The sequence below is a fragment of the Ranitomeya imitator genome, chromosome 1, assembly GCF_032444005.1.
Source record: "Ranitomeya imitator isolate aRanImi1 chromosome 1, aRanImi1.pri, whole genome shotgun sequence".
Taxonomy (NCBI): Eukaryota; Metazoa; Chordata; class Amphibia; order Anura; family Dendrobatidae; genus Ranitomeya; species Ranitomeya imitator.
Genome location: NC_091282.1, coordinates 947,593,745 through 947,665,833, shown reverse-complemented (window position 1 = coordinate 947,665,833; position 72,089 = coordinate 947,593,745).

Below are 72,089 nucleotides of genomic sequence, written 5' to 3'. Positions count from 1 at the left end.
ATCCGTATTTTCGGATGAGAACAAGTATTTCTTCCGTTCTTCTGGAAGCACAGTCAATGTATTATCCTCTTCATCCAAGCCTGGATCGGAATAACCCGAGACCTCTCCTTCCTCGGAACTCACATCCATATCCCATCTAGGCCTTTTAGGCCGCGGAGACTGGGGTGGCACCATTGTAGACACCGTAGCTTGGACTTTGTCTCTAATCATAGATTTGATATTATCTAACAGCGAAGCCTGTTCGTCTTTAAGAAGTTTAGTGTGGCACCCCTAGGGGTATTTGCCACAAAAATAGTTACTGACAGTAAATACAAATACTAAAATAGCAAGACTGCACTACCACCTCCGGCCAGAAGGGGGAGCTCCAGAGACTCCCTGTTGAAGACGAGATTTTCTCTCTAATGGAAACCAACCTCAGGTATCGTTGTCGATAGGTACCTATAGTATGGAGAAATAAATCAAAGAGACAGACAGCAGTTTGTCTTTCCAATATAATCTGCTTTATTGCCACCCCAGCCTTCTTTTATAACCCAAAAGTCACAAGGAGTATAGGTTACACAACATTTGGCAACAACACACATTTCTTGACGGCCTGTCACTTTTGCCCAAGATAGAATGCGGGAATGCTTTTTAGGCTACGTTCACATTAGCGTCATGCGACGCTGCGTCGCCGATGCAACGCACGACGGATCGGAAACGCACGCAAAAACGCACCTTTTTTGACGCAAGCGTTGGACGGATGCGTCGTAAAACGCAGTGTTTTTTGTGCGTTTTTGTTGCGTTTTACAAAAAACGCAGCGTTTTACGACGCATGCGTTGTCAAACAATGATAATATCTTTACACACAATTTAGTGTCTAGACACTAGATAACACCACCAATGAATAGAAGAGGGTGGGCCTAGTGTCTAGACAATAGATAATGCCACCAATGGGTAGATGAGGGTGGGTATTAATGTAATAGTGGTATATATACCAACCATACAGCATCAAGATGGATCGTCCCATGGAGAGTATCTACCTCAATTTTGAGCTGGAATTAGCCCTTGCTATTGCTTATGCTATTGCCTGTCATGAACAGAGGAAAAGAGACAAACTACGGAGAAGGAGTCGTCGGCGTTTTTGGCTACACCCTATAGTGGAAGTCCGAGAGAGTCGTGGAGCCTACCATTGTCTGTTTGGTGAATTAAATGAGAACCAGGAGAAATACTTTGAATACACCAGGATGTCACAAAACAGCTTCCGATATCTGCTGCGTCTGGTGGAAGGAAGCATTTCCAGGCAGGACATGCAGCTCCGTAAATCGATTTCCCCCGAGGAACGTCTGCTGGTGACTCTACGGTACGTAATGCAATGTGAAGGATTAATATGTTCTTGCCATTTTTTAAAGTAACGTGTTTTGCTATTGTGGGGTGGGGGATTGTAATTAAGAATGAAAAATTTTTTCAAATCAATTTAATTAATTACATTTATTTATTTTTCTTCTTGTCAGTTTCCTTGCTACCGGAGAGACATTGAGATCACTGCATTTCCAGTTTCGGATTGGAGTCTCCACACTGTCTGGTATTATTGCCGACACATGCCGCGCATTGTGGGACAACCTCCGGGAGGAATTTTTACCCATCCCTACAAGAGAAATATGGCCAACGCCCAAAAATTCGAACAAGTGTGTTCTTTCCCTAACTGTATTGGAGCCGTGGATGGGAAGCACATTAGGATTACCAAGCCTTCAAGAAGTGGATCTCTTTTTTTTAATTATAAAAAATACTTTTCCACCGTGCTCATGGCAATTGCTGGTGCGGACTGCAGGTTTCTCGCTGTGGACATTGGAGCGTTTGGCCGTGCAAATGATTCACGGACATTTAAGGAGTCAGACATGGGCCGAAGATTATACGAGAACAATTTTAATTTCCCCCAGCCACGACCTCTTCCCAACACCGAAGGCCCGGCCCTGCCATTTGTTGTGGTTGGGGATGAGGCTTTTCAAATGAGTGGCAACCTACTTAAACCGTACTCCAGTCGGGGTTGGACCGCACCAAAAGTATTTTTAATTATAGACTGTCCAGGGCCAGAAGAACTGTGGAGTGCGCCTTTGGCATCCTGGTCTCGAAGTGGCGTATCTTAGGATCCGCTATAAATTTGAAAATTGAGACAGTGGATGAGGTGGTGAAGGCGTGTGTGGTTCTCCACAATTTTATTATTGATAAAGAGAGAGTCAACGTGGAACTCGATGAACCCATACAAAATCCATTGCCTGATTATCAAGATCATCCTCTGCAGACAACTGTGGAGATTGCTCATATGATGGACCAATTTGCTGCATACTTTGTTTCAGATGTTGGCCGTGTTTCATGGCAAGATCAAATGGTTTAATTCTTCTTGTTATTATGATGTCATGTAAACACTGTGGAGTCCATGTCATTTAACCATCCTATGTAAGGTTATTGTTATAATGTCCCCTGATTGTCTAATGCGTTGTGTTTTGATATAAAGTTCTTGTGCCTTTCCGTTTTCAAAAAACAAATCTCCCATACGTTTTTCCATAGTAATAGAATTGTAAAATCCAATTTTATTGAAAGTAATGTGTGTCCCACAAAATTTGTGTGTTCCATAGTTTTGACGTATAACATGATCGGCTCCCACCTTGTCAACCATTTTTAATCCTGCAGACTATTTGCATATGGAACCTGGCTTGACAAGGAGGGAGACGATCATGTTTGCAAAACTCTACAGAGTTAACACTATTGTACTCAGGATGCTAGAAATCGTCCAGAGTCAAATAGTGGCGACACTGTGAACATTGCTACCACCTCACCTGACCAATATTCTTAAGGTACATTAATAAAACTATTATCCAACGAGACCGACCAGTGATACGACCGGACCGTGATCGTTGTTTATTTGTCACGTGGTTGCTGGAGAGCTGTCACACAGACAGCTCTCCAGCGACCAAAAAAGAGCAAGTCCCCGTGTTATGGCCGCACTCACGATGTTTACCATTGTAAATGTAATTTTAAAAAATACAAAAAACCCTTACATTCCGGTGTGTGACACGTCCATCGCCGTCAGCTTTCCATACTGTGCCAGCCCTAAAGCACAGCACAGCGTTTATTATTAAGTCAACGGTGTACTCTGCTTTATGGGCGGGAATCACAGTGTCAGTCAGTGCGGAAAGATGACGGCGAGGGACGTGGTTGACACCTTTTTATATTTGTGGGGTATTGTTCACTTTTTATTTGAGTGTTTAAAACACTGCGCTAGTAACCCAATATTCCCTTGTTTAAAACAAAGACATCGCTGGATCGGTGTCTAACTCGCCGATCCAACAATGACAGCGTGTGACCAGTTACCCCAAAAAATTCCAAATCATTCGCTGACACCAAAAATCTCACAGAAGGGGCCTAATCGTTTTACGATTTCAGAAAAGATAACGTTGGTTACACACAAAAACCAACTTTATCGATAATTAAATCGTTGTGTGATGGTACATTTTAAACTTGACATATTGAGCAATGCTGTTTGTGTTTGTAACATCTGATAGTACAATGAGCGACAGCCCTATAAAAAAATGAAAAAAAAAATTGATAAAATATTGTCAGACATTGCACATCAGGTGTTACAAAGACAAGATTTGTGTATACGGCGCAAGGTGTGATTTGGTGCAAACTTTATTTGAGACAATAAAAACTAATTTTAAAAAAAAAAATAACAATTTTATTTAGGGACACAAAAAAAAAGAAATGGGAAATGTTAGGGGGTATCAACATCAGCGATTAAAGGGGATTGATATCCCCCACTTTTTGGGGGAGTTGAGGAGACCGAGGAGGAGGACGAGGGGGAGGAAGCAGCATAGTCTATGACACTAGACGGGATGCCGACATCAATCCAGCCAGTTGATGGTGGTGAGACTGCCAAAGCAGGAGGTGAGGGAGGAGGAGGGACGACCAGTGTCCTTGGCTGGCTACTCCGGCTCCGGGTAGACCCAGGCTGTGTAGGTGTACTCCTTGTAGACCCAGGCTGGGTACTGGGTGTACTCCGTGTAGACCCAGCCTGGGTACTTGGTGTGCTCCAGGTCGACCCAGGCTGTGTTCTGGTGGTAGTTTTGGGAGCAGCCATAGCCAAGGTCATAGTGCTTGTCGTCGTCGTCGTCTTCTTCTTTTTTTTCCTCCTCTCCCCTCTGGGTGTGGGTCGGCTTCCCGTCTGTGTACCCTTGAAGGCCTGGCATGCTCTGAACTTTGGGGCTCTGTTCTGTGGTGGCGGTGGCGGTGGCCCTCGGCACGCGGAGCTCTGTGGTGGTGCTCTGCAGCAGGAGTCGGAGTCATGGCAGCCAGCGATGGTACTGCGGGCACATTTGTCGCTGACTGCATGACCCGAGCCTGCTGCAGAGCAGTGACATATGCATTGTTGCAGCACTGCATGACCGAAATCTGGAGTTCCGGCGTAAGATGTTCAACCATGCCCTTGTGAATGGCACTAAAAAAATGTTTGGCCGGCCTCGAGAGATCCGTTTCGATGTTTTCAAGACGCCGTTCGATATTGGACATTTTATCGCACAGCGCCTTGAAACCATTCTGAAATACGGTGCTCAAATGTAAAAATTCGGGCATGACCGCCCTGTCCGAGGCCCGCTGACGCTGTCGGGAAGACCCGAAGGAAGGAGCAAAAGAGGCCTCGGCCAGGGGAACATCTGATGGACCGGCTGCCGGTTCGCCAGATTGTGGTGGTGCAGACCTGCTCTCGCTGTGGGATGGCTGCGACAGTTCAGATGGCGCTTCACAAAGGACCGCTCCAGAGGGTCGGACAGCCTCGCGGGTGCTGCTGTGTGTTCTGTGAAAACATAAGGAAACCATTAGTATACTAAATATCACATTTCACATGCGTCATTAATTAACTTTACCGCCAGGTATCCATTGCCGCCATTAATATTAACCTATTTTTAATATTGACACTGCATATGCACCATCAATATTAAAAAAAAATGCATTTATTTAATTACAAATAGTCACCCATGGTTGCGGTTTGTAACGCCAGACAATTATGCTTACGTTGGAACTGCCATGACGTCACGGTCATGTGACCGAGACGTCATCACAGGTCCTGCGAGCTGAGCAACCATGGGAACATAACCTGCCTTGCAGTTGAAGGTATGCCGTGTCTATTATATTTTAATTTTTGGTGTATAAAAAAACTGGGATACACCTGGATGGGCACTATACTACTCCACTATGAAATATTGCCTGGGCATGGCCAATCTACTATCTTTCTGTTTTCTGTATACTTATGATTTCAGGGAAATTACTAGTAAGTCAAGCTCTCCATTGTAGTAATCCCAGAATGGAGCCGCTGTGTCAAGTGTGAGAAGACCAGAAATGAATAAAAAATTCGAGGTCAACGAGGCATTCAAAGTAAAAACTAAATACTTTATTCACTTCAATCAGAAGCAGAGGATGAAACATCTGCACAATACAATAAAAACACTATCTACGTGTTTCAGGTTGGATGTTCCCTGTCACCTGAAACGCGTAGATAGTGTCTATTGTATTGTGCTGATGTTTCATCCTCTGCTTATTATTGAAGAGGATAAAAGTATGTATTTTTTACTTTTCACGCCTCGGTGAGCTTGCTTTTTTTTCTTCATTTCTATACTTTGTACTTGCCAAAATAACTGGCTGGGCAATAAGCTACGTGGCTGGAATATAGTAGGTGAATATGCATGTTGTAAAAACTAGGTGTGTGCATAGGTACTATACTTACTCTCTGCTTTCAAGGACCGGTCGCAAGAACTGCAATATACGGTTGTACTTGTACACCGAGGTCCTTGAAGCTGCAGCACCACTACGGGTCTGTCCCTCCTTTTTCAGGCCCCTCCTGAAGCGGTCCTTCATGGAGCGCCATCTGGTCCTCAATTGTTTAACTGTGTATAAATTAAAAAAATAAAAAATGTTTTAGAGAATATATTGAAAACGATTACGCAACCGTGTGCAATACCAATAGAAGACATCACAGATGGTTGTGTAATCCTGGCATGATGGGTCACAGCAGCATTTTGGAAATACTTACGGAAACTAGCTTTGGCCTTGGGGGAAGCGCTGTCGAAGCCATCCCACAGCGATTGTGCCACCTCTAACCACAGACGCCGCAATATGCCCTGGTCCGCGTGCCGGGGGTCACGGCTGTCCCACAACGGGCCCCGTGCTTCTATGGATGCCACCATCATGTCGATATCCAGTGGTTCATCCAGGGCCCGTTGTGAAACCTAGAATAAATGGAAAATATTAATGTTTGCAAGATACAAAAAAAAAAGTTGTCCCTACCTCCTCCACCGCCACCTACCACAAACACCACCACCCCCTCCCACCACCCCCCATACCTGCAAAAACAAAAAAAATTACAGAAAAAAAATGAATAGGTTTGAAATAAAAACTTACTCTCCGTCCTGCAACCACAGCTTGGCCCCGTGGTCCCTGCTCCTGATCCCTCTGTTCCTCCTGGCTCTCCTCCTCACTTGAAGAAGCCTGCAAAATAGTTTACCAAAAAGTTGAGTGACCCATCTACAAATGACAGCGAATATAGTAAGCAATAGTAGATCATGTACTCACCGGACTCCTCAGCGGTGGGGTGTGGCTTGAGTCGCTGGCCATGACTAATGCAATTCTGAAATAAAGAACAAAATAACATTGATCCTATGCTCCTATGCACAATCCAGCAATATAAAAAAAAAAAACATTTTCATTTCAACCACAAAGAACATTGCACTCCAACTGAACTAACGCTGAGCAAACAACACTGCCACATTGATTTAAAGAAACAATGGCAGAGACAACCCAATGCCAGAGTAAACAAAAGCCTAAAGATAAGAAAACTAATCTACAACAGACCCTATGTAGTAATCCCAAAAGAGTTTTTTTTTTTTTTTAAAAGTACAGTATGCACGGAGCAACCCAAAAAACACAATAGATTTTTGAAAGGTAAAAATTAACAACCCCCAAAAATTAAGGGCAGAAACATTAATAACACACCATACTTTACAATAAATCCAACAGGGACGGATACAATATAAAAGGCCATACAACGCCATACATCACAACCAGAAACATACAACAATGTCTTTACACAACCACAGTGCTGAACATAATACACAACTTGCAATAAAAAATTATTAAATGTAATAAAATGGCTCAGAATCATTCTATACTACCATACTTTACAATAAAACCGACAGGGCCGGAGACTATTAAACGCCATCATATAACGCAAGAAAACATCACAACTGAATATAAAAAACACCACCAAACCAATAAATGGAAAAGAAAAATCTATCCTGGAAAGAACAATAATCAAGGCCGCAGACAATGAAACGCCATCCTATACAACGCCATACATCACAACCAGACTAAAAATACAACAATATCTTTAAAAAACCACAGTGCAGAATATAATACACAACTTGCAAAAACAATTTTAAAAAACATGTAGAAACTGCACAGAATCATTCTATACTTACATCTCTGGACAGCAGATGAAAAGACAATCTAGTAGTGTGTCTAGTAGTGTCTAGTCTCATGTGTAGCCTGCAGCAGAAGTGACAAACAATACAAACATTTTCTTTATTTATGGGGGATGTTTTTATCACTGTTTGCACTGTCTAGACACTGTCTAGACACTTTTTTGTTTAATTTTATCTAACGACGCATGCGTCGCACAACGCACGCACGACGCACACACGCGACGCAAGTGCGTTGTCAATAGGTTTCAATGGGAAATTGTAACGCATTGACGACGCACGAGCGACGCAAGTGCGACGCGTGTGTTTTTTGGATGCTACAAAAATGCAACATGTAGCGTCTCCGACGCCACCCAGGTGCGGTGAAACGACGCATGCGTCGTGCGTTTTACCGAAAACGCACGACAACGCAACGCATGCGTCCCCAATGATAAAGATAGGGGCGCATGACGCATGCGTTGTCGTGCGTCGACGACGCAGCGTCGCATGACACTAATGTGAACGTAGCCTTACATATTTCTTGTCAACAAGGGATTTGGCCAAACTATGTAGGTTACCTTGAAAAAAGGGCAAATCAGATGTACATCCTTGAGAGGATATCAACTCCCAACCTATTAACGTTCCTCCCAGAATAACTGACCTTTCACTAGATGGAATGTACGGGAAACTGGACTCAAGGAGACTTAGATGATAATACTTGACCCTTTGCATAGAAATATATTTTATTTATTTCAAATTAACCATTTCTTTCACAATTCCCCTCTTTTTATCATCTAATTTACCTTGCCCTATCTGATCTCTTCCTACCACTAGGTCTGCAGGATAGCCCTACTTCACGAAATACACAGCTTATCTAATGTATATCGTGGGATGCCAGTCCTGCTGCGCATCCATTCAGACTATACCTGGAAATCAGACCCACTTTCCCTTGTTAGCCCTGATTAATACAGAAGGTACTAAATATGGGGATTCGCTATGTGCATAGATATTAGATTAATATAGTAATGTATATATGAGTATATAGGAGTTGGATAAATAGATATATATATATTTCAACGTATAAATGCAAAGTTCATATTTGAGGAAAGTTCATTTTGATAAAGAATTCTTGTTGAGGTCTTGTGAGCATCCTTCTTCCCGTTAGACCAACGGCCTTCCACATTGCATACAATCCGACAGGTCCACGGAAGTTTGTTTGTTGCAGAAGATGCATTCACGCTGGAGTGAAGTTATAAAGGTAGTCATCATTACTTGAGTGGACTTTATCTCTGAATCAGTATCGATCTTTAATTCACGTTTACCTGGAAAACAGTTGCATTTAGAACTGAGAATTTTCTTAATCAACAGTACGAACAACTTAACAGCTACTACGAGGATCAAAATAACGAACACAACTTGAATAAGGAAATGCATTATTCCAGACAACCATCCGCCGATTCCCTTGAACCAATTCAAAGGATTTAGCCAGGAGAGCCACTCAGGGAAGGGCAAATTGTCTAGTGAATTAGCTTTTCACACTCCTTCCTTGATTAATCTTGCTTGCTCTATGTCATGGCTAATTCTCATTAGTCCAGTAGGATCTATATAGCGACAGCATGCAGGTCCCACCACCTGACAGAATCCTCCCTGTGAGGCAGTGAGATAGTCAAGGACCATAGAATGCTGGTTGGTAATTACTATGAGCTGTTTAGTATATGCGGATTCGACATTAAGAGCGTCAAACAAATATTCAGTTACATTATCAAAGATATCTCCCAGTTCCTCTATCATCTGAGCATTTCTTACAGTTCCAAACATAAGTCCAAGGGGACCAGTCATTATCATCCCTGTTTTAAGGTACCAGGGGGTTTGCATTAGATGGCCTTTTTGGTTTTGTGTGGATGTCACACTCCGTTTTATTATCATGTGATCTGGAATATTATTGTATGGGAAATCCTTTTCTTCCCACACCCACGTGGCTGGCTCTAGTCTGGCCAGAGTACAGGCACCTTTTGCCCCCCGGGGAATCCACCTGTATGCATTACTTCCACATACTATGTATATTCCTTTGGGCAACTCAAACTGATATTCACTCGTGAGAGCCACTGCTATTGAAACCAGGAGTGTGGTGTCAGAATATAGGCACCAGGAGTCATCTAAATCGGTGGTGACTGACCTATAGTATCGTAGTGGCTGGCATTGGGGAGTAGTATTAATGCTTATAGACATTTCAGCTGCCCCATCCCCAAGCTGGCCCTCCCTGGTTTCTTCATCTATATGGACAGCTTCTCTTTCCTTACATAAGTTAGTGTCTCCTCCCATAAAGAAATAATTCCTTGACCAGTTGGTGTTATGCAGCATCCGTTCTAGACAGACACCCCTATAACATTGGAGTTTATCTTCCTTGGGGAAAGGGACTTTGGCAGCAAAGCTAACTCTCAGCTCCTGATCTGGAACCTTTCCTATATAATTCCGGTCTACTTCTCTATTTCCCCAAGTGCCATCATTATCCTTGAATTCAAACAGATTATTTGGACGCTTACTTAAAGGATCTTGGTTTCCAGTAAGATTAAATTGGAACCATGGTTGTCTAGTCCATCCTGTGATGGGTAAAGCAGCGGCAGTTTTACTCTGCTGCTCAGACAGATCTAAAGGCCGCATGTCCCAACATCCCCTTACGAACAGGTCCTGTTCTGATAACGGGGTTACAAAATAAGGCATAGTCTTAGCGGCTATAGAGGCATGGGAACAGATCCAACAATTTGACAAGTTTCGGGCCTGTACAATATAGTTATGATACTGGACAAATTTATTAGTCCACTGTTTTGACAGATCACTATCCCAAACCTCAGGTATTTCATTGCTTAGTTTACCATGCACCAAGGAAACAAGCATGAGAAATGTGAAGGAATAGTACTTTCCTAGTATCATTTCCTTTTAGTTCTTGTGGAATCTTTTACAGTGAGATGCGTGGATCCAGGCAGGTTTTCCTTCCAACTTGACTGAAGTTGGTGTGGTCAGCTGGACTTGATATGGTCCCTCAAATCCGGGGTCAAGGCTTTTTCTCAGATGCTTCCGCGTCACCACCCAGTCTCCAGGCTTGAGATTGTGCGAACCTGGCAAGGAGGAGGGATCTGGAATGGAACTAAAAACACGGGTGTGAATTTGCTGCAATATTTGTTGCAATGCGCCAACATAAGCTGTCATATTTGAATGAGAGACTTGCATCTGCTGAGGGAAATACAACCCTGTTTTTGGAGGTCCCCCAAAAAGAATCTCGTATGGACTCAGACTGGTCTTTTTAGTTGGTGTAACCCTTACTGTATACAATGCAATGGGAAGACACTCAGTCCATGGTTTACCTGTTTCTGCCATTGCTTTCTGGATTTTCATTTTTAAAGTACCATTCAACCTTTCCACCTTGCCGCTGCTTTGCGGATGGTACGGAATGTGGAATGATTGCTCAATTCCTAGAGCTCAAGTGATTTCTTGACACACCTGTGAAGTGAAGTGACTACCTCTGTCACTTTCAATGACCTCGGGTACTCCAAATCTGCAGACTACCTCTGATAACAGTTTCTTTGCGACAGTGCGTGCATTAGCACAGGCACAGGGCCAAGCTTCTGGCCAGTTGGAAAATAAATCAATGCACACTAGTACATACTCATAGGTGCCTACCCTTGGAAGCTGTATAAAATCAATTTGCACTCACTGAAAAGGATACAATGGTCTGGCGGTGCACTTTGGCGGCACCTTCACCGTTTTTCCTATGTTATGGCAGGCACAAATTACGCATCCCTGTATGAATTTGGCAGCAGCATAGTGGAAACCTGGAGCGACCCAACTTGCTTTAACCTGACTTACCATTGCGTCTTTAGACTGATGCGTTTTGCCATGAGAGAGAGAGCACATCATGGGGAACAATGCCCTTGGAAGGCAGTACTTACTGTCGACTCCCCACAGACCATCTTCTTCCTTCACACATAGGTGCCTTTGCCAGTCTTCTTTTTCCGGTGTAGAGGCCTGTTCTTGCAGGCTCTGAAGTAGTTGTAGGTCCATCCCCCCGGACACCTGTACAGTGTATATCTCTGCGGGGAGAGGAAAAAGTGCAGCAGCTTTGGCTGCAATGTCAGCTCTATTATTGCCTTCGGCTTCTCTAGTGCGCTCTTTAGTATGAGCCTGCACTTTAATTATTGCAACTCTCTTTGGCAGTTCCAGTGCTCTCAGGAGTTGAGCTACCAACTCTGCATTTTTAATGGGTTTACCAGAGGAACCAACAAACTGTCTGCTCTTCCATATAGGACCGTAATCATGGCAAATGCCAAAAGCATAGCGACTGTCTGTAAAAATATTTGCTATTAGATGTTCAGCCATTATACACGCCTCAGTGAGTGCCCTCAATTCAGCTTCCTGAGCAGACATCCCAGGTGGTAGTGCTTCACTTTTAACTACACCATGTTGGTCAACTACAGCATACCCCACATATTGAAGCAGCTGTACCTCACCATTTTCAGGGTACCAAGAGAGCAGAATTCCCGCCATTGCCTCAGAAAACAAAGAGGGAGATGTTGTTCCTCCCTGAGGCAAGCATGTCCAACAATACTGTTTACCTGCATGGGTGAATGCAAACAGCAGTTGGCTTTCCTCATCAATAGGCACCGAGAAAAAGGCATTGCTTAGATCTATTACAGTGAAACATTTTGCATTGCTTGGAATTTGATTTAGTAAAGTGTGTGGGTTTGGCACTATGGGTAGGTCAACAATCATTAGTTTGTTAATTTCTCTTAGATCATGTACCAGGCGGTAAACCGCTGGTTGTCCCTCAATCTGCTTCTTTTTTACCGGAAAAAGAGGTGTATTATATACGGATTTTCTCTCGGTCAATATTCCTGCTTTCAGATATGTTGATACCTGAGTTGAGATGGCCTCTGTCTGTTCTCTACTTAGAGGATACTGTCGAATACGCACCGGTACTGTTCCTGGTCTTAATTTAATTGATACAGGTGATATTCTCAACAATCCCACATCAGTTTTGTCTTTTACCCATAGTCCTGGTGGTACTTGTTCAAGCATCTCGCTGGGGCCTCCAAGTTGTTGAAGACGAGATTTTCTCTCTAATGGAAACCAACCTCAGGTATCGTTGTCGATAGGTACCTATAGTATGGAGATATAAATCAGAGAGACAGACAGCAGTTTGTCTTTCCAATATAATCTGCTTTATTGCCACCCCAGCCTTCTTTTATAACCCAAAAGTCACAAGGAGTATAGGTTACACAACATTTGGCAACAACACACATTTCTTGACGGCCTGTCACTTTTGCCCAAGATAGAATGCGGGAATGCTTTTTACATATTTCTTGTCAACAAGGGATTTGGCCAAACTATGTAGGTTACCTTGAAAAAAGGGCAAATCAGATGTACATCCTTGAAAGGATATCAACTCCCAACCTATTAATGTTCCTCCCAGAATAACTGACCTTTCACTAGATGGAATGTACGGGAAACTGGACTCAAGGAGACTTAGATGATAATACTTGACCCTTTGCATAGAAATATATTTTATTTATTTCAAATTAACCATTTCACTCCCCTTGATCCATTCTGGTCTGAGAGAAGAAATGGCAGTTGGGCTAAGGAGTTGAAAGTGAGAGGTCATACAGCTGAATTTCTAACAGCCCTATGACGGTTTCCAGGCCCAAATCACCGGCCTGAGGAGAAGAGGGACAGAGAAAAAGGACATTGTGAGGACCGGGTAGCATTAATCACTACCCAGAACAGGCGCAAATACGGATACCGGATCCGCGGCTGTATTCATTATATATAATACAGCAACCGGAAAAACGTGAGGTGATATCAGCTTCACTAGGGCCGGACGCAGCAACAGACACAGAGTTCAGCGGTACTCCCGGAGGGGGTAAGCCGATAAAAGGACTTGGGTTGCCGTCGAACCAGGGCCCGGAGGGGACAGATTGGGCTGGCAGCCAGTTCACATACAGCAGCAGGGCCACACAGAAACTGCGCACAATAAGAGGCGAAGACCCCGGCAGGGTCAAAGTAACTCAGAGTTCCCATACAGACTCCGGTGACAGGACTGGTTGTAAATCCCTTTATGTTAAAGTAAACTGGTTAAACGTTTCAGTGCCTCAGTCTTTCATTTGGACAATAGCCAATATCCAGGATCGGGATCATCGCCGCTGGGAGAACCTGCTGCTGATCAAGTAAGTGCCTGCTCCCTCACGATACCCCTTACACTGTGCATTGCCTGAGGCTACAGCACCGGGTCAAGCCACCCGTGACATCCCCCTTAAGAGACAGACCCCATTGGTCCGGTGCTGGGTATCCCGGTCTCCTGGGCGTCACATTAGCGATGCATTTTTCGCATAATTTCTTTTTATAGCCCTCTGGGAGTTTGGTGGTGCACAATGGGCATCTAATCCCTGTAGCTACGGAACTAAAGTCTTGTAATACATCCCATACCACGTACAACTCACGTGGTCCGTGTGTAGCTCTGAGGATTGGACATCTGGGCGAGTAGCACCTTCCATCTTCCTAAGTCAAATGTGCTGTCAGATGTCCGTCATTAAGTAGTCAATCTTACCCAGCTTCAAGACATCTGATTCGTCCTCCTTCCGAGCTCAGCTGCTGGCCTCCACGGTGATTTCAGGTCCCCGGCTGTACTGCACATGCGTCATCTGGAACGCACGCCGACCAGCCTGGGTCCTAGTTTCTGGCGCATAGTTCCGGTCTTTGTTCCCCCCGCAGCTTCGCGCAGCTTCCCGGCACCCCGGAAATGCCTCGGCGCCGCTGACCCCGGGAATCCGGCCACGCCCCCCGGAAGTAGTCACCCGACTGGAGCGACGGACCGGAAGCCCCGGGTAGGACGCCAGCACCGGCCGCACGTGGAGCCTGAGGGAGCGCTCAGCACCGCAGCCATAGCTACTGTCTCAGAGCCCCTTGTGAGGGGATGAGGCAGTCCATGGGGAGCACACAGCTCTACCCAGTCGCGGAGGGACCTCCGTCGGTATCCTGCGACTCGAGGAGTTTCTGGATCCTCGCGACCAGAGCCCCCTCTAGGAGGATGGGACCGCACTCAGGAGCTCCTGCTCAACCGAGACCTGACTTCCCATCAGGTAAAAACCTCGATCTTCCTGGAGATCTCTCTCCTGCGTCTGTCCCTGATAGGGACAGGAAAAACCCTGAAGGGTGGAGGTGGGGAGGGGCTATTTAACCTCTTCTGTGTTCCTGTCCCTATCAAGGATATGAAGAGCAACCTCCTGTGGTGCTGTCATGAGGGACGACCTGGAAACAATACTTAACATCATTGTACAGAAGGAAAAATGACAATATCTTATGTCAATCTTCATGAACAAAAAAGATATATCAATATAACCTACCTCTTGCCCTGAACCCCTCTCAGTTGATTAATGTCCACATCAAAGTTCAGTACAACTTTGATATGGTCATAAATCAGCACAAGGGAGCTTGGGAGATAAGAGTTATATATCCCCTGACTTCAGAATGAGCAGACTGATAGATTTGCAGATAACTCATTCTGTAGCCAGCTATGTAAAGAGAAGCACAGAGCCTGTAGAATTCAACATGTCCCACATTTTTAATTAAATCTACTTCCAACAATGATTTGTACTACAAAATACATGCATTTATGTAAATCAAACCAAAGGTGTATATATCCCTTAAAGACAATTCTGTACAGAATTAGATCACATATTTCAACTATTATATACTGTGTGTGGATGTTATCTGGAGACAGGTGGCCTAGTGCTTAAGCATTAATTCATAGATTTCTTTTTATAATTGGAGGTCATTAAACGATTCCTTAAGGAAACAGAAGCAGACTTGTTGCTTCCGAACAAAATGTTTTTCCAACCATCAGCTTTCACAGTACACAAAATTTGCTTAAAGCGCCATTACAAAAATACAATCAAATCAAATCCTCATCATAATAGATTGTAAGTACCAACATGCTGAGAGAATTTCACTATTCTCACCATTAAATGCTCCAAAAGGCATTTTTTCTTTCAATCATTTTGCTTAACAGTTCTCCTAACCTCAGTACATAATTTTGTTCCCCTGTGGTTCCAGCGAAGCAGAACACACTTTTATTACTGATCTGAAAGCATAAACTATGGGAAGCTTCTTTATGAACAAACTAATTATTTTACCTTTTATTTACTTTATTGCATTTTTCTAATATGCAAGGGATAACATGTAAATTCTTATTTTACACAGCCAAGGTAAGTCAAGTCAAGCAAAACAAATACTGTAGAAATTAGATTAAAAAAAAAAAAAGTAAAGCAGTTAAAGCTGGTAACCTCACTTGTACATTTACTATATGCCAAACAACATTCAAAACATATATTACATGCAAAGATAATATCCAAACATACCTGCACGGGAGACATGATCCAAAATTTTGAAATTCTGAATCACCAGGTAAGATTAATTTTTCCCAAATATTTAATTTGCAGCAAATTTATTTGCCACAAACTGCACTGCTGCGGAACTCTAAGTACCCTGTAAAAATATACAGTGGGGCAAAAAAGTATTTAGTCAGTCAGCAATAGTGCAAGTTCCACCACTTAAAAAGATGAGAGGCGTCTGTAATTTACATCATAGGTAGACCTCAACTATGGGAGACAAACTGAGAAAAAAAAATCCAGAAAATCACATTGTCTGTTTTTTTATCATTTTATTTGCATATTATGGTGGAAAATAAGTATTTGGTCAGAAACAAACAATCAAGATTTCTGGCTCTCACAGACCTGTAACTTCTTCTTTAAGAGTCTCCTCTTTCCTCCACTCATTACCTGTAGTAATGGCACCTGTTTAAACTTGTTATCAGTATAAAAAGACACCTGTGCACACCCTCAAACAGTCTGACTCCAAACTCCACTATGGTGAAGACCAAAGAGCTGTCAAAGGACACCAGAAACAAAATTGTAGCCCTGCACCAGGCTGGGAAGACTGAATCTGCAATAGCCAAGCAGCTTGGAGTGAAGAAATCAACAGTGGGAGCAATAATTAGAAAATGGAAGACATACAAGACCACTGATAACCTCCCTCGATCTGGGGCTCCACGCAAAATCCCACCCCGTGGGGTCAGAATGATCACAAGAACGGTGAGCAAAAATCCCAGAACCACGCGGGGGAACCTAGTGAATGAACTGCAGAGAGCTGGGACCAATGTAACAAGGCCTACCATAAGTAACACACTACGCCACCATGGACTCAGATCCTGCAGTGCCAGACGTGTCCCACTGCTTAAGCCAGTACATGTCCGGGCCCGTCTGAAGTTTGCTAGAGAGCATTTGGATGATCCAGAGGAGTTTTAGGAGAATGTCCTATGGTCTGATGAAACCAAACTGGAACTGTTTGGTAGAAACACAACTTGTTGTGTTTGGAGGAAAAAGAATGCTGAGTTGCATCTGTGGCACCCCTAGGGGTATTTGCCACAAAAATAGTTACTGACAGTAAGTACAAATACTAAAATAGCAAGACTGCACTATCACCTCCGGCCAGAAGGGGGAGCTCCAGAGACTCCCCTTGATCCATTCTGGTCTGAGAGAAGAAATGGCAGTTGGGCCAAGGAGCTGATAGTGAGAGGTCATACAGTTGAATCTCTAACAGCCCTGTGACTGTTACCAGGCCTAAATCACCGGCCTGAGGAGAAGAGGGATAGAGAAAAAGGACATTGTGAGAACCGGGTAGCATTAATCACTACCCAGAACAGGCGCAAAGACGGATACCGGATCCGTGGCTGTATTCATTATATATAATACAGCAACCGGAAAAACGTGAGGTGATATCAGCTTCACTAGGGTCGGATGCAGCAACAGACACAGAGTTCAGCGGTACTCCCAGAGGGGGTAAACCGATAAAAGGACTCGGGTTGCCCGTCGAACCAGGACCCGGAGGGGACAGATTGGGCCGGCAGCCAGTTCACATACAGCAGCAGGGCCACACAGAAATTGCGCACAATAAGAGGCGAAGACCCCGGCAGGGTCAAAGTAACTCAGAGTTCCCATACAGACTCCGGTGACAGGACTGGTTGTAAATCCTTTTATGTTAAAGTAAACTGGTTAAACGTTTCAGTGCCTCAGTCTTTCATTTGGACAATAGCCATCTATCCAGGATCAGGATCGTCACCGCTGGGAGAACCTGCTGCTGATCAAGTAAGTGCCTGTCCCCTCATGATACCCCTTACACTGTGCATTGCCTGAGGCCACAGCACCGGGTCAAGCCACCCATGACATCCCCCTCAAGAGACAGACTCCATTGGTCCGGTGCTGGGTATCCCGATCTCCTGGGCGTCACAATTGGCGTCACGAACAGGATCTAGCCAGCCCGTATACTGGGTATTGTGTGCCGTGATTGGAGCCCAAAACTGTGAAAACTGGGATGAAAAATCTTGAAAATTGACTTTATTAAAGAAAAATCCATTCCCCATTGAAAACTATTGAAAGTGACTTTTCCCCATTGGTTATAATGGAGTAAAGATGGCCGCCATCCCCTGAGGTAATCACTTCATAACCGTTAGGCACGAGACTGTTAATTGAGCTACGCCATCACCTGAGCCCCAGTCTAACTGAAAAACTTCAGAATCCGCCATTACAGAGCGCGGTGGGTGGGAGCAGCAGGGGGCGTGTCATTGTGGGCGGCACCAAGCTGAGCGCTCTGACATCAGAGCAAGGGGAAAATCGATCCTGCTGCACAGCGGAACGAATCTACACTATCCCGACGGAAGCGGAGGACCGGAAGGGTCCGGATTAACTAAGGGGGCACAGTATGTCGCAGCACGGAGACGCCGCAGCACTCGGCAACGCTAATGCAGCTGAAAGACAGAGTGTCAATAGAGAGTCCGGCAGCACAGCGGTGCAAGGAGTGGCGCCCATCATGCCGGTGCTGATGCCATATACCCCGGGTGGCCCATGGCTTCCAATGTATGAAGGTGAGCCTAATACCCTTGACGATTTCAGAGAAAAGATGCTGGCCCATTTTGACATGTTCCCTGTGGGTGAAGTTCAGCGTGTTAGTCTCCTGATGATGCAGTTAAGTGGCCATGCTAAGCGAGAAGTCACAGCATGGGCAGCTGATCTAAAAGGCACTGTTGAACGCATATTTGCTGGATTAAAAGCTACATTTGAAACCACGGCCAGCAGCAAAGCTAAAATACGATTCTTTAGTTGCAAACAAAAAGCTAATGAGGGCGTGAGAGACTTTGCCTTAAACCTGCAGGAAGCCCTTAAATCACTTACACTGGCTGAACCCATTTTTAACACCGGAGCGGATAAACTGCTAAGAGATCAATTTATTGAGGGACTCTACACCCCTTCTCACCGGGGGCATGTGAGCATGCTTGTTTTTAAGAACCCTGAATTGACATTTGCCCAATTAAAGGAGAGCGCTATACGTCTCCAGCTGGCAGAGGCACCTCGGGATCAGGATCCTGCGCAACCCATGGCAGAGGCACCTCAACAACAGGGAGTGCCAGTGACATCAGCTATGTCTGGGGCCATTGCTAAGCCCCTGGGGCCCAGTACTAATGAGGCTCTTCAACAAAGGCTTGACTCTTTAGCTGATGTTGTTGCTTCAATGGCTAAAACCATGCAGGAGATGAGAGGACACAAGATGGAGTTGGCAAACTGTAGAGAGGATGTTCCATGGATGAGACCCCGGAGATACCCGACATGGAGAGGACGACCCCGCGACCGCTACCAACCGGATGGACAGCCCATTTGCCGCCGTTGCCAGCAGCCGGGCCACTTTGCACGAGATTGTGATTTAAACGGGAATCCCCTGGGAATGCGGGCCGCTTCGCAGGAATGAACTTTCAAGGCCCAACACCCTGGCACGACAGGTACATCAGAGGACGACCCATTATCCCTATCGTGCTGGACGGAATTCCCCTCAACGCTTTGCTGGACACAGGTTCCCAGATTTCATCTATACCGTATATCCTTTATAAGAGGTACTGGGCTGATGCAGATATTGATAAAGGGCCCTCTGATGTTGAACTAGATATATGGGCCAGTAATGGTAAGTTGGTACCGAAACTAGGATTCAGGGAGATGACCATAAAGATTGGTAAAGTAGAACTGAAGAAACAGGGTATAATTGTTGTTGATGTTGACCGGCGGAACTGTGAACCAACTGTATTGATAGGAATGAATGTGTTAGAGAACTGCTTTTCCGAAGTCATTTCTGTCTTACAGCAAATTGCTGAAACTGCCCAATCCTGCCAGCAGAGAGTTCTCCGGAGGGAAATAAAAGTATTGATGTTAAGGCAACAGGTAGAAGTTGCAGGTGGAGAAATCGGCAGTGTGAGGGTAAGTGATCCATCGTCTATTGTAATCCCACCAAAAACAGAAATGCTGGTATGGTGTAGAGCAGCCATTGGCACTAAGGGACGAGATTATCAAGCCTTAATAGAACCAGTGTACACCGACAGCAGGCCCACTATACTCACAGCACGAGGGATAGTCGAGGTACACCGGGGACGAGTGCCGGTACGACTTTTGAACTGTGGAGAGGAAGAGGTCACTTTGCCAAGGTATGCTACAATGGCAAAGCTATATACTGTTGACAACAATGCCATCACAACCATTTAGCCCTTAGAACCAACCTGTCAGGTGGAAGGCAATGGCTCAGATGGAGAAATGGAGGATTGGTGCCAACAGATACACGTGGGCATAAATTCAACACCTACCCATCAAAAACAAGGGGTGTATAGGCTAGTGACGGAATATGAACAAGTCTTCAGTAAACACCCATTGGACTTCGGACGGATAGAAGGGGTAGAACACACAATCCCCACAGGTGACCATCCCCCAATAAAAGAAAGATATAGACCCATACCGCCCGCTCACTATCAATGTGCAAAAGATATGCTGAGGGAAATGAAACAGGCCGGGGTAATAAGAGACAGCTGTAGCCCCTGGGCGGCCCCTCTAGTGATTGTCAAAAAAAAGGACGGAACCATGAGAATGTGCGTAGACTACCGGAAGATTAATAACATCACCCATAAAGACGCCTACCCCTTGCCTAGGATAGAAGAGTCCTTAACTGCTTTGAAATCTGCTAATTATTTTTCCACCTTAGACTTAACAAGCGGGTATTGGCAAGTCCCTGTGGCTGAGAGAGATAAGGAAAAAACGGCATTCACCACACCAATGGGTCTATGTGAATTTAATCGCATGCCGTTCGGACTCTGCAACGCATCCGGTACCTTCCAGCGGCTGATGGAATGCTGCCTCGGACACAAGAACTTCGAGACCGTCCTCCTGTACCTAGATGATGTGATCGTCTACTCAAAGACTTACGAACAACACTTAATAGACCTGGCAGAAGTGTTCGAAGCCTTATCCAGGTATGGCATGAAAGTCAAGCCATCCAAATGTCACCTTCTCAAGCCAAAGGTACAGTACCTGGGACACATCGTGAGTTCGGAGGGAGTAGCACCAGATCCCGAGAAAATAAGCGCCATAAGGGATTGGCCAAGACCTACCAGCGCAAAAGAAGTGAGACAATTCCTGGGATTGGTGGGTTACTATCGCAGATTTATAAAAGGATTTACCAAGTTGGCAGCACCCTTGCAAGACACCTTGGTAGGGCAGACGAAGAAACCTTCAAACCGAAACCCTCCTTTTCAGTGGAACGACGAAAGGGAAGACTCCTTTGAACAACTAAAGAAGGCACTAACCGGAGAAGAGGTTCTGGCATACCCAGATTACCATAAACCTTTCATCCTCTACACCGATGCCAGTAATGTGGGACTAGGAGCGGTGCTGTCACAAAAGCAAGAAGGTCGGGAGAAAGTCATCGCCTTTGCAAGTAGAAAGCTCCGGCCTACTGAAAGAAATTCAGAAAATTACAGCTCCTTCAAATTGGAACTACTGGCAGTAGTTTGGGCTGTGACGGAGCGTTTCAAACACTATCTGGCCGCTGCAGAATTTATTGTCTATACTGACAACAATCCGTTGACCCACCTGGACACAGCCAAATTAGGTGCGTTAGAACAGCGATGGATAGCCCGGTTATCTAATTACAACTTCATAATCAAGTATCGAGCAGGTCGCAAGAATGGAAATGCCGATGCCCTATCCCGGATGCCACACTTGAGAGATGTAGAAGAGGAAACGGGGGAGCTTGAAGAAATTGAACTACCAGCCTTCCATCGTCCCAAGGCAAAACATCATCAGTCAAGTACCTATCAGAAACAACAAGAGGTGAATTTTAATCCGTTAGCACACCATAGATGGGCTGACACCCAAGACAGCAATCCGGCTGTGAAGTTGGTGAAGGAACTGTTGACTGAGCAAAGTGCATATCCCTATGAGGATGCCCCAGAAGAGACGCATCAACTCTGGAAAGAGAGAGGCAAAATGTTCCTGTATCAAGGGAAGCTCTGTAGAAGATACACCAATCCGAAAACACATGAATTGGTTTGGCAGATTATTGTGCCTAAACAAGATGTGAAGATGGTCCTCGAAGCTTACCATAATGGTGCTGGTCACTTCGATTGGAAAAAGTTAGAAGTACTTCTAAGAGAAAGATTTTATTGGGTCGGGATGAGAAAATCAATCGAACAGTGGTGCAGAAATTGTGGCCCGTGTAACCTCAGAAGAAACGATCAAAAGAACCAAAGAGCACCACTGCAGCCCATAATCACCAAACAACCACTTGAACTTGTAGCCATGGACCACGTGAAGTTGACACCAAGCCGGTCCGGCTATGTCTATGCCTTGACCATCGTGGACCATTATTCACGTTTCTTGGTAGTAGTACCCGTAAAAGATCTGACAGCAAAAACAGCAGCCAAAGCGTTCCAAACGTACTTTTGTAGACCCCATGGATATCCGGAACAGGTTCTCACCGACCAAGGTACAGCCTTTGAATCAGAGATCTTCAGAGAATTCTGTAATATGTATGGTTGCAAAAAGATCCGGACGACGGCCTATCATCCACAAACAAACGGCTTATGCGAGAAGATGAACCATATTGTAATAGACCTACTAAAGACTTTACCTGAGACAGAAAGGAATCAATGGCCAGAGAAATTGCCTGACTTGGTGGATCTGTATAATCATGTCCCGGTGAGCTCCACCAACTGCACCCCAGCTTACCTTATGCGTGCAAGACCCGGCCAATTACCAATCGATCTAGAAATGGGAATTCTGAAACCAGACGCAGAAGTTCAAGACTCCAATTGGGATATCATACGGCAAAAGCAGTATCGCCAAGTGCAAGAGAGTGTGGAAAGAAGCCTTCAGCAAACTAGAGAAAGACAAGAGCGAACTTTCAACCAGAATGCTCTAGCGACCCCATTAAGACCGGGTGACCAAGTGCTCAAGAGAAATCGTCGAACCAATAAACTGGACAATCAGTGGGAAGCCGTACCCTACACAGTTTTACCAACAAGAGTGGATAATCCTAAAATGTGTCTCATTAGCAAAAACGGAGGCTTAACATCTGTACTAGTGTCAAGAGACAATCTTAAATTATGTCCGGAAGCATTGAAAGAGCCAGACGTTGTCCAGCCAGAACCAGAAGTTATTCAACCCATACAGGTTCAACCAGTAAAGGAAAAAGAAGAGGAAGTGTATCACACCTGTATAGGAGACTTTCCCAAAACCCTACTAACATACCATGGTGCAGTAGTGGTTCCCATGGTGGCCTTTTACCCAACACCGAACCCAATACCAGAAGTCCCAAGACAGGAAGAGGCTGACCCCGTACTACAGGAGGTTCCAGGCCAGGAAGAACAGATTCCTGGTCAGAGTAATCCCATTCACGGTGGACTTGCCAACTCCATAGTCGTGGAATTATCTTTAGCAGAGCGGGCAGATACTACATCCGCAGTAGACAGTAGTACACCACATGAAGAGACACCGCTATTACGTAGATCACAGCGTAGTACCCAGGGTCAATTACCGGCCAGGTATGCAGATTACCAACTATAAAGCTCATAATGTGAATTGTATATATGTTATGCCGTATATAGTTAAACAGAAAATGTAGTATAGTCATTGTTATCAGTCTGCAACGTTTAAGCCCAGTGCCTACAGAGACTTGTCTGTATGAACTTATTGCATATTCTTGAACTTTTTATCAGCCCGGAGGCACTAAATCAAAGCTCCGGAAAGACTGCTTTTTGAACTTTGCTTTTTGCTCTTTTTGAACTTTCTTTAGACTTTATATTGATAACTCCGTTGGAAAAATGGAACTAAATTCCTGGACACTAAGTACAGTGCCTTTCCTAATACCTTCAAGGATAGAACTGTATTAATGGACGCTATTTGAAGTGACTTTTTACAGAACTCTATTTTTGTTTCCTTGAGTGGTTTTTGTAACTTTTCATTTTTAAGACTCTGTACATATTAATTGTTATTTCAAAATGTTATTGTCCCACAGTCCCGGAGTACTGTTCTTAACTAAGGGGGAATGTGGCACCCCTAGGGGTATTTGCCACAAAAATAGTTACTGACAGTAAGTACAAATACTAAAATAGCAAGACTGCACTATCACCTCCGGCCAGAAGGGGGAGCTCCAGAGACTCCCCTTGATCCATTCTGGTCTGAGAGAAGAAATGGCAGTTGGGCCAAGGAGCTGATAGTGAGAGGTCATACAGTTGAATCTCTAACAGCCCTGTGACTGTTACCATGCCTAAATCACCGGCCTGAGGAGAAGAGGGATAGAGAAAAAGGACATTGTGAGAACCGGGTAGCATTAATCACTACCCAGAACAGGCGCAAAGACGGATACCGGATCCGTGGCTGTATTCATTATATATAATACAGCAACCGGAAAAACGTGAGGTGATATCAGCTTCACTAGGGTCGGATGCAGCAACAGACACAGAGTTCAGCGGTACTCCCAGAGGGGGTAAACCGATAAAAGGACTCGGGTTGCCCGTCGAACCAGGACCCGGAGGGGACAGATTGGGCCGGCAGCCAGTTCACATACAGCAGCAGGGCCACACAGAAATTGCGCACAATAAGAGGCGAAGACCCCGGCAGGGTCAAAGTAACTCAGAGTTCCCATACAGACTCCGGTGACAGGACTGGTTGTAAATCCTTTTATGTTAAAGTAAACTGGTTAAACGTTTCAGTGCCTCAGTCTTTCATTTGGACAATAGCCATCTATCCAGGATCAGGATCGTCACCGCTGGGAGAACCTGCTGCTGATCAAGTAAGTGCCTGTCCCCTCATGATACCCCTTACACTGTGCATTGCCTGAGGCCACAGCACCGGGTCAAGCCACCCATGACATCCCCCTCAAGAGACAGACTCCATTGGTCCGGTGCTGGGTATCCCGGTCTCCTGGGCGTCACACATCCATCAAACACCATACCTACTGTAAAGCATGGTGGTGGAAACATCATGCTTTGGGGCTGTTTCTCTGCAAAGGGGCCAGGACGACTGATCCGGGTACATGAAAGAATGAATGGGGCCATGTATCGTGAGATTTTGAGTGCAAACTTCCTTCCATCAGCAAAAGGGCATTAAAGATGAAACGTGGCTGGGTCTTTCAACATGACAATGATCCAAAGCACACCGCCAGGGCAACGAAGGAGTGGCTTCGTAAGAAGCATTTCAAGGTCCTGGAGTGGCCTAGCCAGTCTCCAGAGCTCAACCCTATAGAAAACCTTTGGAGGGAGTTGAAAGTCTGTGTTGCCAAGCGAAAAGCCAAAAACATCACTGCTCTAGAGGAGATCTGCATGGAGGAATGGGCCAACATACCAACAACAGTGTGTGGCAACCTTGTGAAGACTTACAGAAAACGTTTGACCTCTGTCATTGCCAACAAAGGATATATTACAAAGTATTGAGATGAAATTTTGTTTCTGACCAAATACTTATTTTCCACCATAATATGCAAAAAAAATGATAAAAAAACAGACAATGTGATTTTCTGGATTTTTTTTTCTCAGTTTGTCTCCCATAGTTGAGGTCTACCTATGATGTAAATTACAGACGCCTCTCATCTTTTTAAGTGGTGGAACTTGCACTATTGCTGACTGACTAAATACTTTTTTGCCCCACTGTATGTAACACTGTGAGGTCTTATAGGACTTTATTGTACCCATTTAAAAATCTTTAACACAAACACAGCATTAGTAATGTCTAAGCGACCCTACCATATAAACAAATGGTATCCAACGCAAGTTCCTAATGGACTTTTTAAGCTTTTTTTTATCATAATAACTGTCCAAAAATTATTTTTTAGTGGGTAGATTTCTGTCTTGCAGGTGTTTATACACATGTGGTGCACAGGGAAGAAGTCATAGCTTTTTTACAGATGGAGGGTGCAAACTGTTCTTTATTTATGGAGTATCAACAAGTTTGTTCTTTGCTAAAATAGAAGAAATAACATTTTTTACGAGCTGTCCAAAAATTACCTTTGTTTTGGAATCAGGAGATAACAACATATCCACTATTTAGATAGAGGAGATAAACACCAAATTCTCAACTAGTCGTACAAAAATTTTCCCTATTTTGGGATCCACAAGAGATTTGCTATTTGCAAAATATCGAAAAAAAATGGTGTGTTTTAAAGCAATTGCAAAAATTGGCAGACTTAAACATGTATGCCAAAACAGTACTGCACAGTTAAATCTCTTGAGTTAGTGTAATTTATTTTTAGATTTAAATGCTAAGCAAATTAAGGCATTTTTGATGGCATCACCAGTGCTGGCCATATTGTTGGAATATTCAAAGTAGCGCAACACATCGTGCATTGCGGCCCACTCATTCGTGGTGAAGTGATGTTCCACTGAGCGACTCGTGCTTGGGCGCTGTAGCTGAAATTCCACTATTGCCTGCTGCTGCTCATACAGTCTCTCCAGCATATACAAGGTGGAGTTCCACCTTGTTGGAACGTCACATATAAGGCGGTGAGCTGGAAGGCAGGCAATCAGCAGCATGGTGAAAACACAGAAAGCGAGCACACACTAGTAGTTGGCATGGCTGTGATGGCTCTGAAACTGCCCACAGCCTAAAATTGGTTGAGCCTTTCAACAAGCTTTATTCAGCTGGCGAACCTGAACATTATGATGAATTTCCGGGTAAAAGTCCGTGCACGGACGCTAGGATTCCGGTACAAACTGCAAACTTTACAGTTCGGTTTCGCTCATCACTAATAATAATGAATTCTAATGACTATGTAGACATTTATGCCAATGTCTTTTTGTAAATATATAAATATGCTTTTGTCTCTATGCTGTATGCTGAGGAAGGTCTAGTTTAGACCAAAAAGTTTATGAATTTTTTTTTGGGATTGCATATTAAATTATATTTGGATTTGCATATACTTTGAGTGCTACATTTTTGCTCCTTAATATAACAGGTTTGGATCATACTTGTGCAACATTAAGCAGTAGTGTCATGGTTGATCACTAATTAAATCTCTCCATTACTAACCACTGGGCTTGATATCAGGGAACAATACACAGCTGACATCAACCCCAAAACCATAACCCCAATTGCCACTGCACCAGGGCAATCAGGAAGAGCTGAAGCTAAGAGCCAGAATTGGTGCATCAAATGGATGCGTCATTTCTGGGATGGATGAGGGATGGTCTTAAAAGGCTGGGAAGGGGCCAATATCCATTGCCCTTCCCAGCCTATTAATATCAGTCTGCAGCTGTCTGTTTAGCCTTTACTAGTTAACAGAAATAGGGGGACCTCACGTCATTTTTTTCAGTCCCCTTTTTAATAACCAGTAAAGGCTAAGAAGATAGCTGTGATCTGAAATCAATAGGCTAGGAAGCTCCGTGGATATTGGCCCCTTCCCAGAATTTTAAGACCAGCTCACAGCTGTCTTCCTTCATCTGGTTATTAAAAAATATGGAGGACCACATACCATTTATTTGATTAATTTATTTATTAGCTAAATATATGTACAGTAAACTGCACAAAGCACTGATTATATATCTCACTGATATCTTTCTATCTATCTATCTATCTATCTACTGTATCTATCTACCGTATATACTCGAGTATAAGCCGAGATTTTCAGCCCAAATTTTTGGGCTGAAAGTGCCCCCCTCGGCTTATACTTGAGTCACGGTAGCGGTGGGGTCGGCGGGTGAGGGGGAGAGGGCGCTGAGGTATACTTAGCTAGTCCCAGCGATCCTCGCGCTGTCCCTGCCGTCCCACGGGCTTCGGCGCTGCAGCTTCTTCCTCTATTCAGCGGTCACGTGGGACCGCTCATTAGAAAAATGAATAGGCGGCTCCACCTCCCATAGGGGCGGAGCCGCCTATTCATTTCTCTAATCAGCGGTGCCGGTGACCGCTGATAGAGAAAAAAGCTGCGGCACCGAAGACAGCTGTGACAGGCGGGGACAGCGCGAGGATCGCCAGGACTAGGTAAGTATGTTATATTCACCTGTCCACGTTCCAGCCGCCGGGCGCCGATCCATCTTCCCGGCGTCTATCTGCGCTCTGACTGTTCAGGTCAGAGGGCGCGATGACGCACTAGTGTGCGCGGCGCCCTCTGCCTGATCAGTCAGTGCAGAGAGACGCCGGGACCGGACGCCAGGAGCTGCAATCAGCGAGGTGAGTATGGCTTTTTTTTATTGCAGCAGCAGCGGCCATGGCACAGACTTATACCGAGCATCTATGGGGCAATATGAACGCAGCAGAGCACAGTATGGGGCAGATATGGGGATATATGAACGCAGCAGAGCACAGTATGGGACAGATATGGGGATATATGAACGCAGCAGAGCACAGTATGGGGCAGATATGGGGATATATGAACGCAGCAGAGCAAAGTATGGGGCAGATATGGGGATATATGAACGCAGCAGAGCACAGTATGGGGCAGATATGGGGATATATGAACGCAGCAGAGCACAGTATGGGACAGATATGGGGATATATGAACGCAGCAGAGCACAGTATGGGACAGATATGGGGATATATGAACGCAGCAGAGCACAGTATGGGGCAGATATGGGGATATATGAACGCAGCAGAGCACAGTATGGGGCAGATATGGGGATATATGAACGCAGCAGAGCACAGTATGGGGCAGATATGGGGATATATGAATGCAGCAGAGCACAGTATGGGGCAGATATGTGGATATATGAATGCAGCAGAGCACAGTATGGGGCAGATATGGGGATATATGAACGCAGCAGAGCACAGTATGGGGCAGATATGGGGATATATGAATGCAGCAGAGCACAGTATGGGGCAGATATGGGGATATATGAACGCAGCAGAGCACAGTATGGGGCAGATATGGGGATATATGAACGCAGCAGAGCACAGTATGGGGCAGATATGGGGATATATGAACGCAGCTACTGATGTCTCAATTAATTTTACTTTTATTGGTATCTATTTTTATTTTTGAAATTCACCGGTAGTTGCTGCATTTCCACCCTAGGCTTATACTCTAGTCAATAATTTTTCCCTGTTTTTTGTGGCAAAATTAGGGGGGTCGGCTTATACTCGGGTCGGCTTATACTCGAGTATATACGGTATCTATCTATCTATCTAGTTCACAGCAGATGCCAGGCCTCCAGGCAAACAGTCTAATACTTGCCAAACTAAACAGAAGAAAAAAATTAAGGCAGCACTCCAATTGTTTCAGGTAGAAAAAAGTGAAAAAAACTTTATTCTGAACCACTCATCCAGGATGAGTGGGGCAGAATAAAGTTTTTTCACTTTCTTCCACCTGAAACAATTGGAGTGCTGCCTTCATTCTTTTTATCTATCTATCTAGCTATCATTTTATCTATATATCTTTTCTATTATGACAGTTTGGGCTGTGAATTTACTGTACTTAGCTGAAGAAATGTTGGGTTTCTTTTGAGGATTGTGTGTAAAATTCAGACTGCACACGGATGGTCCGTGTGCCATGCCATTTTTTCCTCACATCCATTGACTTGCATTGGTGAGTCTCATTTGATATATGCAGCCACTAGCAGCATGCTGCATTTTTTTTTCTCATCCAGATATCACCTGAGAAAAAAATAGCAGATCACAACTGACTCATTGAATAACATTCCGATTATTTATCTAATTGATTTTTTATGCAGATGAGAGCTGTCATGAAGGGATGGATTATAAAGAGGCCAATCTGGGATACCAGTGGAGCGCCCCCGTAGGGCAGCGGGGTACTCGGATCCGGGCCCTTCTGTTCTCGGTGGGGATATCACGGTGGTTGACCCGGTCCGTGGCCCTCGGGAGGTTCGTTGAAGAAATGGTGGGGGAAAGGTCTTTGAAGGGATAGTGTTCGTGACGCCACCTGTGGTATTCGATCAGGGTGACCGACGCTGCTTAGGGGTCCACTGGGGTGATATTATGGCAGCTAGATGGTATACCTTCCCATAGGTGAAGTTTGTCCCCAGGGCTTCCCAGAGTGTAGTTGGTAGATGATGAATGTTGTAAGACGCAGAGAATAACGAGGACACAAGGTTGCAGTCTCTTTACCTTTACTGAAGGCTTCAACATCCACAGTCCAGGGCACCAGTCCACAGGGTAGGCAGAGTCCGGCCAGTCTGAAGGCACATCCAGAGTCCCCTTATCCAGGTGGAAATCAGTAGCCTTCCTACTAGTGCCTGGGTGTTGTAGTACCTCCCTGCTGAGCAACTCGGTAAGGTCCTCACAACTGTTGTAGATGTTCTAGATGTTATTTCTTCCTCTCTGTCCCCCAGATGGTGTGGATAGGACAAACCCGTATGACTGATGGCCTGAGGCTTGTTTATAGGGACCCTAGAGACGCCCCGACCCCCACAATTTGCCACTGTGTCTTCTTTAGTATTAAGGTCGGGCAGCCAACTTGGAATTAACTGTCCTGCCGGTCTCTGAAGTAAAGCGTAGAGTCTATTACTCCCTCGGTGTTCCGGCCACCGGCTACACGCCTCAGAAGGAGGCAGCCTCTCTCAGGGCAGAACTCCTTCTGGTTTTCTTCTCCTTGTGCTATGACTTCGTTTCTCACTCTCTACAATACAATTCTCTTCGTATCCTTTCTTAGGATGCTGCCGCATGTGGTGCAGGCGCAGCTCCATGTCTTTCTGTCTAGGCCACTGACAGGATCTCACCCCTGTCTGGGGCCCTCTGTCTGCAGCTTTGTGGTGTTCCTCCTTTCCCACTGTCTGCCTGACAGGAACTGACTGGGTGAAGCCCAGGCAGCGTCTGACTAACTTTCTATCTAACCCACCAGTTTTACCCTAATGTAAGGAGTGCCCTAGTAGATAGGAGCAAGGCTCCCCCTGGTGGACTGGAGTGTGAAGTGTAGTGTATGGTTTGTGATACCTGGCAAGGTGAACTCCTTTAGTGCCATCAGACGTAATTTCACTCCCCCAGGTGGAAGAATAACTTAACTGCAATGACCAGGACTCTGGGGCGCTGCACCAGTGCCTGACGTTTCCATTGCTAGATTGATCCCATTATAATATTTTGTGCGTCTCCATCTTTGGTAATAAAGAATGGCAGTGCCAGCGCAGCTACAATGAAGCTCTAGTCTCCTTCTCAGTAATTCTGCTGATGCCCACACGATGTACGTGTTGGCCGCAAGATGAAGTGTAGTTGCAGGAAATCATATGGAGTGGTATTAATGCTTTTTTTCAAAAATGTGAATGAAATGATAGAAATAGGAGAGAGGACGTTATACTTTATTTTAAAGAATTGAGGGTGGTGGGTGTGAGAGGATATGGCAGAGGTAAGTTGCTAGATGTAATTATTTATTCTGTATCTATACTGTATAGAGATATATTTACACGGACAGACCAGCAGCACTAAATGACTATTAATCAGTAAACCATTACCAATCAGCAATGATAGCATGTTTACACAGACAGACCAGAGGAAATGATGCTCCTTTATCTGTTTCATGTTACAGTATTTGGAATCCCCTCTTGTTATCTGTAGCACTATCCCTTATTACATAGCATTCCCTTTTATTATATCACATCCTCTATGTCATGATCCGGGTCGGAGTTTGCTTTGTTTCTCCTACTCTGGCCTGTGTTGTGAATTCTGTGGCAGAGTTCACTCCTGTGGTCACAAGTGGTACTTCGGCTGATTCTCTCTGGGAGCTTCCGTTTGTGGAGGAAAGTGGTACTGCAGCTTCTGAGTTTCCTCCCTCAGGTGATCTGGTGAGGTCGTTAGCTGCTTCTCTACTTAACTCCACCTGATGCTTTGATCCATGCTTCCTGTCAATGTTCCAGTGTTGGACTTGTGTTTCTCTGGATCATTCCTGTGGCCTGCTGCTCTGCATAGCTAAGTGCTTCTTTGCTATTTGTTGCTATTTTTTCTGTCCAGCTTGTCTATTTGTTTTGCTGGAAGCTCTGGGACGCAAAGGGTGTACCTCCGTGCCGTTAGTTCGGTACGGAGGGTCTTTTTGCCCCCTTTGCGTGGTTTTCTTTAGGGTTTTGTGTAGACCGCAAAGTTATCTTTCCTATCCTCGTTCTGTCTAGAATATCGGGCCTCACTTTGCTGAATCTATTTCATCCCTACGTTTGTCTTTTCATCTTACTCACAGTCATTATATGTGGGGGGCTGCCTTTTCCTTTGGGGTATTTCTCTGAGGCAAGGTAGGCTTATTTTTCTATCTTCAGGCTAGTTAGTTTCTCAGGCTGTGCCGAGTTGCATAGGGAGCGTTAGGCGCAATCCACAGCTGCCTCTAGTTGTGTTTGGAGAGGATCAGGAATTGCGGTCTACAGAGTTTCCACGTCTCAGAGCTCGTTCTATTATTTTGGGTTATTGTCAGATCACTGTATGTGCTCTGATCGCTATGTACATTGTGTTACTGAATTGCCTATCATAACAGCACAGGAAGCCAAAAGTACTAATGATTCTCAATAGAGGGAAAAAAGAAGTTCTGAGACCTTTTTTTTTCCTTTGCACTGTGATTTGTCTTTTTTTTCCCCTAGACATTTGGGTGGTTCAGGACACAGGTGTTACAATGGACATTAAAGATCAGCTCACAGCAAGAGTTCAAGATATTCAAAATTTTGTGGTTCAGAATTCTTTGTTAGAACCGAGAATTCCTATTCCAGATTTGTTTTTTGGAGATAGAACTAAATTTCTGAGTTTCAAGAATAATTGTAAACTGTTTCTGGCTTTGAAACCTCGCTCCTCTGGTGACCCATCGCAACAGGTTAGGATCGTCATTTCTTTTTTGCGTGGCGACCCTCAGGACTGGGCATTTTCTCTTGCGTCAGGAGATCCTGCATTGAGTGATATTGATGCATTTTTCCTGGCGCTTGGATTGCTGTACGATGAGCCTAATTCAGTAGATCAGGCAGAAAAAAATTTGCTGGCTCTTTGTCAGGCTCAGGATGAGATAGAGCTATATTGCCAGAAATTTAGAAAATGGTCCGTGCTCACTCAATGGAATGAATCTGCGCTTGCAGCCATTTTCAGAAAGGGTCTCTCTGAAGCCATTAAGGATGTCATGGTGGGATTTCCTATGCCCACTGGTTTGAATGAGTCTATGTCTTTGGCCATTCAGATCGGTCGACGCTTGCGTGAGCGTAAATCTGTGTACCATTTGGTGGTATTACCTGAGATTAAACCTGAGCCTATGCAGTGCGATACGACTATGACCAGAGTTGAACGGCAAGAACACAGACGTCTGAATGGGCTGTGTTTCTACTGTGGTGATTCCACTCATGCTATCTCTGATTGTCCTAAGCGCACTAAGCGGTTCGCTATGTCTGCTGCCATTGGTACTGTACAGTCAAAATTTCTTCTGTCCGTTACCTTGATATGCTCCTTGTCGTCGTATTCTGTCATGGCGTTTGTGGATTCAGGCGCTGCCCTGAATTTGATGGACTTGGATTATGCTAAACGTTGTGGGTTTTTATTGGAGCCCTTGCAGTGTCCTATTCCATTGAGAGGAATTGATGCTACACCTTTGGCCAAGAATAAGCCTCAATACTGGACCCAGCTGACCATGTGCATGGCTCCTGCACATCAGGAGGTTATTCGCTTTCTGGTGTTGCATAATTTGCATGATGTGGTCGTGTTGGGGTTGCCATGGCTACAAGCCCATAATCCAGTATTGGATTGGAATTCCATGTTGGTGTCCAGCTGGGGTTGTCAGGGGGTACATGGTGATGTTCCATTTCTGTCAATTTCGTCATCCACCCCTTCTGAGGTTCCAGAGTTCTTGTCTGATTACCGGGATGTATTTGATGAGCCCAAGTCCGATGCCCTGCCTCCGCATAGGGATTGTGATTGTGCTATCAATTTGATTCCTGGTAGTAAATTCCCAAAAGGTCGACTGTTTAATTTATCCGTGCCTGAGCACACCGCTAAGCGCAGTTATGTGAAGGAATCCCTGGAGAAGGGGCATATTCGCCCGTCGTCGTCGCCATTGGGAGCAGGGTTCTTTTTTGTGGCCAAGAAGGATGGTTTGCTGAGACCGTGTATAGATTACCGCCTTCTTAATAAGATCACTGTTAAATTTCAGTACCCCTTGCCATTGTTATCTGATTTGTTTGCTCGGATTAAGGGGGCTAGTTGGTTCACTAAGATAGATCTTCGTGGTGCGTATAATCTGGTGAGAATCAGGCAAGGCGATGAATGGAAAACTGCATTTAATACGCCCGAGGGTCATTTTGAGTATCTAGTGATGCCGTTCGGACTTGCCAATGCTCCATCAGTGTTTCAATCCTTTATGCATGACACCTTCCGTGAGTACCTGGATAAATTCCTGATTGTGTACTTGGATGACATTTTGATCTTCTCGGATGATTGGGAGTCTCATGTGAAGCAGGTCAGAACGGTTTTTCAGGTCCTGCGTGCTAATTCTTTGTTTGTGAAGGGATCAAAGTGTCTCTTTGGTGTGCAGAAGGTTTCATTTTTGGGGTTCATCTTTTCCCCTTCTACTATCGAGATGGATCCGGTTAAGGTCCAAGCCATCCATGATTGGACTCAGCCGACATCTCTGAAAAGTCTGCAAAAGTTCCTGGGCTTTGCTAATTTTTATCGTCGCTTCATCTGCAATTTTTCTAGTGTTGCCAAACCATTGACCGATTTGACCAAGAAGGGTGCTGATTTGGTCAATTGGTCTTCTGCTGCTGTGGAAGCTTTTCAAGAGTTGAAGCGTCGTTTTTCTTCTGCCCCTGTGTTGTGTCAACCAGATGTTTCTCTTCCGTTCCAGGTCGAGGTTGATGCTTCTGAGATTGGAGCAGGGGCTGTTTTGTCGCAGAGAGGTTCTGGTTGCTCAGTGATGAAACCATGCGCTTTCTTTTCCAGGAAGTTTTCGCCTGCTGAGCGAAATTATGATGTGGGCAACCGAGAGTTGCTGGCCATGAAGTGGGCATTCGAGGAATGGCGTCATTGGCTTGAAGGAGCTAAGCATCGCGTGGTGGTATTGACTGATCATAAGAACTTGACATATCTCGAGTCTGCCAAGCGCTTGAATCCTAGACAAGCTCGTTGGTTGTTGTTTTTTGCCCGTTTTAACTTTGTGATTTCGTACCTTCCGGGCTCTAAAAATGTGAAGGCGGATGCTCTGTCTAGGAGTTTTGTGCCCGACTCTCCGGGTTTATCTGAGCCGGCGGGTATCCTCAAGGAAGGAGTAATTGTGTCTGCCATTTCCCCTGATTTGCGGCGGGTGCTGCAAAAATTTCAGGCTAATAAACCTGATCGTTGCCCAGCGGAGAAACTGTTTGTCCTTGATAGGTGGACGAATAGAGTTATCTCTGAACTTCATTGTTCGGTGTTGGCTGGTCATCCTGGAATCTTTGGTACCAGAGAGTTAGTGGCTAGATCCTTTCGGTGGCCCTCTCTGTCGCGGGATGTGCGTACTTTTGTGCAGTCCTGTGGGATTTGTGCTCGGGCTAAGCCCTGCTGTTCTCGTGCCAGTGGGTTGCTTTTGCCCTTGCCGGTCCCGAAGAGGCCTTGGACACATATCTCTATGGATTTTATTTCTGACCTTCCCGTCTCTCAAAAGATGTCAGTCATTTGGGTGGTCTGTGATCGCTTTCCTAAGATGGTCCATCTGGTACCCTTGTCTAAATTGCCTTCCTCTTCTGATTTGGTGCCTTTGTTCTTCCAGCATGTGGTTCGTTTGCATGGCATTCCAGAGAATATTGTTTCTGACAGAGGTTCCCAGTTTGTTTCGAGGTTTTGGCGAGCCTTTTGTGGTAGGATGGGCATTGACTTGTCTTTTTCCTCGGCTTTCCATCCTCAGACTAATGGCCAGACCGAACGAACCAATCAGACCTTGGAAACATATCTGAGATGCTTTGTTTCTGCTGATCAGGATGACTGGGTGTCCTTTTTGCCTTTGGCTGAGTTCGCCCTTAATAATCGGGCCAGCTCGGCTACCTTGGTTTCGCCGTTTTTCTGCAATTCTGGGTTCCATCCTCGTTTCTCTTCAGGACAGGTTGAGTCTTCGGACTGTCCTGGTGTGGATACTGTGGTGGACAGGTTGCAGCAGATTTGGACTCAGGTAGTGGACAATTTGACCTTGTCCCAGGAGAAGGCTCAACTTTTCGCTAATCGCAGACGCCGTGTGGGTCCCCGACTTCGTGTTGGGGATCTGGTTTGGTTATCTTCTCGTCATATTCCTATGAAGGTTTCCTCTCCTAAGTTTAAACCTCGTTTTATTGGTCCGTATAGAATTTCTGAGGTTCTTAATCCTGTGTCTTTTCGTCTGACCCTTCCAGATTCTTTTTCCATACATAACGTATTCCATAGGTCATTGTTGCGGAGATACGTGGCACCTATGGTCCCATCTGTTGAGCCTCCTGCCCCGGTTTTGGTGGAGGGGGAATTGGAGTATATTGTGGAGAAGATTTTGGATTCTCGTGTTTCAAGACGGAAACTCCAGTATCTGGTTAAATGGAAGGGTTATGCTCAGGAAGATAATTCCTGGGTTTTTGCCTCTGATGTCCATGCTCCCGATCTTGTTTGTGCCTTTCATGTGGCTCATGCTGGTCGGCCTGGGGGCTCTGGTGAGGGTTCGGTGACCCCTCCTCAAGGGGGGGTACTGTTGTGAATTCTGTGGCAGAGTTCACTCCTGTGGTCACAAGTGGTACTTCGGCTGATTCTCTCTGGGAGCTTCCGTTTGTGGAGGAAAGTGGTACTGCAGATTCTGAGTTTCCTCCCTCAGGTGATCTGGTGAGGTCGTTAGCTGCTTCTCTACTTAACTCCACCTGATGCTTTGATCCATGCTTCCTGTCAATGTTCCAGTGTTGGACTTGTGTTTCTCTGGATCATTCCTGTGGCCTGCTGCTCTGCATAGCTAAGTGCTTCTTTGCTATTTGTTGCTATTTTTTCTGTCCAGCTTGTCTATTTGTTTTGCTGGAAGCTCTGGGACGCAAAGGGTGTACCTCCGTGCCGTTAGTTCGGTACGGAGGGTCTTTTTGCCCCCGTTGCGTGGTTTTCTTTAGGGATTTGTGTAGACCGCAAAGTTATCTTTCCTATCCTCGTTCTGTCTAGAATATCGGGCCTCACTTTGCTGAATCTATTTCATCCCTACGTTTGTCTTTTCATCTTACTCACAGTCATTATATGTGGGGGGGCTGCCTTTTCCTTTGGGGTATTTCTCTGAGGCAAGGTAGGCTTATTTTTCTATCTTCAGGCTAGTTAGTTTCTCAGGCTGTGCCGAGTTGCATAGGGAGCGTTAGGCGCAATCCACAGCTGCCTCTAGTTGTGTTTGGAGAGGATCAGGAATTGCGGTCTACAGAGTTTCCACGTCTCAGAGCTCGTTCTATTATTTTGGGTTATTGTCAGATCACTGTATGTGCTCTGATCGCTATGTACATTGTGTTACTGAATTGCCTATCATAACAGGCCTGGTCATGGTGGGGTTAACTATTTCTGCCTCTCTTTGATTTGGGAGTGCCTATTTCTTGGTGCTCTTGCTGGCAGCTTGTGTCATTGATAGTTTTGGGCTTGCTGGGACTGCTAACCTGTGAAACCCCAGTGCTCCTTTTGCCTCTGACCTACCTTACCTGTACCTGACCAGTCTCCTGAACCTGACCTAGTGTGACTCTGGTGCGTATCCCCTCTGTTTGTGACTAGGCTAATACTCTGACTTTGTCTCCTGTTTTTCCGTCTTTGTTACCACACGTCTGTCTGGCTTTTTGACCTTTTGGCTTACTCTGACCCCGTTCTCTGTCTCGTGTCTCTGGTACCTTTGCTCCTGGCTGGTTCTGACCCTCAGCTTGTATTTTGACCAAAAATTCTGTTTTACCCTTTAAACCCTTAAGCCCCGAGGGTGGTTTGCACGTTAATGATGGGCCAGTTTATACATTTCTGACCACTGTCCCTTTATGAGGTTATAACTCTGGAATGCTTCAATGGATCCCAGTAATTCTGACATTGTTTTCTCGTAACATATTGCACTTCATGATAGTGGTAAAATTTCTTTGATATTACCTGCGTTTATTTCTGAAAAAAAAAGGAAATTTGGCAAAAATTTTGAAAATTTTGCAATTTTCCAAATTTGAATTTTTATGCCCTTAAATCACAGAGATATGTCACACAAAATACTTAAAGGGACACTATCACCTGAATTTGGAGGGAACAATCTTCCACCATGGAGGCAGGGTTTTTGGGTTTTTGATTCACCCTTTCCTTACCCGCTGGCTGCAATATCATTCTCTGTCCTCCATAGTACATGCCTGCGCAAGGCAAGATTGCCTTGTGCAGGCATGTACTACGGAGGACAGAGAATGAACTTCAATCCAATATTGCAGCCAGCATGCAGCCAGCGGGTAAGGAAAGGGTGAATCAAAAACCCAAAAACCCCGCCTCCATCGCTGAAGATTGTTCCCTCCAAATTCAGGTGACAGTGTCCCTTTTATAAGTAACATTTCCCACATGTCTACTTTACATCAGCACAATTTTGGAACCAAAATTTTTTTTTGTTAGGGAGTTATAAGGGTTAAAATTTGACCAGCAATTTCTCATTTTTACAACACCATTTTTTTTAGGGACCGCATCTCATTTGAAGTCATTTTGAGGGGTCTATATGATAGAAAATACCCAAGTGTGACACCATTCTAAAAACTGCACCCCTCATGGTGCTCAAAACCATATTCAGGAAGTTTATTAACCCTTCTGGTGCTTCACAGGAATTTTTGGAATGTTTAAAAAAAAATGAACATTTAATTTTTATTCACAAAAAATTTATTTCAGCTCCAATTTGTTTTATTTTACTAAGGGTAACAGGAGAAAAAGGACCCCAAAAGTTGTTGTACAATTAGTCCTGAGTTCCCCGATACCCCATATGTGGGGGTAAACCACTGTTTGGGCACATGGCAGAGCTCGGAAGGGAAGGAGCGCCATTTGACTCTTCAATGCAAAATTGGCTGGAATTAAGATGGGACGTCATGTTGCTTTTGGAGACCAACTAATCTAGATGTGTAGTGAGCACTTTGACTCAAAAAATGCTTTACAGAAGTTTATAATGTAGAGCCTTAAAAATAAAAAATAACATTTTTTCACAAAAATGAAGTTTTCGCCCCCAATTTTTTATTTTCCCAAGGGTACTAGAAGAAATTGTATCCCAAAAGTTGTTGTGCAATTTGTCCTGAGTATGCTGATACCGCATATGTGGGGGTAAACCACTGTTTGGGCACATGGCAGAGCTTGGAAGGGAAGGAGCGCCATTAGACTTTTCAATGAAAAAATTGACTGGAATTGAGATGGGACGCCATGTTGCTTTTGGAGAGCCACTAATGTGCCTAAACATTGAAACCCCCCCACATGTGACACCATTTTGGAAAGTAGACCGCCTAAGGATCTTATCTAGATATGTTGTGAGAGCTTTGAACCCCCAAGTGTTTCACTACAGTTTATGACGCAGAGCCGTGAAAATAAAAAAAAAAAATTCCACAAAAATTATTTTTTAGCCCCCAGTTTTTTACTTTCCCAAGGCTAACAGGAGAAATTGGACGCCAAAAGTTGTTGTCCTATTTGTCCTGAGTACGCTAATACCCCATATGTGGGGGGGAACCACTGCTTGGGTGCATGGCAGAGCTCGGAAGGGAAGGAGCGCCATTTGGAATGCAGACTTAGATGGATTGGTCTGCAGGCATTACGTTGCATTTGCAGAGCCCCTGATGTACCTAAACAGTAGAAAACCCCCAAAAGTGACCCCTATGTTGGAACATAGACCCCCCAAGGAACTTATCTAGATGTGTTGTGAGAACTTTGAACCCCCAAGTATTTCACTACAGTTTATAACGCAGAGCCGTGAAAATAAAAAATCATTCTTTTCCTACAAAAATGGTTTTTTATCCCCCAAATTTTTATTTTCCCAAGGGTAACAAGAGAAATTGGACCCCAAAAGTTGTTGTCCAATTTGTTCTGAGTACGCTGATACCCCATATGTGGGGGGGAACCACCGTTTGGGCGCATAGCAGAGCTCAGAAGGGAAGGAGCGGCATTTGGAATGCAGACTTAGATGGATTAATCTGCAGGCGTCACGTTGCATTTGCAGAGCCCCTGATGTACCTAAAGAGTAGAAAACCCCCCACAAGTGACTGCATATTGGAACCTAGACCCCCCAAGGAAATTATCTAGATGTGTTGTGAGAACTTTGAACCCCCAAGTATTTCACTATAGTTTATAACGCAGAGCCGTGAAAATAAAAAATCTTTTTTTCCTACAAAAATGTTTTTTTAGCCCCCCAAATTTTTATTTTCCCAAGTTTAAAAAGAGAAATTGGACCCCAGAAGTTGTTGTCCAATTTGTCCTGAGTACGCTGATACCCCACATGTGGGGGTAAACCACTGTTTGGGCGCATGAGAGAGCTCGGAAGGGAAGGAGCACTGTTTTACTTTTTCAACACAGAATTGGCTGGAATTGAGATCGGACACCATGTCGCCCTGATGTGCCTAAACAGTGGAAACCCCCAATTCAAACTGAAACCCTAACCCAAACACACCACTAATCCTAATCCCAACCACACCCCTAACCCCAACTCCAACACACTCCTAACCCTAATCCCAACCGTAAATGCAATCCAAACCCTAGCCCTAACCCTAGCCCTAACCCAAACCCTAACTCTAACCCTAACCCTAGCCCTAACCCTAACCCTTACCCTAACCCTTGCCCTAACCCTAGCCCTAACCCTAGCCCTAACCCTAAACCTAGCCCTAACCCTAATGGGAATATGGAAATAAATACATTTTTTTATTTTTTTTACGTTTCCCTAACTAGGGGGGTGATGAAGGGGGGTTTGATTTACTTTTATAGCAGGTTTTTTAGCGGATTTTTATGATTGGCAGCCGTCACACACTAAAAGATGCTTTTTATTGCAAAAAATTTTTTGTTGGCGTTACCACATTTTGAGAGCTATAATTTTTCCATATTTTGGTCCACAGACTCATATGAGGTCTTATTTTTTGCGGGATGAGTTGACGTTCTTATTGGTAACATTTTGGGGCATGTGACTTTTTTGATCACTTTTTATTTCGATTTTTGTGAGGCATTATGACCAAAAAAGCAGCTATTCGTGAATTTCTTTGGGGGGGGGGGTGTTTATACCATTCTGCGTTTGGTAAAATGGATAAAGCAGTTTTATTCTTCGGGTCAGTACGATTACAGCGATACCTCATTTATATCATTTTTTTATGTTTTGGCGCTTTTATACAATAAAAACTATTTTATAGAAAAAATAATTTTTTTGTAACGCTTTATTCTGAGGACTATAACTTTTATTTTTTCGTTGTTGATGATGATGTATGTGGCTTGTTTTTTGCGAGAAAAGATTACGTTTTCATCGGTACCATGGTTATTTATATCCGTCTTTTTGATCTCGTGTTATTCCACTTTTTGTTCGGCGGTATGATAATAAAGCATTGTTTTTTGCATCGATTTTTTTTTTTACGGTGTTCACTGAAGGGGTTAACTAGTAGGACAGTTGGGGCGTGTCCTAGCTGGCCATGTGAGTGGAAGCAGGGAAGAGTGCTCCTGCTGCCATAAGGACAAAAATCCTGCTTTAACCCCGATTTTCGGGTAAACTCGCCTAAATCCGGCTGGCTGAAGGTCCGGAGAGTGCAGCGGTGCAGAGCAGCAGGTCCGGAGTCAGCAGCGATGACCAGGAGGCGGCAGAAAGACGCTGGCACCAGCGATGCAGGAGCCAGCCAAGATGGCTCCGATGCTAGGGAGGACGCCGAGAAGGAGAACGCCGCATGTCAGCGGCGCATGGAGGTGGCCACAAAGCTGCAGCAGTATGCCAGAGTGGAGGCTGCTGAGGAGGCAGAACCAGGATCTGGAGCTGGAGCTGACCAGTAGGAGGAGGAAGCAAGCACAGCCGAGCAGCATGAGGTACAGAGGGGGAAGGAGAGAGGCAGCATGGCTGGGGCTAGTGGGGGACCTGAAGCCATATCACAGGGAGAGGAGCCGACTCTTAGAGATGTTATCACACTGATCTCTTCATGTCAGCAATCCCTGAACTCCTTGGCCCAGCAGATGCAGGAAGTTAAAGGGGACACGGCACAGATTAATGCGGCTCTGCAGAAAATGGACAAACGTATAGGAGTGGTGGAGGAGAGGGTGAGCACGGCAGAAGATCACATAGTTAAGCTACAAAAAGCTGAAAAGAAGTTCGCCCAAGCAATAGCCGAGCTCGCTGCCAAAAATGAGGATCTGGAAAATAGATCCAGAAGAAATAATATACGTATAGTGGGGCTGCCTGAAAAGACTGAGGGGAGAAATCCCACTGAGTTTGTGGAGAACTGGCTGCTGGAGAAGATTGGGAACACAGTGTTGACAAAAGTCTTTGCTGTTGAACGGGCTCATAGGGTCCCGCCGCAGCCCCCTGCCCCAGGAGCAAATCCCCGTACCATGATTGCTAAAATACTCAATTACAGAGACAGAGACATTATCCTTAGAAAGGCTAGAGAGATGGAGGATCTGACGGCTGGAGGTCAGAAAATCGCCATTTATCCGGATTATTCCGCTGCAGTTCAGAAGCAGCGGATGAAGTATCCTGGAGTCAAGCGGCGACTGAGGGAGCTGGGAGTGCAGTACTCAGTGATGTTTCCCGCCAAGCTGAGACTGGTGGCTTTTAATAAGACACATTTCTTCCTGACACCGGAGGACGCTACCCAGTGGCTTGATACTCATGAGAAAAAACTTAAGGGAATGGGCGACTGACATTTCGGCGAGATCCAGTTGGGATTTGTTTTCTCTGTCGATGGAGGAGAGTTCTGCGCTCGTTAGCAATGGTTAAAGAGTTGAGCAACTGTTGGGGGTTTTGCTGGGCCATATTGAAGGAATGGCCGGAGGGGACAGTACCAACTACTAAGTACGGGGGAGGAGGGTTATGCTGGGTACTGTGAACTGGTTTGGTACTTTTTCTATATGTTAATATAAGTTGAAATGTTAAGATACAATAAAGTGAAAGTTGGGGGGGAAATTGTGATTGCTATGGCAGCGGGACGCGAATGGAGAGGGTTAAGTAAGGGAGAGTGTTCGCAGTGGGCAGTGGAACCCCACTCTTGATGAGAGGAAGAATGCGTTATATTGGGGGGGTTAGGGGGGCAAGTTGGGAGGGGGCAGGGGGGGTGGGAGGGTTGGGGCAGCTCATACTTGGGAAATTGGATACTTTAAGAAATGATGAGCCACATGATGGGAGATTGTATTAAAATATTGAGTTGGAATGTGAGAGGTCTGGCAGATAAAACACGGCGGGCGGCAAGTCTGCAGTATGTCCGAGAACAGAAGGTCTCAATGATATGTTTGTTAGAGACACATTTAGTGCGGGAGAGGGTGAACATATTGAATAGGCGCTGGATACAGAGGGCGTATCATTCTACTTTCTCGACGTATTCTAGGGGTGTGTCTGTGTTAATACCTGCGGGGGTGCAGTATGAGGAGGTAATGGTAAAAGAGGATATCGATGGTCAGTATGTGGTGGTGAAATGTAAAATGAATGGAGTATTGATGTGTATAGTGGCAATGTATATTCCGCCCCCATACTCAAGCAAGAAGATAAGAGAGGTGCTGGAGAGGGTAGAGCGCTGGGGACCGTTACCATTACTAATTATCGGCGACCTTAATAATATATGTGATGACTTTTGGGATAAGAACAAAAACCCCCAGAATAGGACGGCGGGACATACCACTACGTTTGGGACTTATGTCGGGGAAGTTGGCATGGTTGATTTATGGAGAGTTAGGCATATCGGGGAAAGGGCGTATTCATGCTACTCACCAGCTCATGGTACGCTGTCTAGGATTGATCTGGCACTGGGTAACCGATTACTAGATACGATGGTAAGGGACGTGAGATATTTACCTAGGGCTCTCTCAGACCATAGTCCAGTTGAAGTGGAATTTTGATCAGTGGGGACACGGAACGGGAGCAGAAGGGAGTGGAAAATTCACCCTAATTGGCTACACAGTATAGACTTGGAGAAGATTAAGAAGGAATTGGTGGAATTTTTTTAGATAAATGAGGGTAGCGTAGATGTGCTTACTGTGTGGGAAGCCATGAAAGCGTACTTGAGAGGGCTGTTGTTTAGGGATATTAGCAGGTGTAAGCGGAAATCGAGAGAGGCAGAGAGGCTGGCGATAGATGGGCTGAGGGTGGCTGAAGATGAGATGGTAATAATGGGTACTTTGGAGGCTGGGTGGAGGTTAAAGGCAGCTCAAAGCCAGCTAGAGGCGGTCTTGCTGAGTAAGGCTGAAAGGAAGAGGGAATTCATGAATTTGGCCTATTACCAGGAGGGTGAATCAGTGGGTCATTTGCTGTCGCTGGTGGCATCTGCCCAGAGAAATACTTCCTTTGTTCACTCTTTGGTGACTGGGAGTGGTGTTGCTGTTTCTGAGACTTCAGAGATTTTGGAGACTTTTGCAGATTTTTACGCAGACTTATACTCCTCTCGGGTAGATGGGTCAATGGAGGACACGGTGGCGTTCCTTGAGGAGTTGGAGCTCCCGAGGCTGAGTGACACAGCTAGGGAGGATTTGGAGGCTCCCATTACGGAGGAGGAACTGGGACGGGCATTGCAGTCGATGGCTAATGGGAAGGCGCCTGGCGTAGACGGATTTCCTGCCGAAATTTATAAAAACTTGGGGGAAGTGTTGATCCCTAAATTGAAGGCGGTCTTGGAAGAGGCTACGAATGGTGGAAGGCTACCGGCATCTATGCGGGAGGCCACAATAGTGGTGATTCCAAAGGAGGGGAAAGACCCGACACAGCCGGATTCATATCGGCCAATTTCTTTGCTTACTATCGACGTTAAACTCCTGGCTAAGGTGTTGGCGATGAGGTTGACAAGTGTTATTTCTGGCCTGATACACTCAGACCAGTCTGGCTTTATGCCTGATAGGTCAACTGCGATTAATCTACGAAGGCTGTATATGAACTTGCAACTCAAAGCTGATAACTGTGGCCAGAGAGTTATTGCATCTTTAGACGCTCACAAGGCGTTCGATAGTGTGGAGTGGGGGTATCTCTGGCAGGTGTTGCGAAGAAAGGGGTTTGGACCGCAGTTCATATCATGGATTCAATTAATGTACTCGATGCCGATGGCCAGGGTTAGGGTAAACGGGGAGTTGTCACGGACCATACAATTGGCTAGAGGGACGAGACAGGGGTGTCCGCTTTCCCCCCTTTTGTTTGCTCTGGCGGTGGAACCACTGGCCGCTACGCTTCGACAGTCTGATGAGATGACGGGGTTTAAATATGGGGTGATTGAAGAAAGGGTGGCGTTGTATGCGGATGACATTCTGCTATTTCTGGCTGACCCGGTTGCATCCTTGGAGGGAGCCATTGGAATTATTGAACGATTCGGATCAGTGTCGGGACTTAGGATAAATTGGAAGGTAAATTGGTAAGTCTATCTTGTTTAAGGTGGACGATGTGGATGGGGAGCCATTGGAGGACGGGCGACTGGAGGTGACGAGTAAATTTAAGTACCTGGGAATATGGGTATCTATGCCGGTCACTGACTATATACATGAGAATCTGACTCCAATCTTGGGTGCCCTCAAGGCAAAAGCGGATGCATGGCTTAAGCTACATTTGTCTGTGGTAGGCAGGGTGAATCTTATCAAAATGATTCTGATGCCGAAAATACTGTATATTCTTCACAATGCGCCGGTTTGGATACCACGTGGGAAATTTAGACAGATCAACTCTCTGTTTAGGAATCTGATTTGGGGGAGGCAGCATCCGCGTATCAAACTGGAGACACTTCAGCGACCCAAGGATGATGGGGGTCTGGCATTGCCTAACCCTGAGTTGTACTTTCTTGCAGCCCAGAGTCAGCATTTAAGGGGCTGGGCGCATGAGGGGTCATCTGGGGCAGTACAGTGGTTGATGGAGGTGGTGACAAAAAGAAGGCCAGTGGTGCAATGTTTGGAGGATGGATCCTTGGAGAGTTTGGGGAAGCTATATCCGACTTTGCTGTTGATACGCAAGCTGTGGAGTAGATTGAGGCACATACGTGGGATCACGGACTTGACTAGATACTCGCCGCTATGGCATAATAACAATCTGAAAGAATTTGAGGCATTGGGGGTACTGATAGAGTGGTTGGGCAAAGGGATTCAGTATGTGTATCAAATAATTGAACAAGGTGAACTGAAATCATTTTCCCAATTGCAGGCGGAATTTGGTCTTGGGTCTGCAGGGGAGTATCAATATTTGCGGATGAGGCATGCCTTTGGAGCTCAGAGTAGGAACGGAGGTATTAGGATTCAAAGGGATGTACTACTGGAGTATGTGTGTAATGATGGGACGACTGGAGGAGTCATATCCACTCTGTACAGGGATCTGTTGCACACTTTTCTATTGGGGTTTCCAATAATGGCAAGAGCTAAATGGGAAAGGGATTTGGGCCCAATAGATAACGAGACTTGGGAGTCGGTGTTGGAATGGATCCCAAGACTGTCGCTGAGTGAACCGTATAGACTGTCACAGCTCTATGTGATACACAGAGTTTATAGGTCTCCGATGGTGCTATATAAGGCAGGATTGCGTAATGACTCTGAATGTCCGAGGTGTAAGTCTACGGATGCAGACATTTTCCATATGATGTGGACATGTCCGAGGTTGGCTGCCTTCTGGGTGGTAGTTTTGAGTCGTATGGAAGGTGCGTATGGATGCACGGTGCCAAGGGATCCAGTTGTCTGTTTGTTGGGATGCGTGGATGAGATTGGAGTGGATAAACACCTAAAGATAGCTATAGCCAGATTGTTGTATATGGCTAGGAAGGTGATAGCTAGAAACTGGATTAGGGAAGAGCCGCCATCAAGAGGAGAGTTCCTCCAGTATGTGAAACAGGGCCTGACACTAGAAAAAGGGATTTATAAGAAGAAAGGGAAAACTGAAACGTTCAATAAAATGTGGTCTCCATGGATTGCTATGGGATAGTAATGTGAAGTGTGGCTGATACGAATGGTTGAGGGATTAGATACTCTATTGTTTTAATGATGGTAGTAATTAACAAGATGAGCTGCTTTGTGGGGTGGGGGTGGGGGGCTTTGGGATCGAAGGGGGCTGTTTGAAGGGGGAGGGGGGGGGAAATACTCTATATTGAAAATGTAAATGTAACATGTTAATTGCCTTGTTATTCTTAATAAAAATTTATTTGAATTAAAAAAAAAAAAAACTAGTAGGACAGTTTTATAGGTCGGGTCTTTACGGACGCGGTGATACTAAATATGTGTACTTTTATAGTTTTTTTTATTTAGATAAAGGAATGTATTTATTGGGACAGTATTTTTTTTATTATTATTTCTTTAGGAATTTATTTATTTTTTACACATGTAAATTTTTTTTTAACTTTTTTACTTTGCACCAGGCCAGGGGGAGACATCACAGTAAAATGACAGATCGCTGATCTGACACTTTGCTGTGCACTGTGTCAGATCAGCGATCTGACATGCACAGCAGGGAGGCTTCCCGGCGCATGCTCTGAGCAGGCGCTGGTAAGCCACCTCCCTGCAGGACCCGGATGCAGCCCCGTGGCCATTTTGGATCCGTGGCCTGCCGGGAGAGGAAGGTAGGAGACCCTCGGAGCACCGCAATCACAACGCGCTGCTCCGAGGGTCTCAGGGAAGCACGCAGGGAGCCCCCTCCCTGCACGATGCTTCCCTATACCGCCGGAACACTGCGATCATGTTTGATCGCAGTGTGCCGGGGGTTAATGTGCCGGGGGCGGTCCGTAACTGCTCCTGGCACATAGTGCTGGATGTCAGCTGCGATAGTCAGCTGACACCCGGCCGCAATCGGCCGCGCTCCCCCCGTGAGCGCAGCTGATCGCGCTGGACATACTATCCAGTCACTGGGAATTAAGTCTCAGGTCGCCTTGACGGGATAGTACGTCCAATGGGATTAAGGGGTTAAACTATACGCTTACCAACCGTTACTGACTTGGCTCATTTTGACCACTCTCTGTCGCCACCTGGTGGCGCAGTGTAGGGTGCACTGGGCTGCGGCGCAGCAAGTGTGACCTCTTTTTCTCTCACCCACTCTCCCTCATGGAGTGTGCACATACCTGCATTGCTGCAGCATGACATTATCTGACCCTGAAACATTTAAAAGAGTTTTCACACTTTTTTTTTTATCTCTCTGGTCATGGATCCGCTGCATACCTTGGCAGATCAAATAACTAACCTGACACAGATGATGCAGACATTATCCATAAAGCATAGGACTTTGACTACCTCTCATAAGCAGGTGCAGAGGGAGCTTGCAGAGACAGTTAAGATAGTTCAGGGTGTTTCCTCTTCCTCTGTCAGAAAGTCAGGTGAGATGACTGATGTTTCTCTGCACTCTTCAGAACCCTCTGTTAAACTACCTGACACGTTCTCTGGTGAGAAGGAAAAATTCCACGTGTTCAAGGAGAGTTGCAAACTATTATTTTCCCTTAGACCCCCATCTTCGGGGGATGAGAATCAGCGGGTGGGATAGTTATATCTTTACTTCGGGAGGGTCCGCAGTCGTGGGCATTTTCCTTACCTCTGACCGCCCCTGAAAGAATGTCTGTGAATATGTTCTTGGATGCTCTGGGACTGATATATGATGAAGCTGATCATGTTAGACTGGCAGAGGACACTATTATGGGGCTCTCTCAGTTTAAGCTCTCAGCCGAGTGGTTTGGAGTTCCGGCGGTGGTCTTCAGAAGATTCCTGAAACAACTCGGCTCTCAGGTGTTTGTTCTAGAGAGGACTGTCTGAACATTTAAAGGATGCTCTGGCTCTCCATTCTTCCCCCAGTTCCTTGGAAGAGGCCATGACTCAGGCTGTCCCCATGGATCTGAGGTTATGAGAGAGAGGAGTCATGCAAATGGAGGCTCCTTTCCTTCCTGGTAAGCCAGAGTCTATGCCACCTGTTGAGCCCATTGAAGTGGGAGCCAACACTCTCAAAGAAAAGGAGAGGAGACATCGGCGACTTAGCAAACTCTGTTTTTACTGCGGAGATCCCAGACATTGGAAAATGGACTGTCCTTCCTGCTCACCGACTAATAAGCAACTGAGTCTGGGTGATTGTCGTGGTGGTCACCCAGATTCACAGGTACCCTTTTCTTCATTTTTAAAGATATTGTTGAAAGTGGAACTAGCTGTTATGGACTGTGTTTTTGCTACCTCAGCTTTTGTGAAGTGCGGGTCCTCCATGAATTTTATTGACTCCAAACTAGTGGCCACCTGTAAGTTAGGGACAGTTAGGCTGGAGACTCCCATTAAACTTGTGGCTATAGACTTTTCACCTATCACAAAGAATGGAGTTAATTTAATCTCTGAGGAGTTTACCCTCAAGGTGGGGCCTTACACCAGGAGCGTATGTCATGCTTTGACGTGGACAATCTGCCGTTTGGACTGGTGTTAGGTTTTCGATGGTTACAACTACATAACCCGGTTATTGACTGGGGGTCCCAGGATATTGTAAAGTGGGGACCTAATTGTTCCAAATGTTGCCTTATTTCGGTGTCTGTGTCATCCGTCAGTCTCGAGGGTATTCCGGAGTACCTGAGAGACTTTGATGATTTGTTCTCGGAAAAAGAGGCTGAGGCTTTACCACCACACCGCCCATTTGATTGTACTATAGCCCTGGTTTCTAATGCTAAATTGCCCAAGGCTAGTTTATACAATCTATCTAGTCCTGAGAGATCTGCCATGAAAGAATACATCTCTGAGAGTCTTCGTAAAGGGCCCATTCGCCCCTCTGTATCCCCTTTGGTGGCTGGGTTTTTTGTTAAAAAAAGATGGTGGCCTGGGCCAATGCCTCGATTTCCAAGAGTTAAATAAGATTACTGTGAGGGGAACACTTATCCTCTCCCGCTTATCCCTGATTTGTATAACCAACTGTCTGGGGCCAAGTGGTTTTCTAAATTAGACCTTTGTGGGGCATACAATCTTATCCGTATACGTGAGGGGGATGAGGGGAAAACTTCTTTTCTCACCTCAGAGGGACTGTTTGGTTATGCCTTTCGGTCTGACTAATGCGCCAGCAGTTTTCCAGAATTTTATCATTCATATCTTCTCTGACTTCATTGGGTGCTTTATGGTAGTGTATCTCGATATTTTGGTGTACTCTGTGGATAGGTAGGATCACATAGGTCATCTTTGTGCAGTTCTCCTGAGGCTTCGGGAGAACTGTCTTTTTGCTAAACCTGAGAAATGTTTATTTGTTGTTCAGGAGTGATCCTTTCTGGGGGGTTTCTTGTCTACTGAGGGATTCCGTATGGACCCTAGGAAGGTTCAGGCCATTGTTGATTGGGTGCAACCTAAAGATCTTAAGGGTCTCCAGCATTTCTTAGGATTCACAAATTATTATTGAAAATTTATAAAGGGATTTTCGCAGATTGTCAAACACCTCACAGATTTAACTCAGAAAGGGTCTGATGTCAAGAATTGGCCGGCTCCTACTGTAGTGGCCTTTGCGGCATTAAAAAAATGTTTCATGTCCGCCCCTGTTTTGATTCAACCACATCCATTGGAACCATTTTTTGTAGAGGTGGACGCCTCTGAGGTGGGGGTGGGGCGGTGTTGTCCCAGGAGCCTGCCACTCTAGCCAACTTAAGACCCTGTGCTTTCTTCTCTAGGAAATTCTCTCCCGCAGAAAAGAATTATGATGTGGGGAATCGAGAATTGTTGGCCATTAAATTTGCTTTTGAAGAATGGAAGCATTTTTTGGAGGGGGCTGTCCATAAAATCACTGTAATTACAGACCATAAGAATCTGGCTTATATTGAGTCAGCCAAAAGACTGACTCCGAGACAGGCAAGATGGTCACTTTTTTCTCTCGGTTTCAGTTCTCTATCACCTTTCAACCAGGTTCTAAAAACATTAAGCTGATGTCTTGTCTCGTAGTCTGGACCCGATGTCACCTCCTGAGCCTCCTTCCTCTATTCTTCAGTCTGGTGTGGTGGTGGCCGGGGTTTCCTCAGAGGTGGAGCGAGAGATTCGTGAGGCCAAGTCTCTTGCTCCTCTGTCTATGCCTGTGGGTAAGCTCTTTGTGCCTGTTCTACTTCGTCTCAGGGTTCTCTGAGAGTTTCATGATTCTGTTTTGAGTGGGCACCCTGGAATCGTGGCCACCCGTAGAGCGATCGCTAGGTTGTTTTGGTGGTCCTCATTGGCCTCGGATGTGGTTAGATTTGTGTCCTCCTGTTTTGTATGTGCCCGTGCAAAGAACTCGCATAATCAGCCGGCCGCGGAATTGGTGCCTTGGCCAATTCCTTATAGACCATGGACCCATCTGTCCATGGATTTTATCACCAATCTTCCTCCTTCTAATGAAAAAACAGTCATTTGGGTGGTAGTGGACAGATTTAGTAAGCAGTTACATTTTGTGGCTTTTGTCAGGTTTGCCGAATGCAGAGACGCTTGCTAAGTTGTTTGTGGAACATGTGGTGCGATTGCATGGTGTGTCTTTGAATGTGGTTTCAGACAGAGGGGTGCAGTTTGTGTCCAAGTTCTGGAGGGCTTTTTGTAAAAGGCTGGGTGTCTGTTTGACCTTTTCTTCTTCTTACCATCCTGAGATTAATGGTCAGATAGAGAGAACCAATCAGTCTCTGGAACAAATTTTGTGATGTTTGGTCACGGCTCGGCTGCACAATTGGTGTTCCTCTTTGCCTGTGGCTGAGTTTGCTTTTAATAATGGCATTAATAAGTCCACAGGTACCTCCACTTTCTTCTGTAACTATGGCTTTCACCCTCATTTTGTGGAATTTTCCCGACTGGATTTGGGATGTCATGGGGCTGATTTTATGGTTCAACGGTTGGGGGAGGTGTGGCAGGAAGGGTTACGGTCCTGAGGACCGGTCCTGGGCCTTTCACACCCGCTATCCTGGGAAACCTGGGGGTCCAGTGGCCCCCCTTGAGAGGAGGGTACTGTTATGATCCAGGTCGGAGTTTGCTTTGTTTCTCCTACTCCGGCCTGGTCATGGTGGGGTTAACTATTTCTGCCTCTCTTTGATTTGGGAGTGCCTATTTCTTGGTGCTCTTGCTGGCAGCTTGTGTCAGTGATAGTTTTGGGCTTGCTGGGACTGCTAACCTGTGAAACCCCAGTGCTCCTTTTGCCTCTGACCTACCTTACCTGTACCTGCCCAGTCTCTTGAACCTGACCTAGTGTGACTCTGGTTTGTATCCCCCTCCGTTTGTGACTCGGCTAATACTCTGAATTCGTCTCCTGTTTTTCTGTCTTTGTTACCACACGTCTGTCTGGCTTTTTGACCTTTTGGCTTACTCTGACCCCGTTCTCTGTCTCATGTCTCTGGTACCTTTGCTCCTGGCTGGTTCTGACCCTCGGCTTGTATTTTGATTGCAAATTCTGTTTTCCCCTTTAAACTATACGCTTACTGACCGTTACTGACTTGGCTCGTTTTGACCACTCTCTGTCGCCACCTGGTGGCGCAGTGCAGTGTGCACTGGGCTGCGGCGCGGCAAGTGTGACCTCTTTTTCTCTCACCCACTCTCCCTCGTGGCGTGTGCACATACCTGCATTGCTGCAGCGTGACACTCTGATTATGTAGAGTGCAGTTTTTTAAAACATACCATATTTTTCAGACTTTAAGATGCACTTTTTTCCTCCAAAAATTTGGAGGAAATTGTGGAGTGCATCTTATAATCCAGATGTACCTGCTGTGGCTGTGGATGGGGAAGTGGGGGAGTGGTAGCGTCGTAGCAGCGAGTCAAAGGAGACAGGAGGCGGCCACTGTGGCTATCTACAGTGCCCACTGCTAAAGAGAAATGATTATTCACTCCTCTCCATTCCCATGGGAGTAGAGAGCAGTGAATATTCATTTCTATTTAATAGCAGGCACAGTAGTGGCAGCCACTGACTTCCTGCAGCGGCTGGGCTCTGAAGTGTGCCTGCTACTTAAGGGAATGAATATTCACTGATCTTTCCTCCCATGGGTGTGGAGAACAGTGAATATTAATTTCTCTTTAATAGCAGGCACATTAGTGGCAGCCACCGATTTCCTGCAGCCGTGGGGCGATCACATGTGCCCACTATTAAAGAGAATAAATATACACTGTTCTCTAGGGTTGAGCGACCTTGACCTTTTTAGAGTCGAGCCGTGTTTCGCGAAACCCGACTATCTTAGAAGTCGAGTCGAGTGGAATCGGCCGATGATCGCGAAAAGTCGGGTATCGCCCGAAACACGAAACCCAATGCAAGTCAATGGGGGAGCATAGTCGGCAGTGAGTGGAGGCCAGGAAAACACCTACACTGCCCATTTTAATGGCAAAAACATCCATTCTTGTTAAAGAAGCTTGTCAATCGTAATTTACCTTATAATAATTGGAAGGCATTTGAAATTGGGGGTCATTTGGCTAAAGTTGTGGGGGGTAGGGCTGGTTCAAGTAATTAGTGGGCCCAGTAAATCTGGACCACGTCACAGCAGTGGAGCAGGGAGAGGTAAGTATTTCAACTTTGCAAGTGCTGTGATCCTGAGCAAGCAGGGGGGGCCCACTCGTTGGCATTGGCACTGGCACAGGGCCCCTCAAAGTACAGCGGTGTGTTTGCATGGCGGGGGCGCCTCCCACCGGCAGCAACACTTTTGCGTACTATGAGAGGCCCTGTGCCAGTGACGTCGCCAACTAGTATTCCTCCCCCCACCTGATGAAGGAACCTGCACTTTCATCTGCACCTTCCTCTTTGTCCCCGTGTAAGGTGGTATGGTATGCGGGAAGAGGAACCTGACTTTCAGCAGGGTCACAATCTTGCTGTGTAGCGTGCACGGGGAATTTTGCGTTATGGGTCAATTTACCAGCAGACTCATCTATCACTGGCTGGGCAATGGGCAGGATGAGGAGGAAACACAGATATAGGCCCAAAGAATAAAGTTGGCTAAATGCAGTTCAAAATTGGTAACACAGGACTAACCAGGGGGCATTGCAGTGGAGGACAACTGGAATGAGAGGCTGACACAGAGAGTAGGCCCAAATCAGTAAGTAGTCGAAATGCAGTTCAAAATTGGCAACCGTAGTAAACAGGCGGCACAGCTTTGTTCAGTGGAGGAGAACAGCAAGGAGTGGCAGACACCGATAGTAGGCCCCAACCCAACTAGTAGGCCAAATGCAGTCTAACATTAACAACTACTTAACGAGAGGCTGAAAATGGAATTTCAGGACAGGAAACCAGGAGAACAGCAAGGAGTGGCAGACACCGATAGTAGGCCCCAAACCAACTAGTACGCCAAATGCAGTTGTACCGTTTAACCACAATTTAATGAGAGTCTGAAGATAGAAGTTCAGGAAAGGCAACCTGGAGAACACCTTGGAGTGGAACACACCATCTCTCTACACCCCATACCCAATTTGTAGGCCTAATGCAGTGTAGTTTCCAAGAACTACTAAACGAGAGCCGGAAGATCGAAGCTCAGGAAAGGCAACCTGGAGAACACCTTGGAGTGGAACATACCATCTCTCTACACCCCATACCCAATTTGTAGGCCTAATGCAGTGTAGTTTCCAAGAACTACTAAACGAGAGCCGGAAGATCGAAGCTCAGGAAAGGCAACCTGGAGAACACCTTGGAGTGGAACACACCATCTCTCTACACCCCATACCCAATTTGTAGGCCTAATGCAGTGTAGTTTCCAACAACTACTAAACGAGAGCATGAAGATCGAAGCATTGGCGAGGAAACCTGGGGAACACCTTGGAGTGGAACACACCATCTCTCTACACCCCATACCCAATTTGTAGGCCTAATGCAGTGTAGTTTCCAAGAACTACTAAACGAGAGATGGAAGATCGAAGCTCAGGAAAGGCAACCTGGAGAACACCTTGGAGTGGAACACACCATCTCTCTACACCCCATACCCAATTTGTAGGCCTAATGCAGTGTAGTTTCCAAGAACTACTAAACGAGAGCCGGAAGATCGAAGCTCAGGAAAGGCAACCTGGAGAACACCTTGGAGTGGAACACACCATCTCTCTACACCCCATACCCAATTTGTAGGCCTAATGCAGTGTAGTTTCCAAGAACTACTAAACGAGAGCCGGAAGATCGAAGCTCAGGAAAGGCAACCTGGAGAACACCTTGGAGTGGAACACACCATCTCTCTACACCCCATACCCAATTTGTAGGCCTAATGCAGCGTAGTTTCCAACAACTACTAAACGAGAGCATGAAGATCGAAGCATTGGCGATAACCTGGGGAACACCTTGGAGTGGAACACACCATCTCTCTACACCCCATACCCAATTTGTAGGCCTAATGCAGCGTAGTTTCCAACAACTACTAAACGAGAGCCGGAAGATCGAAGCTCAGGAAAGGCAACCTGGAGAACACCTTGGAGTGGAACACACCATCTCTCTACACCCCATACCCAATTTGTAGGCCTAATGCAGTGTAGTTTCCAAGAACTACTAAACGAGAGCCGGAAGATCGAAGCTCAGGAAAGGCAACCTGGAGAACACCTTGGAGTGGAACACACCATCTCTCTACACCCCATACCCAATTTGTAGGCCTAATGCAGTGTAGTTTCCAAGAACTACTAAACGAGAGCCGGAAGATCGAAGCTCAGGAAAGGCAACCTGGAGAACACCTTGGAGTGGAACACACCATCTCTCTACACCCCATACCCAATTTGAAGGCCTAATGCAGTGTAGTTTCCAAGAACTACTAAACGAGAGCTGGAAGATCGAAGCTCAGGAAAGGCAACCTGGAGAACACCTTGGAGTGGAACACACCATCTCTCTACACCCCATACCCAATTTGTAGGCCTAATGCAGCGTAGTTTCCAACAACTACTAAACGAGAGCATGAAGATCGAAGCATTGGCGAGGAAACCTGGGGAACACCTTGGAGTGGAACACACCATCTCTCTACACCCCATACCCAATTTGTAGGCCTAATGCAGCGTAGTTTCCAACAACTACTAAACGAGAGCCGGAAGATCGAAGCTCAGGAAAGGCAACCTGGAGAACACCTTGGAGTGGAACACACCATCTCTCTACACCCCATACCCAATTTGTAGGCCTAATGCAGTGTAGTTTCCAAGAACTACTAAACGAGAGCCGGAAGATCGAAGCTCAGGAAAGGCAACCTGGAGAACACCTTGGAGTGGAACACACCATCTCTCTACACCCCATACCCAATTTGTAGGCCTAATGCAGTGTAGTTTCCAAGAACTACTAAACGAGAGCCGAAAGATCGAAGCTCAGGAAAGGCAACCTGGAGAACACCTTGGAGTGGAACACACCATCTCTCTACACCCCATACCCAATTTGTAGGCCTAATGCAGTGTAGTTTCCAAGAACTACTAAACGAGAGCCGGAAGATCGAAGCTCAGGAAAGGCAACCTGGAAAACACCTTGGAGTGGAACACACCATCTCTCTACACCCCATACCCAATTTGTAGGCCTAATGCAGTGTAGTTTCCAAGAACTACTAAACGAGAGCCGGAAGATCGGAGCTCAGGAAAGGCAACCTGGAGAACACCTTGGAGTGGAACACACCATCTCTCTACACCCCATACCCAATTTGTAGGCCTAATGCAGTGTAGTTTCCAAGAACTACTAAACGAGAGCCGGAAGATCGAAGCTCAGGAAAGGCAACCTGGAGAACACCTTGAAGTGGAACACACCATCTCTCTACACCCCATACCCAATTTGTAGGCCTAATGCAGTGTAGTTTCCAAGAACTACTAAACGAGAGCCGGAAGATCGAAGCTCAGGAAAGGCAACCTGGAGAACACCTTGGAGTGGAACACACCATCTCTCTACACCCCATACCCAATTTGTAGGCCTAATGCAGCGTAGTTTCCAACAACTACTAAACGAGAGCATGAAGATCGAAGCATTGGCGAGGAAACCTGGGGAACACCTTGGAGTGGAACACACCATCTCTCTACACCCCATACCCAATTTGTAGGCCTAATGCAGCGTAGTTTCCAACAACTACTAAACGAGAGCCGGAAGATCGAAGCTCAGGAAAGGCAACCTGGAGAACACCTTGGAGTGGAACACACCATCTCTCTACACCCCATACCCAATTTGTAGGCCTAATGCAGTGTAGTTTCCAAGAACTACTAAACGAGAGCCGGAAGATCGAAGCTCAGGAAAGGCAACCTGGAGAACACCTTGGAGTGGAACACACCATCTCTCTACACCCCATACCCAATTTGTAGGCCTAATGCAGTGTAGTTTCCAAGAACTACTAAACGAGAGCCGAAAGATCGAAGCTCAGGAAAGGCAACCTGGAGAACACCTTGGAGTGGAACACACCATCTCTCTACACCCCATACCCAATTTGTAGGCCTAATGCAGTGTAGTTTCCAAGAACTACTAAACGAGAGCCGGAAGATCGAAGCTCAGGAAAGGCAACCTGGAAAACACCTTGGAGTGGAACACACCATCTCTCTACACCCCATACCCAATTTGTAGGCCTAATGCAGTGTAGTTTCCAAGAACTACTAAACGAGAGCCGGAAGATCGGAGCTCAGGAAAGGCAACCTGGAGAACACCTTGGAGTGGAACACACCATCTCTCTACACCCCATACCCAATTTGTAGGCCTAATGCAGTGTAGTTTCCAAGAACTACTAAACGAGAGCCGAAAGATCGAAGCTCAGGAAAGGCAACCTGGAGAACACCTTGGAGTGGAACACACCATCTCTCTACACCCCATACCCAATTTGTAGGCCTAATGCAGTGTAGTTTCCAAGAACTACTAAACGAGAGCCGGAAGATCGAAGCTCAGGAAAGGCAACCTGGAAAACACCTTGGAGTGGAACACACCATCTCTCTACACCCCATACCCAATTTGTAGGCCTAATGCAGTGTAGTTTCCAAGAACTACTAAACGAGAGCCGGAAGATCGGAGCTCAGGAAAGGCAACCTGGAGAACACCTTGGAGAGGAACACACCATCTCTCTACACCCCATACCCAATTTGTAGGCCTAATGCAGTGTAGTTTCCAAGAACTACTAAACGAGAGCCGGAAGATCGAAGCTCAGGAAAGGCAACCTGGAGAACACCTTGAAGTGGAACACACCATCTCTCTACACCCCATACCCAATTTGTAGGCCTAATGCAGTGTAGTTTCCAAGAACTACTAAACGAGAGCCGGAAGATCGAAGCTCAGGAAAGGCAACCTGGAGAACACCTTGAAGTGGAACACACCATCTCTCTACACCCCATACCCAATTTGTAGGCCTAATGCAGCGTAGTTTCCAACAACTACTAAACGAGAGCATGAAGATCGAAGCATTGGCGAGGAAACCTGGGGAACACCTTGGAGTGGAACACACCATCTCTCTACACCCCATACCCAATTTGTAGGCCTAATGCAGCGTAGTTTCCAACAACTACTAAACGAGAGCCGGAAGATCGAAGCTCAGGAAAGGCAACCTGGAGAACACCTTGGAGTGGAACACACCATCTCTCTACACCCCATACCCAATTTGTAGGCCTAATGCAGTGTAGTTTCCAAGAACTACTAAACGAGAGCCGGAAGATCGAAGCTCAGGAAAGGCAACCTGGAGAACACCTTGGAGTGGAACACACCATCTCTCTACACCCCATACCCAATTTGTAGGCCTAATGCAGTGTAGTTTCCAACAACTACTAAACGAGAGCCGAAAGATTGAAGCTCAGGAAAGGCAACCTGGAGAACACCTTGGAGTGGAACACACCATCTCTCTACACCCCATACCCAATTTGTAGGCCTAATGCAGTGTAGTTTCCAAGAACTACTAAACGAGAGCCGGAAGATCGAAGCTCAGGAAAGGCAACCTGGAAAACACCTTGGAGTGGAACACACCATCTCTCTACACCCCATACCCAATTTGTAGGCCTAATGCAGTGTAGTTTCCAAGAACTACTAAACGAGAGCCGGAAGATCGGAGCTCAGGAAGGCAACCTGGAGAACACCTTGGAGTGGAACACACCATCTCTCTACACCCCATACCCAATTTGTAGGCCTAATGCAGTGTAGTTTCCAAGAACTACTAAACGAGAGCCGGAAGATCGAAGCTCAGGAAAGGCAACCTGGAGAACACCTTGAAGTGGAACACACCATCTCTCTACACCCCATACCCAATTTGTAGGCCTAATGCAGTGTAGTTTCCAAGAACTACTAAACGAGAGCCGGAAGATCGAAGCTCAGGAAAGGCAACCTGGAGAACACCTTGGAGTGGAACACACCATCTCTCTACACCCCATACCCAATTTGTAGGCCTAATGCAGCGTAGTTTCCAACAACTACTAAACGAGAGCATGAAGATCGAAGCATTGGCGAGGAAACCTGGGGAACACCTTGGAGTGGAACACACCATCTCTCTACACCCCATACCCAATTTGTAGGCCTAATGCAGCGTAGTTTCCAACAACTACTAAACGAGAGCCGGAAGATCGAAGCTCAGGAAAGGCAACCTGGAGAACACCTTGGAGTGGAACACACCATCTCTCTACACCCCATACCCAATTTGTAGGCCTAATGCAGTGTAGTTTCCAAGAACTACTAAACGAGAGCCGGAAGATCGAAGCTCAGGAAAGGCAACCTGGAGAACACCTTGGAGTGGAACACACCATCTCTCTACACCCCATACCCAATTTGTAGGCCTAATGCAGTGTAGTTTCCAAGAACTACTAAACGAGAGCCGGAAGATCGAAGCTCAGGAAAGGCAACCTGGAGAACACCTTGGAGTGGAACACACCATCTCTCTACACCCCATACCCAATTTGTAGGCCTAATGCAGTGTAGTTTCCAAGAACTACTAAACGAGAGCCGGAAGATCGGAGCTCAGGAAAGGCTACCTGGAGAACACCTTGGAGTGGAACACACCATCTCTCTACACCCCATTCCCAATTTGTAGGCCTAATGCAGTGTAGTTTCCAAGAACTACTAAACGAGAGCCGGAAGATCGAAGCTCAGGAAAGGTAACCTGGAGAACACCTTGGAGTGGAACACACCATTTCTCTACACCCCATACCCAATTTGTAGGCCTAATGCAGTGTAGTTTCCAACAACTACTAAACGAGAGCATTAAGATCGAAGCAATGGCGAGGAAACCTGGGGCACACCTTGAGGAGGCAGACACCGTTAGTAGGCCCTACCAAAGTTGTACCCCCAATGCAGTTTTAAAATTCCTAGAGGCTGAAAACAAGACTATTGAAGCTCAGCTTTTTTTAAAGGAACACAGCTGAATTGAGTGGCGCAGACAGACACAGGTAGTAGGACTTAACCCAAAAATGTGGCTCACTGCAGCTTAAAAAAGTTACAGGGGTACACAAGCAGCAGTGCTCTGGGCAGTGGAGGACAATTTCAATAGTGGACCGCAGACAGACTTTGTACGCCTACTATTAAAAAAAGGATGCTCAATGCAATTAAAAATAGGTTCCAGGGGTCCACGGGCAGCAGTGGTGTGGTCAGTGGACGAGTATTGGAAGGAGGGACCGCAGACAGGCGTAGTAGGCCTAACATAACAAAATTAGGCTGTAGACACTGTAAAATTGGTTCCAGGGGTACACGGGCAGCAGTGGTGTGGTCAGCGGAGGAAAATTGGAATTAGGGACTGCAGACAGACTTTGTAGGCTGTCCCCTGTGGACCATGCATCCAACACATTAACCCAGTGCACTGTAATGGACACGTAACTTTTTGTGGACATGCCTACTGGTCCATGCGTCTCTTGTCAGGTGCACCTTTCTACTGTTTGATTGCCTGAGTTCTATGACAATGCAGACTTTTTCATGCCGGTGGAGGGCTGGGATGGCTTTTCTCGCAAAAGAAATGTCGACTGGGTAGCTTGAACCGTTGCACAGCGTAGTTCATCTGGGCTTTCTAAATATAAAACAAAGAAAAAAAGGAGGCTACATGCACTTTCAGCTGGGTTCCAGGGGTACACGGCCAGCATTGGTCTGGTCAGTGGAGAACTATTGGAAGGAGTGACCGCAAACAGGCATCGAAGGCCTAACATAATAACACATTGCTGTTGGCAATTTTAAATTGGTTCCAGGGGTACACGGGCAGCAGTGGCCTGGTCAGTGTAGTAGTAGTAGTAGAAAGAATGGACCGCAGACAGGCATCGAAGGCCTAAAATAAAAAAATTGGGCTGGCTGTAGGCAATTTTAAATTGGTTCCAGGGGTACACGGGCAGCAGTGGTGTGGTCAGTGGAGGCCTAGTGGAAGGAGTGACCGCAGACAGGCATCGAAGGCCTAAAATAATAACACATGGCTGTAGGCAATTTTAAATTGGTTCCAGGGGTACACGGGCAGCAGTGGTGTGGTCAGTGGAGGCCTAGTGGAAGGAGTGACCGCAGACAGGCCTCGAAGGCCTAAAATAAAAAAATTGGGCTGGCTGTAGGCAATTTTAAATTGGTTCCAGGGGTACACGGGCAGCAGTGGCCTGGTCAGTGTAGTAGTAGTAGAAAGAACGGACCGCAGACAGGCATCAAAGGCCTAAAATAAAAAAATTGGGCTGGCTGTAGGCAATTTTAAATTGGTTCCAGGGGTACACGGGCAGCAGTGGTGTGGTCAGTGGAGGCATAGTGGAAGGAGTGACCGCAGACAGGCTTCGAAGGCCTAACATAACAAAAATGTCAATACAATGGTATTGTCAGTGGCAGGCATTGAAGGATGTCAGCGCATAGACTAAACATTGGTGGAGCTGTGAGATAATTTTGCAAGTGGTGGAGCACTGTTTGAGCTGGGGGGGGGGAACTGTCTTGTGGCCGGCGGTACAGGCCCATGGCCCCTCATATTACAACGGTGTGTCTGACGTTGGGTGCGCACCACCACCGCCAGAGACACTTTATTGTACTAGGAGGGACCCAGTGGCAGTGCCGTCGACCAAAAGCGGGCACACCCACCTCTTCAGACAAACAGCACTCTCACGGGTGCTGTCGCCAAGTGTCGATACCACGGCCCCGTGTGGGGAGTTTGGCCATTTAGTGAGGTGTAAACATTTCGTATGCTGGACAATCAGGTGCAGAAAATTACGAGATTGGAAAAGGCATTCAGAGTAGTCCACAGGCAAGACCTTTTCATAGGAAAGCTAGGTGTCAGCCGGGCAAGGTGGGGCAAAAGATTTCGAAATCCAGTTGTGGTTCATTTTAATGAAGGTTAGATAATGATAATCTTTATTTTTATATAGCGCTAACATATTCCGCAGCGCTTTACAATTTGCACACATTATCATCGCTGTCCCCAATGGGGCTCACAATCTAAATTCCCTGTCAGTATGTCTTTGGAATGTGGGAGGAAACCGGAGTGCCCGGAGGAAACCCACGCAAACACGGAGAGAACATACAAACTCTTTGCAGATGTTGTCCTGGGTGGGATTCGAACCCAGGACCCCAGCGCTGCAAGGCTGCAGTGCTATCCACTGAGCCACCGTGCTGCCCACATTTTCTACATTTTGGGTAGCCAGACGAGTCCTTTTTTCTGTTAGTATTGAACCTGCAGCACTGAATACTCTTTCTGATAGGACACTAGCTGCCGGGCAAGCAAGCTCCTGCAATGCATATTCTGCCAATTCTGGCCAGGTGTCTAATTTGGATGCCCAGTAATCAAATGGGAATTACGGTTGAGGGAGAACATCGATAAGGGATGAAAAATAGTTTGTAACCATACTGGACAAATGTTGTCTCCTGTCACTTTGAATTGATGCTGCAGTACCTGTCCTGTCTGCGGTCATAGCAAAATCACTCCACAACCTGGTCAGAAAACCCCTCTGGCCAACGCCACTTCTGATTTCTGCCCCTCTAACTCCTCTGGTCTGCTGGCCCCTGCAGCTCGTGTGAGAACGATCACGGGCGCTGTGTGCAGGGAATGCCAGAAGCAAACGGTCAACAAGAGTTGATTGTTTGGTTGCTAATATTAGTTCCAAGTTCTCATGTGGCATTATATTTTGCAATTTGCCTTTATAGCGAGGATCAAGGAGGCAGGCCAACCAGTAATCGTCATCGTTCATCATTTTAGTTATGCGTCTGTCCCTTTTGAGGAAACGTAAGGCATAATCCGCCATGTGGGCCAAAGTTCCAGTTCTCAAATCTGCGGTTGTGCTTGGTTGAGGGGCAGTTTCAGGCAAATCCACGTCACTTGTGTCCCTCCAAAAACCAGAACCCGGCCTTGCCGCGCCACCAATTTCCAGTGGCCCCGGAAAAGCTTCCTCATTAAAAATATAATCATCCCCATCATCCTCCTCGTCCTCCTCCTCCTCTTCGCCCACTAACTCGTCCTGTACACTGCCCTGGCCAGACAATGGCTGACTGTCATCAAGGCTTTCCTCTTCCTCAGCTGCAGACGCCTGATCCTTTATGTGCGTCAAACTTTGCATCAGCAGACGCATTAGGGGGATGCTCATGCTTATTATGGCGTTGTCTGCACTAACCAGCCGTGTGCATTCCTCAAAACACTGAAGGACTTGACACATGTCTTGAATCTTCGACCACTGCACACCTGACAACTCCATGTCTGCCATCCTACTGCCTGCCCGTGTATGTGTATCCTCCCACAAAAACATAACAGCCCGCCTCTGTTCGCACAGTCTCTGAAGCATGTGCAGTGTTGAGTTCCACCTTGTTGCAACGTCTATGATTAGGCGATGCTGGGGAAGGTTCAAAGAACGCTGATAGGTCTGCATACGGCTGGAGTGTACGGGCGAACGGCGGATATGTGAGCAAAGTCCACGCACTTTGAGGAGCAGGTCGGATAACCCCGGATAACTTTTCAGGAAGCACTGCACCACCAGGTTTAAGGTGTGAGCCAGGCAAGGAATGTGTTTCAGTTGGGAAAGGGAGATGGCAGCCATGAAATTCCTTCCGTTATCACTCACTACCTTGCCTGCCTCAAGATCTACAGTGCCCAGCCACGACTGCGTTTCTTTCTGCAAGAACTCGGACAGAACTTCCGCGGTGTGTCTGTTGTCGCCCAAACACTTCATAGCCAATACAGCCTGCTGACGTTTGCCAGTAGCTGCCCCATAATGGGAGACCTGGTGTGCAACAGTGGCAGCTGCGGATGGAGTGGTTGTGCGACTGCGGTCTGTGGACGAGCTCTCGCTTCTGCAGGAGGACGAAGAGGAGGAGGAGGGGGTGCGATCGGCTACAGCCAACTGTTTCCTAGACCGTGGGCTAGGCAGAACTGTCCCAAACTTGCTGTCCCCTGTGGACCCTGCATCCACAACATTCACCCAGTGTGCTGTGATGGACACGTAACGTCCCTGGCCATGCCTACTGGTCCATGCATCTGTTGTCAGGTGCACCTTTGTGCTCACAGATTGCCTGAGTGCATGGACGATGCGCTCTTTAACATGCTGGTGGAGGGCTGGGATGGCTTTTCTGGAAAAAAAGTGTCGACTGGGTAGCTCGTAGCGTGGTACAGCGTAGTCCATCAGGGCTTTGAAAGCTTCGCTTTCAACTAACCGGTAGGGCATCATCTCTAACGAGATTAGTCTAGCTATGTGGGCGTTCAAACCCTGTGTACGCGGATGCGAGGCTAAGTACTTCCTTTTTCTAACCATAGTCTCATGTAGGGTGAGCTGGACTGGAGAGCTGGAGATCGTGGAACTAGCGGGGGTGCCGGTGGACATGGCAGACTGAGAGACGGTGGGAGATGGTATTGTTGCCGCCGGTGCCCTAGATGCTGTGTTTCCTACTACGAAACTGGTGATTCCCTGACCCTGACTGCTTTGGCCTGGCAAAGAAACCTGCACAGATACTGCAGGTGGTGCGGACAATGGTGGCCCTACACTGCCGGAAGGGATGTTGCGTTGCTGACTAGCTTCATTGGCCGAGGGTGCTACAACCTTAAGGGACATTTGGTAGTTAGTCCAGGCTTGCAAATGCATGGTGGTTAAATGTCTATGCATGCAACTTGTATTGAGACTTTTCAGATTCTGTCCTCTGCTTAAGGTAGTTGAACATTTTTGACAGATGACTTTGCGCTGATCAATTGGATGTTGTAGGGTTGAGCGAAATGGGTCGTTCATTTTCAAAAGTCGCCGACTTTTGGCAAAGTCGGGTTTCATGAAACCCGATCCGACCCCTGAGTGGGGTCGGCCATGCAGTACGCGACTTTCGCGCCAAAGTCGCGTTTCAATGACGCGAAAAGCGCCATTTCTCAGCCAATGAAGGTAAACGCAGAGTGTGGGCAGCGTGATGACATAGGTCCTGGTCCCCACCATCTTAGAGAAGGGCATTGCAGTGATTGGCTTGCTGTCTGCGGCGTCACAGGGGCTATAAAGGGGAGTTCCCGCCGACCACCATGTTACTGCTGCTGATCTGAGCTTAGGGAGAGGTTGCTGCCGCTTCGTCAGAAGCAGGGATAGCGTTAGGCAGGGTCCATTAACCACCAAACCGCTTGTGCTGTAGCGATTTCCACTGCCCAACACCACCTTCGGTGTGCAGGGACAGTGGAAGCTACATTTTTTTTTTTTTTCCCCCTCAGCGCTGTAGCTCATTGGGCTGCCCTAGAAGGCTCCCTGATAGCTGCATTGCTGTGTGTACGCCGCTGTGCAAACCAACTGCTTTTTTCAAAGCACAAATCCTCTTGTTCCTTCCTTTCTGCATAGCTATCTTTTTGGTTTGTACACACTTTTTATTTAATTTGTGCATCAGTCCACTCCTTATTGCTGCCTGCCATACCTGGCTGAGATTACTGCAGGGAGATAGTAATTGAAGGACACTCCCTGTTTTTTTTTTTTTTTTGTGGGAGATTAAGATTGACATTTCTGCTAGAGTGCCATCCCTGTCTGTGTCATCTCTCACTCAGTGGGCCATAGAAAGCCTATTTATTTTTTTGCTTGATTTGGGTATAAAATCTACCTGAAAAAATCACTACATCAATCAGTGGGAGAAAAATATTGGCCTCAGGGCTTGTGTGCCACTCTTGACTCCTGTGTGCATCATCACTCACTCAGTGGGCCATAGAAAGCCTATTTATTTTTTTGCTTGATTTTGGTTCTAAAATCTACCTGAAAAAATCACTACATCAATCAGTGGGAGAAAAATATTGGCCTCAGGGCTTGTGTGCCACTCCTGACTCCTGTGTGCATCATCACTCACTCAGTGGGCCATAGAAAGCCCATTTTTTTTTTTTTTTGCTTTATTTGGGTTCTAAATTCTACCTGAAAAAATCAATAAATCAATCAGTGGGAGATTAATATTGGCCTTTGGGCTTGTGTGCCAGTCCTAAGCGTGCCATCTCTCTCTCTCAGATAGTGGGCCATAGAAAGCCTATTTATTTATTTTTTTTTTATTGGGTTTATAAATTTTCCCTGGAAAAAAAAAAAAAAAGTGGGAGATTAATATTGGCCTCTGGGCTTGTGTGCCAGTCCTGAGCGTGCCATCTCTCTCTCAGATAGTGGGCCATAGAGAGCCTATTTATTATTTTTTTTATTGGGTTTATAAATTTTCCCTGGAACAAAAAAAAAAAAGTGGGAGATAAATATTGGCCTCTGGGCTTGTGTGCCACTCCTGACTCCTGTGTGCGTCATCTCTCACTCAGTGGGCCATAGAAAGCCTTTTTTTGTTTTATTTGTTTTCTAAATTCTCCCTGAAAAAATCATTTTATTTTATTTGGTTTCTAAATTCTTCCTGAAAAAATCATTTTATTCTATTTTTTTTTTCCTAAAGTCTCCCTGAAAAAAAAAAATCAGTGGGAGATTAATATTGCCCTTTCTGCTTGTGTGCCAGTCTTGACTCCTGGGTGTGCCATCTCTCTCTCTCTCTCCAATTGTGGGCCATAGAAAGCCTATTATTTTTTTTAGCTTGATTTGGGTTCCAAAATCTACCTGAAAAAATCACTACATCAATCAGTGGGAGATAAATATTGGCCTCTGGGCTTGTGTGCCACTCCTGACTCCTGTGTGCGTCATCTCTCACTCAGTGGGCCATAGAAAGCCTTTTTTTGTTTTATTTGTTTTCTAAATTCTCCCTGAAAAAATCATTTTATTTTATTTGGTTTCTAAATTCTTCCTGAAAAAATCATTTTATTCTATTTTTTTTTCCTAAAGTCTCCCTGAAAAAAAACAAAAAAAAAACAAATCAGTGGGAGATTAATATTGCCCTTTATGCTTGTGTGCCAGTCTTGACTCCAGGGTGTGCCATCTCTCTCTCTCTCTCCAATTGTGGGCCATAGAAAGCCTATTATTTTTTTTAGCTTGATTTGGGTTCCAAAATCTACCTGAAAAAATCACTACATCAATCAGTGGGAGATAAATATTGGCCTCTGGGCTTGTGTGCCACTCCTGACTCCTGTGTGCGTCATCTCTCACTCAGTGGGCCATAGAAAGCCTTTTTTTGTTTTATTTGTTTTCTAAATTCTCCCTGAAAAAATCATTTTATTTTATTTGGTTTCTAAATTCTTCCTGAAAAAATCATTTTATTCTATTTTTTTTTTCCTAAAGTCTCCCTGAAAAAAAAAAAAAAAAAAAAAATCAGTGGGAGATTAATATTGCCCTTTCTGCTTATGTGCCAGTCTTGACTCCTGGGTGTGCCATCTCTCTCTCTCTCTCTCCAATTGTGGGCCATAGAAAGCCTATTATTTTTTTAGCTTGATTTGGGTTCCAAAATCTACCTGAAAAAATCACTACATCAATCAGTGAGAGATAAATATTGGCCTCTGGGCTTGTGTGCCACTCCTGACTCCTGTGTGCGTCATCTCTCACTCAGTGGGCCATAGAAAGCCTTTTTTTGTTTTATTTGTTTTCTAAATTCTCCCTGAAAAAATCATTTTATTTTATTTGGTTTCTAAATTCTTCCTGAAAAAATCATTTTATTCTATTTTTTTTTTCCTAAAGTCTCCCTGAAAAAAAAAAAAAAAAAACAAATCAGTGGGAGATTAATATTGCCCTTTATGCTTGTGTGCCAGTCTTGACTCCTGGGTGTGCCATCTCTCTCTCTCTCTCCAATTGTGGGCCATAGAAAGCCTATTATTTTTTTTAGCTTGATTTGGGTTCCAAAATCTACCTGAAAAAATCACTACATCAATCAGTGGGAGATAAATATTGGCCTCTGGGCTTGTGTGCCACTCCTGACTCCTGTGTGCGTCATCTCTCACTCAGTGGGCCATAGAAAGCCTTTTTTTGTTTTATTTGTTTTCTAAATTCTCCCTGAAAAAATCATTTTATTTTATTTGGTTTCTAAATTATTCCTGAAAAAATCATTTTATTCTATTTTTTTTTTCCTAAAGTCTCCCTGAAAAAACAAAAAAAAAACAAATCAGTGGGAGATTAATATTGCCCTTTCTGCTTGTGTGCCAGTCTTGACTCCTGGGTGTGCCATCTCTCTCTCTCTCTCCAATTGTGGGCCATAGAAAGCCTATTATTTTTTTTAGCTTGATTTGGGTTCCAAAATCTACCTGAAAAAATCACTACATCAATCAGTGGGAGATAAATATTGGCCTCTGGGCTTGTGTGCCACTCCTGACTCCTGTGTGCGTCATCTCTCACTCAGTGGGCCATAGAAAGCCTTTTTTTGTTTTATTTGTTTTCTAAATTCTCCCTGAAAAAATCATTTTATTTTCTTTGGTTTCTAAATTCTTCCTGAAAAAATCATTTTATTCTATTTTTTTTTTTTCCAAAAGTCTCCCTGAAAAAAAAAAAAAAAAAAAAAACAAATCAGTGGGAGATTAATATTGCCCTTTCTGCTTGTGTGCCAGTCTTGACTCCTGGGTGTGCCATCTCTCTCTCTCTCTCTCCAATTGTGGGCCATAGAAAGCCTATTATTTTTTTAGCTTGATTTGGGTTCCAAAATCTACCTGAAAAAATCACTACATCAATCAGTGGGAGATAAATATTGGCCTCTGGGCTTGTGTGCCACTCCTGACTCCTGTGTGCGTCATCTCTCACTCAGTGGGCCATAGAAAGCCTTTTTTTGTTTTATTTGTTTTCTAAATTCTCCCTGAAAAAATCATTTTATTTTATTTGGTTTCTAAATTCTTCCTGAAAAAATCATTTTATTCTATTTTTTTTTTTCCTAAAGTCTCCCGGAAAAAAAAAAAAAAAAAACAAATCAGTGGGAGATTAATATTGCCATTTCTGCTTGTGTGCCAGTCTTGACTCCTGGGTGTGCCATCTCTCTCTCTCTCTCCAATTGTGGGCCATAGAAAGCCTATTATTTTTTTTAGCTTGATTTGGGTTCCAAAATCTACCTGAAAAAATCACTACATCAATCAGTGGGAGATAAATATTGGCCTCTGGGCTTGTGTGCCACTCCTGACTCCTGTGTGCGTCATCTCTCACTCAGTGGGCCATAGAAAGCCTTTTTTTGTTTTATTTGTTTTCTAAATTCTCCCTGAAAAAATCATTTTATTTTATTTGGTTTCTAAATTCTTCCTGAAAAAATCATTTTATTCTATTTTTTTTTTCCTAAAGTCTCCCTTAAAAAAAAAAAAAAATCAAATCAGTGGGAGATTAATATTTACATTTGTGCTTCAGTGACAGTCCTGCGTGTGTGGCATCTCTCTCATTTGTTGCCACCAACAACAGAGTGTGTAACATTGTGCCTGATTTTCGTTGTGGTCTCACTCACCTGTAAAGGGGTAGCTAAATCATACTGAAGTTATAGCTCACCGTGTAATTTGTGTGACAGCAACAAATACCGTTAGTTTGTTTACGTTTTTAAAACAATGAGGAAGTATGGTGGAAGAGGTCGTGGCCGGGGGCGTTCATTGTCAGCTGGTAATGAGGGTAGTGGTAGTGGTGGAGCATCAGCTGGTCGTGGGAAAAAAAATATTGCACCTAAGTCTGGAGCTGTGGAGCCAGGTTCGTCGTCTGGCTACACAAGGCCTCGAACGCTCCCTTTTCTGGGAGTAGGAAAACCGCTTTTAAAGCCGGAGCAGCAAGAGCAAGTTTTGGCTTATCTTGCTGACTCAGCCTCTAGCTCTTTTGCCTCCTCTCGTGAAACTGGTAAATGTCAAAGCAGCGCGTCGTTAGTGGATGTTCACGGTCAGGGACAAGTCGCTTCCTTGTCCTCTTCAGCAAAAACAACAACAGAGAAGAATGCAGCAGGCGACACAACGGGTTACTCCATGGAGCTCTTTACACATACCGTCCCTGGCTTAGAAAGTGAAGCAGTTAACAGTCCATGCCCATTACAAGTTGAATCTGACATGGAGTGCACTGATGCACAGCCACAGCCAGACTACTATGCTGGTCCTTTGACTCAGACCACAACATTGCCCTCGCAGGGTGCTGATCAAGAATCAGACCCTGATGAGACTATGTTGCCCCATCACGAACGCTATACCACCGACCGACACGGTGACACAGACGAAGTTGCACACGAGCTACAAGAAGAGGTAATAGATGACCCAGTTCTTGACCCCGATTGGCAGCCATTGGGGGAACAGGGTGCAGGCGGCAGCAGTTCTGAAGCGGAGGAGGAGGGGCCGCAGCAGGCATCAACATCGCAACAGGTTCCATCTGCCGGGCCCGTATCTTGCCCAAAACGCGTGGCAAAGCCAAAACCTGTTGGAGGACAGCGTGGCCATCCGGTTAAAGCTCAGTCTGCAATGCCTGAAAAGGTATCCGATGCTAGAAAGAGTGCAGTCTGGCATTTTTTTAAACAACATCCAATTGATCAGCGCAAAGTCATCTGTCAAAAATGTTCAACTACCTTAAGCAGAGGACAGAATCTGAAAAGTCTCAATACAAGTTGCATGCATAGACATTTAACCACCATGCATTTGCAAGCCTGGACAAACTACCAAACGTCCATTTTCCGCACCACCTGCAGTATCTGTGCAGGTTTCTTTGCCAGGCCAAAGCAGTCAGGGTCAGGGAATCACCAGTTTCGTAGTAGGAAACACTGCATCTAGGGCACCGGTGGCAACAATACCATCTCCCACCGTCTCTCAGTCTGCCATGTCCACCGGCACCCCCGCTAGTTCCACGATCTCCAGCTCTCCAGTCCAGCTCACCCTACATGAGACTATGGTTAGAAAAAGGAAGTACTTAGCCTCGCATCCGTGTACACAGGGTTTGAACGCACACATAGCTAGACTAATCTCGTTAGAGATGATGCCCTACCGGTTAGTTGAAAGCGAAGCTTTCAAAGCCCTGATGGACTACGCTGTACCACGCTACGAGCTACCCAGTCGACACTTTTTTTCCAGAAAAGCCATCCCAGCCCTCCACCAGCATGTTAAAGAGCGCATCGTCCATGCACTCAGGCAATCTGTGAGCACAAAGGTGCACCTGACAACAGATGCATGGACCAGTAGGCATGGCCAGGGACGTTACGTGTCCATCACGGCACACTGGGTAAATGTGGTGGATGCAGGGTCCACAGGGGACAGCAAGTTTGGGACAGTTCTGCCTAGCCCACGGTCTAGGAAACAATTGGCTGTAGCCGTTCGCACCCCCTCCTCCTCCTCTTCGTCCTCCTGCAGAAGCGAGAGCTCGTCCACAGACCGCAGTCGCACAACTACTCCATCCGCAGCTGCCACTGTTGCACACCAGGTCTCCCATTATGGGGCAGCTACTGGCAAACGTCAGCAGGCTGTATTGGCTATGAAGTGTTTGGGCGACAACAGACACACCGCGGAAGTTCTGTCCGAGTTCTTGCAGAAAGAAACGCAGTCGTGGCTGGGCACTGTAGATCTTGAGGCAGGCAAGGTAGTGAGTGATAACGGAAGGAATTTCATGGCTGCCATCTCCCTTTCCCAACTGAAACACATTCCTTGCCTGGCTCACACCTTAAACCTGGTGGTGCAGTGCTTCCTGAAAAGTTATCCGGGGTTATCCGACCTGCTCCTCAAAGTGCGTGGACTTTGCTCACATATCCGCCGTTCGCCCGTACACTCCAGCCGTATGCAGACCTATCAGCGTTCTTTGAACCTTCCCCAGCATCGCCTAATCATAGACGTTGCAACAAGGTGGAACTCAACACTGCACATGCTTCAGAGACTGTGTGAACAGAGGCGGGCTGTTATGTTTTTGTGGGAGGATACACATACACGGGCAGGCAGTAGGATGGCAGACATGGAGTTGTCAGGTGTGCAGTGGTCGAAAATTCAAGACATGTGTCAAGTCCTTCAGTGTTTTGAGGAATGCACACGGCTGGTTAGTGCAGACAACGCCATAATAAGCATGAGCATCCCCCTAATGCGTCTGCTGATGCAAAGTTTGACGCACATAAAGGATCAGGCGTCTGCAGCTGAGGAAGAGGAAAGCCTTGATGACAGTCAGCCATTGTCTGGCCAGGGCAGTGTACAGGACGAGGTAGCGGGCGAAGAGGAGG